The sequence below is a fragment of the Lathyrus oleraceus genome, chromosome 6, assembly GCF_024323335.1.
Source record: "Lathyrus oleraceus cultivar Zhongwan6 chromosome 6, CAAS_Psat_ZW6_1.0, whole genome shotgun sequence".
Lineage (NCBI taxonomy): Eukaryota > Viridiplantae > Streptophyta > Magnoliopsida > Fabales > Fabaceae > Lathyrus > Lathyrus oleraceus.
The window spans coordinates 181,817,900-181,889,988 of record NC_066584.1 but is presented as its reverse complement, the minus strand read 5'-3'; positions in this window follow the sequence as shown (position 1 = coordinate 181,889,988).

Genomic DNA, 72,089 nt, shown 5'->3' with positions numbered 1-72,089 from the left:
TCAAAACCCATTTTTTCCTCCTTCCACCTCCATTGAAGTCCACGAAAATTCCCAACTTCATCATTCTAACCCCAACCCATTATCATTCCCAAACTTCACTCATCAATTTCCTCCACCAAAAACCCACTACAATCTTATTTTCACTTCCTTACCATAAATACCCATTTTCTCTTCACTCACCATCAATGGCTGGAATAGAATTCAACAATATCATCCTTTACGGAGGGAAACCTGGAGAGCGTCAGAACAAAATTTTACAGAAGTTGCAAACACAGGAAATTCTCGCCAGCAGGTATATAGATGAGGACGGTTTGTATACTTTGGGGACGTATCATATTGTTTTTCATATGCTAGATAATTTAGGACTGCATGAGATTTTTGCTAATAAGGAACTCACCTATGATAGGCTGACCGAGGAATTTTTGAGTTCCCTAATTTACACCGTTCATCCTAGCACTGCTAGCGCGGTTGGTACCATATGTTTTAGAATGTTCAACGTTGAATATGAGTACACTACCGACGCCTTAGCAGGTTTGTTAGGAATGCCTTACAGAGAGGGTGCCATTTGTGAGACACCCTTAGATACAGAATGGGAACTCGAAGCATTTAAATTTTGGAATAGAATATCGAATGTGGCTGCCTCTTCTTTTGAAGGAATTTTAGCCTCCACTATTCATAACCCGGCCATCCGTATTTTTTGATATCTTTTGGCATGTACTATTTTTGGTCGGGAAAATTCTAATAAAGTAAATGCTCGTGAGTTGCTATTGTTATAGGGTTGCCTTACTAATCGAAGGATCAATCATGTTCCTTTTATACTTGCACATATGTCCGCCATTTTGAAAAAAGGAGGAACCATTTCTTTTGGTGGATTAATTACTTCTATTTCTAGAGCACTAAATCTCAACATTGAGTTAGCTACCTTAGAACCACTCCTTCACCACACCATTTACTTGAAAATTTTGAAGGATATGAAATTGTGCAAGGTGCGACGAGTAGGAGGTTATAACCTCATGGTCCATGGTGTAGCTATACCGAGTGTTGTTTTACCTTGCTCTCAGCATACAGATGTGCGACATGCAAGGAACTAAACATATGATCTCGATGCTCCACCTTTTACCGGTCCTTTGACACCTAATGTCCCTATGGACAATGGGCAAGGGACCGATGATGAGTATGACCGGCGCGACCAGTCCCCTGCTCATGATATTCCCACACACACTGCATCACCTGCACACACTGCACCTTCTTCTTCTAACCATTTTGCAGGTATGGCATCTGGTGTTTACATCACTGAAGAGATGTGGCGCGAGCACCTGGCTCGGGAAGAAAGGCGTGACGGCCTTCTAAATACCATAAACTAACAATTGATTGATAATATGAGTTTTATCGTAGCCTCCCAGTAGTGCACTGAGCATGCATATCGGACTATCACGGAGTCCTTGCCTGCGATCCCTAATGAGCAGCATCACCAGCAACAGGCTAATGAGCGACACTTCGTGTAACACCCCGATGAAATAAGAATAATTATTTAATTTAAATTAATAGTATATTTATTAATTTAATTAAATAATTGGATTATTATTATTGGATTATTATTATTATTATTATTATTGGAATAAAAGTTGGAATTTAGAAAATGTCCCATTTGGTAAAAGAGGGTTTTCACGTGAAAACAGAAAAACGACTCTAAAGTGGAAAAAGGGAAAAAAAGCCAGAGAACAGGGTTGAAGAGAGGAAAAGCTGGAAGCAAAAGGTTGCCGGATTAACTCAGGTAAGGGGGGTTTATCGTCGTTTAATGGGTATTATGGGTTAACATGTAATGGGTAGTGATAAACCATTGATTTGACTCTAATTAGATGATGAATGTTGAAATTGTGAAATTTTGGATGAATGAGATATGAGTATGATTGAGGAAATTCATAGGAATTAGAGGTAATAAGGTTAGGAATTGTGAGATCGAATGTGTATGATCTGTGTTAGACAATATGAATGAATGTTGTGTAAAAATTGGAATGTGGAAGTTGGGATCTGAGAATCTCGTAGCAGAGAAAACCATAGCAGATCTGGAATTCTGGTTTCTGGTCATACGCGTATGGCACTAGGCAATACGCGTATGAGATGGTCTGGTACGCGTATGGCACTAGGAAATATGCGTATGGATGAGGAAGATGATGTTTTGAACGTGGTTTTGTCTCTGTTGGTACGCGTATGAGGAAGTGGTACGCGTAGCATACGCGTATGAGGCAGGCAATACGCGTATGAGGTTGGCTGAGAAATGGGCCATACGCGTATGGGACTAGGCAATACGCGTATGGGCAGAATTGTGATTTTTCTGAGCTGTGGTTGCGCGGATTTTGGTCGTTTCAGCTGAGTGATGTAATTTAGCTGATGTATGATAGAGTAGGGATCATTTCCCGTTGTTTTGAGCAGTGTAGGTATTAGTAGAGTGTGCTAATACTGTGATTATTAATTGGCATGACATGATATGATTTTTGTGATAATATGCTGATGATGTATTATGTATGCAATTGTGGAATGGACTGTTTTATGACTTGGAGTGTGAGCATATGTCCATTGTGGATTGTTGATGTTTGCATGCTAGTTGATTTAGCGTGCATATTATGGCCTTTATGGTGGTAGCTAATTCCCATGGTGAGGAATTAATGAGTGAGTTATTGTGGATTGTTGTTGATGTTTGCATGCCAGGTGGTTAGCGTGCATATCATAGACCTTGGGGTGGTAGTTAATTCCCATGGTGAGGAATTAGTGAGTGAGTCACTAGGTCTCAAATGAGTGGGACTAGTGAGCTTGGTAGCCGTATCTGGATTTGATCGGTGAGGTTGAACTATCTGTTCACGAATAGTCGGTACCGCATGCATGGAGTCTCATTGCATAATGTATGTATGTATGGCGTATAATATGAATGGATGTATTCCAATATTATACGTGTGTTTTGTGTTTGTGTTGAGTTGATGTTGCCGTTGCTGAATGTATGTTCTGATTAGGGGGGGGGAATGTGTTAAATTACTTAGCATTACATGATATTTTATAATGCTTATTATATCGATTGAGGAACTCACCCTTACAACTATGTTTCAGGTAACGAGCAGTGATTGAGTAGAAGCTAATCCTTGGAGTCTAGTGTAGTTCCTTAGTGGGTCATGCTCTGGTAGATGTAACATCGGGATGGGATGTTTTACTATGTTTTCATTTGGTTGTTGCACAACTTTACATGTAATGTGTTACATGGTTTGAGTGTTGTTAGTTTTTATCCGCTGCGTATTATGCAAATGTTTTATTTTGATTAAATAAATGAGCATGACAGGATATTTTGGAAAATGGTGTGAAGTGTCAAGTGTGACACCCTTGATTGCATATTTACTCTGATTTATATTTTGTTATTTTAATTAATTATTGGGGTATTTTAGAAGGGTGTTACAATAGTGGTATCAGAGCATAGTCGGTCGAGTCGAGTCGTAATTAATCTGTTCCCCTGTACGGGATAGGTGTTGTGTAACCCTATCAGTACTTATCGTTTTAGCTTGTTGGACTTTCAGAATAGAGATGGCTGGAAGAGGTAGAGACGATGCTGCGATTGCTGAGGCTCTGGGTATGCTAGCTGGAGTACTTGGAGGAAATCCGAATGTTGTGGGACTGGGAGCTGCTCGTCAACTGAGTGAGTTCCAGAAGAACAATCCTCCAATGTTTAAGGGAGCATACGATCCAGATGGTGCTCAGAAGTGGTTGAAGGAGATCGAGAGGATCTTCCGAGTGACTGAGTGTGCCGATAACCAGAAGGTCAGGTTCGGTACGCATATGCTGTCAGAGGAAGCAGATGATTGGTGGGTTGCTACCCGCACTGAGTTGGAAGCTGCTGGGAGTGCTGAGATCACTTGGGCGGTGTTCAGAGAGAGATTCCTGAGGAAGTACTTTCCAGAGGATGTCAGAGGAAAGAAAGAGATAGAGTTCTTAGAATTGAAGCAGGGCAACCGGTCTGTTACTGAGTATGCTGCTAAGTTCACAGAGCTGTCGAAGTATTACACTCCCTATAACGAGGCTACTGGGGAATTTTCGAAATGTGTGAAGTTTGAGAACGGGTTACGTCCCGGGATCAAGCAGGCTATTGGGTATCAGCGGATTAGAGTGTTTTCTGACTTGGTTGACTGTTGCAGGATTTTTGAACAGGATACCAAGGCCAGAGCGGAGAGCTATCAGCAAAGGGTTGATAGGAAAGGCAAGAATCAGAATGATCGTGGGAAACCGTATGCAGCTGGCAAAGGTTTCCAGAGACAAAGTGGGATGAAGAGGCCTAGTGGGGGAGACTCCAGTGCCCCTGCTAAGTGTTTCAGATGTGGTCAGGCTGGACATCGTATCCATGAGTGTACCAGTACTGAGAAGAAGTGTTTCAAGTGTGGAAAAGGTGGTCACTTGGCTGCAGAGTGCCGGTTGAAGACTGTGACTTGTTTCAACTGTGGAGAGGTGGGTCATATCAGTCCACAGTGTCCTAAGCCGAAGAGAGAGAATCAGTCGGGAGGCAAGGTCTTTGCTTTATCGGGTTCTGAGACTTCTGCAGATGATCGTTTGATCCGACGTACGTGTTATATTAATGGCTTTCCTCTTGTAGCTATTATTGACACAGGTGCGACTCATTCCTTTATATCTTTGGATTGTGCTGTGAAACTTAAATTAGAGATATCTGAGATGCATGGTAGTATGGTGATTGATACTCCTGCGAAGGGTTCAGTGACTACTACTTCAGTTTGTTTAAACTGTCCTTTGAGTATTTTTGGTAGAGACTTTGGGATGGACCTCGTGTGTCTTCCACTAGTGCAGATTGATGTTATCCTGGGTATGAACTGGTTGGTGTTTAACCGAGTTTATATCAACTGTTTTGATAAGACTGTGATCTTTCCTGAGATTGAGGAAGGAAAGAGTTTGTTTCTATCAGCAAGGTAGGTGAATGAGGCAGTGGTAGATGGGGCAGAGTTGTTTATGCTGTTAGCGACTTTGGAGGCTAAAGATAAACCGGTGGTTTGCGATCTAGCCGTGGTGTGTGATTTTCCTGATGTGTTTCCTGAAGAAGTGAATGAATTACCACCAGAGCGTGAAGTTGAGTTCTCGATTGATTTGGTACCTGGTACTAGGCCGATATCGATGGCTCCGTACCGTATGTCTGCTGTTGAGTTAACTGAATTGAAAAGTCAGCTGGAAGATCTGTTGGATAAGAAATTTATTCGTCCGAGTGTGTCACCGTGGGGTGCACCAGTGTTATTGGTTAAAAAGAAAGAAGGTACTATGAGGTTGTGTGTGGACTACAGGCAACTGAATAAAGTGACGATCAAGAATCGGTACCCTTTGCCGAGGATTGATGATTTGATGGATCAGTTGGTTGGTGCGAGTGTGTTCAGCAAAATAGATTTGAGATCGGGTTATCATCAGATACGTGTGAAAACTGAGGATATTCAGAAGACTGCTTTCAGAACAACGTATGGACATTATGAGTATTCTGTGATGCCTTTTGGTGTGACTAATGCGCCTGGGGTATTTATGGAGTATATGAATAGGATTTTCCATCCGTACCTAGACAAGTTTGTTGTGGTGTTTATTGACGATATTTTGGTGTATTCGAAATCTGAAGAAGAGCATGCTGAACATTTGAGAGTGGTTTTAGGAGTTCTACGAGAAAAGAAGTTATTTGCTAAACTGTCTAAGTGTGAATTTTGGTTAGAAGAGGTTAGTTTTCTTGGTCATGTGGTTTCAAGAGGTGGTGTTGCTGTTGATCCTTCTAAGATAGAAGCGGTATCTAAGTGGGAAGCTCCGAAGTCAGTTTCTGAGATAAGGAGTTTTCTTGGACTTGCAGGTTATTATAGGAAATTCATTGAGGGATTTTCTAAGTTGGCATTACCGTTGACGATGTTGACTAGAAAGGGGCAAGCGTTTGTTTGGGACTCAAAATGTGAAGAAGGTTTTCAAGAGTTAAAGAGAAGGTTAACTACTGCTCCTATTCTGATATTACCGAGTCCGTCAGAACTATTTGAGGTTTTCTGTGATGCTTCATTGTTGGGTTTGGGTGGTGTTTTGATGCAGAATAAGCAGGTTGTAGCTTATGCTTCGAGACAACTAAAGGTTCATGAGAGGAACTATCCGACACACGATTTAGAGTTGGCAGTTGTGGTATTTGTTCTGAAGTTATGGAGGCATTACTTGTACGGGTCAAGATTTGAGGTTTTCAGTGACCATAAAAGTTTAAAGTATTTGTTCGATCAGAAAGAGTTGAATATGAGACAGAGGAGATGGTTAGAGTTTCTGAAGGATTATGACTTTGGTTTGAATTACCATCCGGGTAAAGCAAACGTAGTGGCTGATGCATTGAGTCGGAAATCATTGCATATGTCTATGTTAATGGTTAAGGAATTGGATTTAATTGAGCAGTTTAGAGACTTGAGTTTAGTGTGTGAGAGTACTCACAATAGTGTTAAATTGGGAATGTTGAAGTTAACGAGTGGTATTCTGGATGAGATTAGAGAGCGTCAGAAATCCGATGTGCTTTTGGTTGATAAGTTGACTCTAGTGAATCAAGGTCAAGGTGGTGAATTCAGAGTTGATGAGAATGGTGTTTTGAAATTTGGTAATCGGGTGTGTATTCCGGATGTTACCGAACTTAAGAAGAGTATTCTTGAGGAAGGACATCGTAGTGGTTTGAGTATTCATCCTGGAGCTACGAAGATGTATCATGATTTGAAAAAGTTATTTTGGTGGCCGGGAATGAAAAGAGAAATTGCGAGTTTTGTTTATTCTTGTTTGACTTGTCAGAAGTCAAAGATTGAGCATCAGAAGCCGTCTGGGCTAATGCAACCGTTGGCTATTCCAGAGTGGAAGTGGGATAGTATCAGTATGGATTTTGTTTCTGGTTTACCGAGGACAATTAAGAATTTTGAAGCTATTTGGGTGATTGTGGACAGATTGACAAAATCGGCTCATTTCATTCCGATCAGAATGGATTATTCGTTAGAGAGATTAGCTGAATTGTATATTGAGAAAATTGTAAGTTTGCATGGTATTCCGTCGAGTATTGTTTCGGACAGAGATCCTAGATTTACATCGAAGTTCTGGGAAGGTTTGCAGAGGGCTTTGGGAACTAAGCTGAGACTGAGTTCTGCATATCATCCGCAGACTGATGGTCAGACTGAGAGGACGATTCAGTCACTGGAGGATCTTTTGAGGGCTTGTGTTTTGGAAAAGGCAGGTGCTTGGGATTGTTATTTACCTTTGATTGAGTTTACCTACAACAATAGTTTTCATTCGAGCATTGGTATGGCACCGTTTGAAGCTTTGTATGGTAGGAGATGTCGGACACCTTTATGTTGGTATGAGTCCGGTGAGAGTGTTGTGGTTGGACCGGAGATTGTTCAACAAACTACGGAAAAGATTAAGATGATTCAGGAGAAGATGAGGATTGCTCAGAGTCGTCAGAAGAGTTATCACGACAAGAGGAGGAAGTCACTTGAGTTTCAAGAGGGAGATCATGTGTTTCTTCGTGTTACTCCGATAACTGGGGTTGGTCGAGCTTTGAAGTCGAAGAAGTTGACACCTCGATTTATTGGTCCTTATCAGATTTTGGAGAGGATAGGAGAGGTAGCCTATCGTATCGCTTTACCGCCGTCACTTGCGAATTTGCATGGGGTTTTTCATGTGTCTCAGTTGAGGAGGTACATTCCTGATCCGTCGCATGTGGTCCAAGTAGATGATGTACAGGTGAGAGATAACCTGACTGTTGAAACCTCACCTATGAGGATCGAGGATTGAGAGTTGAAGCAGTTGCGGGGTAAAGAGATTGCTTTGGTAAAGGTAGCTTGGGGAGGACCAGCAGGTGGCAATGTGACTTGGGAACTTGAGAGTCAGATGAAGGAGTCTTATCCGGAGTTATTCACTTGAGGTATGTTTTCGAGGACGAAAACTCTTTTAGTGGGGGAGAGTTGTAACACTCCGATGAAATAAGGATAATTATTTAATTTAAATTAATAGTATATTTATTAATTTAATTAAATAATTGGATTATTATTATTGGATTATTATTATTATTATTATTATTGGAATAAAAGTTGGAATTTAGAAAAGGTCCCATTTGGTAAAAGAGGGTTTTCACGTGAAAACAGAAAAACGACTCTAAAGTGGAAAAAGGGAAAAAAGCCAGAGAACAGGGTTGAAGAGAGGAAAAGCTGGAAGCAAAAGGTTGCCGGATTAACTCAGGTAAGGGGGGTTTATCGTCGTTTAATGGGTATTATGGGTTAACATGTAATGGGTAGTGATAAACCATTGATTTGACTCTAATTAGATGATGAATGTTGAAATTGTGAAATTTTGGATGAATGAGATATGAGTATGATTGAGGAAATTCATAGGAATTAGAGGTAATAAGGTTAGAAATTGTGAGATCGAATGTGTATGATCTGTGTTAGACAATATGAATGAATGTTGTGTAAAAATTGGAATGTGGAAGGTGGGATCTGAGAATCTCGTAGCAGAGAAAACCATAGCAGATCTGGAATTCTGGTTTCTGGTCATACGCGTATGGCACTAGGCAATACGCGTATGAGATGGTCTGGTACGCGTATGGCACTAGGCAATACGCGTATGGATGAGGAAGATGATGTTTTGAACGTGGTTTTGTCTCTGTTGGTACGCGTATGAGGAAGTGGTACGCGTAGCATACGCGTATGAGGCAGGCAATACGCGTATGAGGTTGGCTGAGAAATGGGCCATACGCGTATGGGACTAGGCAATACGCGTATGGGCAGAATTGTGATTTTTCTGAGCTGTGGTTGCGCGGATTTTGGTCGTTTCAGCTGAGTGATGTAATTTAGCTGATGTATGATAGAGTAGGGATCATTTCCTGTTGTTTTGAGCAGTGTAGGTATTAGTAGAGTGTGCTAATACTGTGATTATTAATTGGCATGACATGATATGATTTTTTGTGATAATATGTTGATGATGTATTATGTATGCAATTGTGGAATGGACTGTTTTATGACTTAGAGTGTGAGCATATGTCCATTGTGGATTGTTGATGTTTGCATGCTAGTTGATTTAGCGTGCATATTATGGCCTTTATGGTGGTAGCTAATTCCCATGGTGAGGAATTAGTGAGTGAGTTATTGTGGATTCTTGTTGATGTTTGCATGCTAGGTGGTTAGCGTGCATATCATAGCCCTTGGGGTGGTAGCTAATTCCCATGGTGAGGAATTAGTGAGTGAGTCACTAGGTCTCAAATGAGTGGGACTAGTGAGCTTGGTAGCCGTATCTGGATTTGATCGGTGAGGTTGAACTATCTGTTCACGAATAGTCGGTACCGCATGCATGGAGTCTCATTGCATAATGTATGTATGTATGGCGTATAATATGAATGGATGTATTCCAATATTATACGTGTGTTTTGTGTTTGTGTTGAGTTGATGTTGCCGTTGCTGAATGTATGTTCTGATTAGGGGGAGGAATGTGTTAAATTACTTAGCATTACATGATATTTTATAATGCTTATTATATCGATTGAGGAACTCACCCTTACAACTATGTTTCAGGTAACGAGCAGTGATTGAGTAGAAGCTAGTCCTTGGAGTCTAGTGTAGTTCCTTAGTGGGTCATGCTCTGGTAGATGTAACATCGGGATGGGATATTTTACTATGTTTTCATTTGGTTGTTGCACAACTTTACATGTAATGTGTTACATGGTTTGAATGTTGTTAGTTTTTATCCGATGCGTATTATGCAAATGTTTTATTTTGATTAAATAAATGAGCATGACAGGATATTTTGGAAAATGGTGTGAAGTGTCAAGTGTGACACCCTTGATTGCATATTTACTCTGATTTATATTTTGTTATTTTAATTAATTATTGGGGTATTTTAGAAGTATGTTACACTTCGCACTTATCGAGGCCATCCAGGGTTCTCTCTTAGGTCGCTCTAGGCAGCTGCAGGAAGGTCTTAGCCGTCGTAGCAGGATTCGTCAACCCAGACATCCTGACCAGGGCGGTGGCGGTGCCGGTGATCAGCCATAATTCTCTCTCTTTCAGGTTACTCCTACCCTATCTCATATCGAAACATTGAGGACAATGTTCGGGTTAAGTGTGGGAGGAGATTTTTATCGCTTTCCTTTATTTTCAGTATGTTTTATGTGTTTTAGTTATTTGCTTTTGTTTCAATAAATTAACATGTGTTTGACGAGTCATCTGTGTGGTGTATCCGTACCTCTCCCATTTCTTTAGCCTTACCAAAAAATTTGTGAGCAAAGAAAACAATGTATTTTGAATATTCAGGCTATAAGACAAGTTTATGAAAGGATGTAAAAGATTTGGGAAAACTTTTTCTAAAAATCGATATCGTCTTGACACCGTAGGCTTCATGATTATAAGAGTCAATCCCGATACCCCATATGTTGTGGCCCTAATTTTTGTTCCATATAAGTCCTTAAGTAGTTTATCCTTGCAGTTAGCTCCGGCTTAAGCTTGCTCTACGTAGGGGACCGATGAAAATAAGTGAATGATCATAAAAGTTTCTACTTTGTTCTCTAGTTGTATGAAATTCCGGGCTAGGTGACTCTCACACGATCATTTAACCCAGCAAAATAAAGAGGTTTGTGAAACATGTAGAAAATATATATATATATATATATATATATATATATATATATATATATATATATATATATATATATATATATATATATATATATATAATATGCCCATTGTTGGGTTGGTTCAGAGGTATCTGGAGCTAAACTTGGTAGGGTGGATTACGATCCAATCCCCCACAACTACAATTGGGTTAAATAAAGGGGCTCACCAACTTATGTACCAGAGCCCCATGCTTAAGATCATAATCACTAACTGGTCACCTTACTATGAGTATGTACGGATAACGGGCTTAATGTGATTGCACCTTAATGAAAAAAGGACTTGAAGAAGATGAAAGGAAGGCCTAGGTATGGTGGGGTGATATGGATTGATTTGTATAGGAACGAAGCCTATGACCGCATTTGTAGAAAGTGTCACTACAATATCCTTAGTTCGATTCGTTAGTACCTATCGATACATTCCTTGAATGACCTTATAAGCCTTTTTAGCCTTGAATTAACTCTGGTTGATACTGTATTTCTTGCATGAGCTACAAAGATTTTTGCTTGAGGACAAGCAAAGGTTTAAGTGTGGGAGAGTTTGATAACACTGAATCACACCGCGTATTTGACTCGGATTTCACATGTTTATTAGGTCTTTATTATCATTTTGCTTGGGTTATGCTTTCTTTTTTGTTGTTTTCAGGTATTTAGCTTTTTCAGGACCTTTATAGAAGAAACAAAGCAAAAAGACCAAAAAATTAGGGTTTTCGGCAAATATTGTACTCGTGGCGTTCTACATAGCGGCCGCTATATGAGAAGCCATGACACATCAGCCCTCAACCAGGAGGAAACTGCCACAATCCCATGAACTTCCCCATTTACTCACATGGTGGGCGCCATGGAGGGGTGGAGGGCGCCACCTTTGAATTCCACATTCCCGCTAAAGAGCAATTGAAGGGCATCCTGGTCTTTGCATGCTGTTGAGTTCCTCTATAAATAGGTCGTTCTAGTTCACTTCCAAATCATCCAACTTAGTTTATAACACTAAAACTATAATATCATCTATAAAAGCGGTAATCTGTCACATCGAGGGGTTATCACACCTTAGTGTAATTGAGTTGGAGCACTTTGATTTTACCGTCATCTTCATTTTCAAAGTCAAAGGTTCATTTACTTTCTTGTACCAGATTTAAAGCCTCCGTTAGGAGCAGGTTCTAATTTAATCTCCTTTTTATTTTACTTGCCATGCCTTACTTTATTTAATTCCTTGTGATGCTTTACTTTATTTAATTTCCTGCCATTGTCTTTACTTTATTTAATTTCCTGCCATTGTCTTTACTTTATTTAATTTTCTCGCCATTATCTTTATTACTCATTTTAATTGTTTTACACGCTTTACTTGTTCTTCACGCCTTACATTCTAAACTTCTTTTCATCATGTTCAATATCGTTGTATTTGTTTGTATTACCATGTTTGGCTAAATCTTTCAAAGGTTAGAATGTAAGGATTGCGGTTAAAGAGATGTTTCACATATTTGCATATGTAGAAATGCTTTAGGGGCTATTTTGATTTTTATTTCATGTTTTCTGAAACAAACTTGGTTAATTTTAACTACTCAAGGAGTGCGAAAGCATCCTGGCTTAGTTAACTAGAAATTTTTATCACTTTAAGGAAAAACAATTTTTGAAACTGTTTTCGAACGCGTTAATAGATTTAAAATCAGGAAACTCCTTGGGTAAACTTTCCGAATCAAAATCACTTTTCAACTAAGCTTACGAGTCTTATTTCTTAAAATAGGTTTACTACTTTAGCGTTTTGCGCACCTTTTCTAAGTTACAATAAAAGGCCTTAATTTAAGGGTAAACTTGGTTCTGAATACGCGAAAGCGACTGTTCCTATTAAATGGATTCTTTTCAAGAGTAGAAAATATTGCCCCATAAGTAGTTCTATTTAGACAATCGAAGCATCGTTTAACTGACGTGAAATACATTCAAGCCTATCTTTATCTGCATTGTATTTATCATTTTCTTTATTTACTGTTATTTTGCGACATCATATCTCATTTGTACCGCCTTAGATAAACATCGTAACAATAGTAATCAATAGATTGACGATTTGGTCTCTGTGGGATCGATAATCTTTTATATTACTCTGACGCGATTCGTGCACTTGCGAATATAGCAATCAATACTCCCCCTTTTTTATGATGGAAAACCATGGCACAATCGCGTACTTTGATAGATATCCTCCCCCTGATTTTATGCATGTGTTCAAACATTCTACTATTATAAATCTTCTAAAAGCAGCTATTGTATTATGTTTCCATTGCTTCTCCCCCTTTGTCAACATCAAAAAGAAACAATGAAACAGTCAACATGAAATAAAGATATTCATAAGCACTTAGTCAACGACTTTGCAACATATTGACATCAACAACCATGCACATAACATGAAGTCAGTGGAAGAAGTATAGGCATAAATATTACATGGAGCAAAAGAAAATAAGTAAATAAGATTGCCATAATTGTTCAACATAAACTTTAAGACAAATAAGTAAGTAAAATCACATGCAAACATAGGGAAATGGAAATGTATGGAATTAAAGAATCATCTAAGGTCGTCTCCCTCGGGACGAGTCATTTCTGACTCTATAGCCATAAGGTGGATGCGAAGGTCTCTCTTCTTCATAGAGGTTGGTTAAGTCAATGACGTTCCGGTTAAGCGTATTTATGGATCCTACGAGAGCACGATGAGTGTTATGAATCCTTTACATGATGGTGGAGGTAAATGAGTTGAAGTTGTCACTGTGGGTTTGGATTTGACTTCTTAGGTCCAAATATCGTTCCTCTTGGAGGGAAGCAAAAGATGCAAAGTTGTCACCTTTAATCTGAAGCTGATCCTGCAAGGCTGTGAATCTCTCCGCTTGAAGTGTAGTAAAATTTTGTTGATGTATTTGCATGTTTCTCAACATTTCCATCACTTCAGAATTTTCAGGTTGAGAAGAGGGTGTGGGCATATAGGATGAACGGTTGTTGGTCCAGCCGATGTGTTGCCATTCTCCCCAGCCTTGGTTATCGGATGGATGTTGTCCAGGAGTAGTACCTAGCCAATCATTATGGTCAGTGACTTATTGATCGTGCTCCATAGGTTGAGAGTTGTCATTATTTTCTTCCTCGTCTTCATCATCTACATCATCATCATCATCATCATCATCATCATCATCATCGTCTTCAAAATGCCGAGTATTAGAACCTGGAACCGATTTACGGGTCTTGTATAGTCGCGTTATACGATCCCAAGTGCAGCCCATCAAACTTAATGTTTTCTGACAAAACTCTTGATTTATAGTCACAGATTTATATGGAATTCCTTGAACTGAAACTTTAGCTTTGTTTAGGATACTTTAAATAAATGAAGGGTAGCAGACAGTAGTGCCTCGACCTGACTCCTTTAGAGCATAGATCCGAGTTGCAATGTAGTACAACCAATTTATTTTTAGCTTGTGTTTCAGCACATAAACTAGGTGTACTTCTGCCTTGTCCACTCTGGAGTAACCTCCTTGTTTAGGACGCAGAATATGCATCACAACCCAATGTAAAATCCTGTCAAGAGGCTTCAACAGACCCGTAGTCACATTGGTAGGGAATAGATTGCTCTGAACAACATTTGGAGAAAACAGTCTCTTTAGCATTTGGTTTAAGGCATTCCTAAACTCATGGTTTTGAGCAAACACAGTGTCGATAATCTTGAGATCATTAGGAGACGATAGTGGAAAGATCTCTAATAAAGACTTCCAAACATCATCATTCACTTCAATAACCCTATTACCAATATTGCATGCAAACATAAAACCCTCAAATTTTCCATCAACGCCAGTATAAAACAGTTTGACTAAATCCTCATTATAATCAGTGGCACAGTTTAAGAACAAATCAATTCCTTAAAAATTTACTCGTTCAACAATTTCTGGAATGTGCATGCGTCCAACCACTAACATTGAGTATACGTACTGCTTTACAGTTGTTCTATTTTTGAACATCGTTTCAAAGGTTTCAGCAAGATCATCAGAGAGTGAGGATAAAGTAGTTACTGAAATGTTCGCTCGAGATGGTGCAGTCCTAGTGTGAGAGGAGGATCCTCTTGCAGTTCTTTTTCCAGATGCTCTTGACACCATTTGAGAGTTGTTTGTAAGGAGATTTTAGGGGTTTTGTGTGGGAGAGAGTGAGAGAGAGAGGGAGAAGACCAAATGACCAAATGAATTGATTATGCAGAAAAATTTCTTGAAAAATGAGTCGGCCTAATTAAGACTCAGATGAGCAGTTTCTGGCATCGAAGAGTCGACGCATGGGTCGACCTAGTGGGGCCCTAGTTTAATCCAATCTCTGTAATGGGCAGCGAAGAGTCGACTCACATGTGTAATGAGTTGACTCACTTATGTTTGAAATCCCAAAAGAATAGGCTTTAGGTAACGTTGAGTCGATGCATGGGTCGACTTGTTGGGACCTGAAGGAAATACAAGGATTGAGTTTTCATTGATGAGTCGACTCACAGGTCGACCTGTTGGGACCCGTGTTAGTTGTTAGAAGACATGAGATTCAGAAATTCTCCTAACAATGAATGCATGTTAAATATTATACCTAAGCAAGTTCAAGCATAATTCAAGCATAGAAATGGATCACATTTAGTTCAAACCAGAAAATGAACATCAAGAATTGCATAGAACAAGTATATACATACATAGTTGACCAATATAGGTCAAATGGATAGGAACGATATTACCTCTAATGGTGATAGACGACGAGTTCCCTCACATAGCCTGCACTTATAAATCAAGGAATAGACCAGCATAATATATATTTTTTAAACGCGATCCGATATATCGAGAACACCAAGTTCCTACGGATGTGGAAGAAAGCCTCTGTTGCAAGTGGTTTTGTGAAAATATCGGCAAGTTGATTTTTTCTCTCAACATGCTCAAAGACAACATCACCTTTCTCAACATGATCCCTAAGGAAGTGATGCCGAACTTCAATATGTTGATGGCGCTTGTGTTGTCACAAAAAATGGGAATACGTTCAAGTTGAATATTGAAGTCGAGTAATTGTTGTTTGAGCCACAAAATTTGAGCGCAACAATTACCCGCATCAACGTATTCCACCTCGGCTGTTGACAAAGTAACTAAAACATGCTTTTTGCTGTGCCAACTCACTAAGAAATTTGAATAAAAATGACAAGGGCCACTAGTGCTTTTCCTATCCGATTTTCAACCGGCAAAGTCGGAATCGGAGTAACCAACCAAAGAGAAATCACTTCCCTTAGAAAGCCAAAGCCCATACTTTGAAGTACCACAGAGGTATCTAAGTATGCACTTAACGGCCTTTAAATGTGATTCTTTGGGACATGATTGATACATAGCACACATACATACACTAAACATAATGTTTGGCCGAGCTGCTGTAAGATAGAGGAGAGATCCAATCATACCTCTATACCTTTTTATATCTACAGGCTTACCATTTTCATCCTGATCCATATTAACAGTAGTGGGAATTAGAGTGTCGATTACTTTGGAGTTTGCCATATCGAAGCGCTTAAGTAGCTCATTACAATACTTAGTTTGGCTCACAAAATTTCCTTCTTTAAGTTGCTTGATTTGAAGTCCGAGGAGGTAATTTAGCTCCCCCATCATGCTCATTTCAAATTCTCCCTGCATCAAATTAGAGAATTCCTTGACCAAATTTAGGTTAGTAGATCCAAAAATAATGTCATCTACATAGAATTAAACTAAAATAGAGTGTTTTCCTTGACGCCTAATAAAAAGGGTAGTATCAACCTTCCCTCTTGAGAATCTTTGCTCTAGTAGAAATTTGCTAAAACGCTCATACCATGCCCTTGGGGCTTGTTTGAGACTGTACAAAGCACGCTTGAGCTTATAAACATAGTTAGGATGCTCATAGTTTTCAAAGCCAGGAGGTTGAGATACATATACCTCTTCATTAATGTAACCGTTTAGGAAAGCGCTCTTAACATCCATTTGAAATAATTTGACATCTTGAGAACTAGCATAGGCAAGCAAAAGGCATATAGCCTCGAGTCGGGAAACCGGAGCATAAGTTTCCTCATATTGGATGCCTTCCTCTTGGTTATACCCTTGAGCAACAAGGCGAGCCTTGTTGCGAGTTATAACTTCCTTTTCGTCTAACTTGTTCCTAAACACCCATTTAGTGCCGATTACTTGATGGTCTCGTGGAGGGGTAACAAGATCCCACAACTCATTTCTTTTGAATTGTTTAAGTTCCTCTTGCATTGTTAAAAAACAATGTGCATTAAGTAAAGTCTTTGGAGTTTTTAGGCTCATTCTGAGAGACGAAAGAGAAATGATAACAAAAGTTACTTATCTTTGACTGTGTGGTAACTCCCTTTGAGATATTCCTAGAATATTATCGATGCGATGATCCTTAGAAGATTTCCATTCCAAAGGAAGATCATTGTTATTAATAGAATGATCCTCCTGTTTCTTTTCGGAAATTTAATCCGGCTTCTCCTTAGCTTTTTCTGGATGGGGTATAACACGCTTTTCTTCTTGATCTTTTATTATGTCTTCTGAAGGAACACCTACACCATCAACAATAATACCTTCACCGACAGTTTTTGGATAAGATTCATCAAAGGAAACATGCACGGATTCTTCAATAGTAGGTAACCTTTTGTTGTATACTCGATATGCTTTACTAGATTGAGAGTATCCGAGAAAGATACCTTTACCGGCTTTTGATCCAAATTTACCAAGGTTTTCTTTACCATTGTTTAATACAAAGCATTTACATCTGAAGACATGAAGATGTGAAACATTAGGCTTCCTTTCCTTTAGATATTCATAAGGGGTTTTATTTAGAATAGGACAAATGAGTATCCTATTCAATACATAACAAGTCGTATTTATGGCATCGACCCAAAAGTATTTAGGAAGGTCGTTTTCATTGATCATAGTCCTTCCAAGCTCTTCTAAAATTTGGTTTTTACGTTCAACTACTCCATTTTATTGTGGAGTTCTTGGAGCAGGAAAATTATGATCAATGTCGTTTGTTTCACAAAATTCCTCAAAGAGGTGGTTTCCAAATTCACCTCCGTGATCACTTTGAATAGTAACTATGTTAGTGTTCAATTTGTTTTGAGACATCTTGGCAAACTTTTCAAAAGCAGAAAAAGTGTCACTTTTACTTGCTAAGAAGATAGTCCGACAAAATCTAGAGTAGTCATCTACTATAAAAAAATCATAGTAGTTTCCACCTAGACTTTGAATTCTAGATGGCCCGAAAAGCTCCATATGGTGAAGTTCAAGGGATCTCGTTGTGGAAACAATATTTTTAGATTTAAACGAGATCCTTGTTTGCTTTCCCATTTGGCACGCATCATATAGGTGATTTTTAAAATTTTTGATTTTGGGAAGACCAACTACTAGATCTTTTGAAACAACTTTATTTAGCAAATCAAAGTTGACATGCGCTAATCGCCTATGCCAAAGCCATGAGTCTTCACTCATGGAGACGAGACATTTAGCGCTAGTCAAAGATACTTCATTCAAGTCAAGCATGTATACATTATTTTCCCTCCATCCCTTAAGCATATCATTCTTTTTATCATTATGTTCAATCATGCAACAATCTTTTGAAAATGATACTTTATATCCTTCGTCACATAATTGGCTAATACTAATGAGATTGTGCTTAAGGCCTTTAACTAAAAGGACGTATGAGATGGTAGTAGAAGAGGGATTACCTACACTACCTTTTCTGAGTATAGCTCCCTTGTTATTATCACCGTAGGTTACAAACCCGTTCTTCTTAGCCACAAAGTCAAAGAACAAGGAAATGTCACATGTCGTGTATCTTGAGCATCCACTATCGAGAACCCATGTTCTCTCTGTATCCTCAAGACATTCCACCTACAAATTTAAACAAGGGAAGGAGGTACCAAATTTTCATTGGGTCCTAGTGTGTGAGTGAAACTTTGGCTGCATTTGGGCAACCATTGAAAAATGCGTTTAGGAACCAAAAATCTCCTAAATCGACATTTAGTAATAGTATGTCCCCTTTTGCAACAATATAGACAATTTAAGTTCAGATGAGAGTTTTTTTTTTTTGCTAACTTGATCCTTTACCACATAAGTGTACTTTTGATAAGGATTATTCATGTTACTTCTAAAATGCGATTGATCAATAGCAAAGGTAACTTTAGGTTGCAAAGCCTTGTCTAACTTAGCTTGAAGAGTTCTAGCCTCTCTTTAACAAATGTGACAAGTTTCAAATCCAGACCATCTAAACCAAAATCCCTTATCGTCTTCAGTATTTGCCTTTGGTTGCCTCTATCATAGATTTCTTCAGAGTTTCTAATTCCTTTTCGGAATCAGAAATCTTCTTTTCTAAATAACTGAAATTTTTCTTATTTCAGGCTAAGAGTTTAAAAGATTCCTTGGCCTCATTTTATAGAGTACTGAAGGCATTTTTCTTTTTTGAAATTTTTCTTCTTTTGATGAGCCGTAAGACAAAGATTGACAATTTCTTCTTCATCACTTGAGTTATCATCGCTTGAGGACTCACTATCGCTCTCACATGCAATGTATTCTTTTCTAGCTTTGCTATATTTGTTGTGGCGTTTGTCTTTTCCTTTGTCTTTCTTCAACAAGGGACAGTCTGACTTATAGTGACCGACCTTTTCACAATTAAAGCATGATCCTTTTGACTTAGTTGTCTTACCTTCCTCTCGATTCGGGAATTTTGATTGTCTTATATAGTTGACAAGATTTTTATCCGAATGTTGAACTTCATTCTTTCTAAGGTATCGGTTATACCTCCTTACGAATAAAACCATGTCTTCATTCGAATCTTTATCATCATTACTTGATTCACTCTCACACGTATCATTGGTGGATGACTTAGATCTTGAAGCCTTTAAAGAGATAGACTTCCTTTCAGTGTCTTTAGCTTTCTCCTTCTTTTCCTTCTTTTGACTCTTCTCATGTTTCTCAAGGTTCATGAGCTATTGCTCATGCTCTTGAAGCTTACCAAACAATGTTGTCATGTCTAGTGTTCTTATATCATTGGCTTCCTTAATCGCGGTGACCTTTGGTAGTTAGTCCCTGTTAAGACATCTTATGATTTTATTAGTAGCAACATCATTAGGGGTAGTTCTATCAAGAGCATTTAACCGATTGATTATATGAGAAAATATCTTTTGCATATCGGCAATGGTTTCACCATCCTCCATATGAAAAAGGTCAAACTCTTGAGTTAAAGTGTTGATTCTAGCTAGTTTGACATCATTGGTTCCCTCATGGGTAATTTGCAATGAGTCCCACATAGCTTTAGCACTAGTACAATGGGAAACCCTATAATAATCATCAACACCTAAGGCGGTGATGAGCATATTTATGGCTTTCCAATCATAGTTATACTTTTTCTCACCTTCTTCATTCCATTGTGCTTTAGGTTTAGGTATAACAACACCATCCGCATTGGTCATGGTTATTTCCATAGGACCATCTTAGATGACTTTCCATACCTTCCTATCAATAGAGTTGATATGGATGTGCATACAATCTTTCCAATAACTGTAGTTTTCACTGGTAAAAATAGGCGCCATATTGTACGCAGCTTTAGGATCGTTACTCATTTTCTAAAAAGTTATATGTGAAGCACTAGATGAATCGACGCTCGTGATACCACTTGTTAGATGATAGTACCTATCTAGAAGGGGGGTTGAATAGATCAGGTTTTCAAATTTAGCACTTTTTAAAAATGTTTTCAACGGTTGCGGAATACCCCTAGATTATAATTGTCTAAATGATCCATTAATGGAACAATCGGATATGCATGAAACCGAATGGAATAATTACGATAAAGATAATCAACTACTATCTAAATCAATCGATTAACTACCACTATCCTTGATATCATTACCTCTAATAATGTGTTAACACAATAAGAGAGTAATTAAAATATTACTAGATTTGTGTGAGATTAAATTTATCGAACACTTGGTGAGCACTCCACACCAAGTTTCTATTTCACTCAAATTGAATGTGCAAAATTTTACTCAATTGCAATCAAAATGATTGCACCAATTTATCGAACAGTTATTGTGCACAACAATCAAGCGAGATTGATTTTACTATTAATTTCACACAAAACATAATTAATGCAAAATTTAAAGAAATAAGAGAAAGAGAGAACAAGACCGGATTTGTTGAGGCAGTTCCCCTATCTTCCTCGCTTAGGCTACGTCTGCCCTCAATTCTAAATCTAGAGTTGAGATGTTTTTATTAACAAGTTGCAAAGGTTTTACAAGAGAAGTAATGATCACCACCAACAAAACCCTAGTGTTGTTGCAAATCCTATTCACTTCTCTCCCCTTGATTCAAGTTAAACCAAGTCCTTCAAGCGCTTCGAACAAACCTCTAATTACAGTTGCCTTATTGCAAGAACGCCACGTTCTCCAAAACTTCAGCTCGATTGATTTCGATCGCAAGTCGCTTGAATCCTAAGCTTTCTTCACAATCCTCTGATTACCGTTAGTTGTTTGACCGAACCCACCGTTCATCAAACTTTTCACTCGGCTGAATCTATGAAGCAAAGGTTAGTGCAAAACCCCCCAATTCTTGGAGGACAAAACCCCAATGGTTTTATTCGAGAAAAACCCACGCAGAGCCTCAACCCAAACTAATATTACACAATCCTATTTGAACATTATCACCACAACAATGCACAATAATCAATAAAAATTGTTATATGTATTTGTGGAGAAATGCAATGGAGAATGAAGATGAAGAGCACTTTGGTGTATATCTTTCACTTTTCTTTTTAAGTGTTGAAGAAGAGACTCTAGAATATTTATATGATGCATGGAACAAATAACAGACATAACATAATTATTTTGCAAGATTACACAACAGAAAATTAAGTCCAAGCAGCGACCACTCGACCTGTATGGACCAGAGGCAAAATTATTCAAGTAAAACAGGAGATGAGTCGACTCAAACAGGGGATGAGTCGACTCAAACAAAGTTTTTCCAGGTTTGAGTCGACCTATGACCCGACCTGTTTAGACTCGTGGCTACATGGTTCAAATGAAAATAGGAAACGAGTCGACGCATCATGTGGATGAGTCGACTCATTCAGTTTTCCCAAGATTGAGTCGACCTGTGACTCGACCTGTTCAGACCCGAGAGTTATGCTCCAAGTCATGAGTCGAATCACAGTTCTTAAACTCCCAAAAATGAGTTTTGATCTGTATTTTGATCAATTTAAACCAATCTCTTATGAACCTAGGGTATTAACGATGATTAAGTGCATGATTCACATCTATGATATGCTCCTATATGTTTGGACACGTTGAACTTATATTTTGAACATGTTATAGGATAAATGCATTCTATGATATGATGACACCATCCAAAGTACATGTTATGGGCTACTAGAAAGGTTTGACATCATTAAAATAAGAACTAGGCATATTTGCCCTCACATTTTGGACTGTTTGACATCATTTGATGGGCCTATCACACGCCCATGCATCCATGCAAGTGAGAATTACTATGTTTGGATTTTTGATGGAAGTGTGTGGAAATCAATTGCATTGCCTATAAATACAACCCCTCTTGCTCAGAATTAGGGACACCTTGCCCAAGCTTTGATCCTGCAACCATACCCATCACCATTAGAGGATAAACTTGAAGGTTTTCAATAAAAATTCGAGTTTCAGTTTCACTTCTATTTTGAAGTTGAAACTCCAAGAATCCAAGCCCTTCCTTGATCCAATTCACTTCCTACAAGCTTCTGAAGTCAAGTCAAGACCAATTGGAAGCAAGATCAAGCAAAATTCAAGCTCCCTCGAAGATGATTTTTCAGAAACTTAATCTCTTCGGTTCTCTCTCAATTCTTCACCATTCTCTTTGATTTTTTATTGGCTGAAGTCCTACCAATGTAGGCAACAAGATTGAGTTGCTTTGAGGTCAAATCGACGCAACTCCGTTCATGATCCTCAAAATTCAAATCCATGTATCTTTTGATATACTAGGAATTGGAGAAAATTGAGGCCAAATTCGAGCTCTTGAGCATTTTTTCTTTGAAATAATGTCCTTGTTTTTCATTTTTTATTGAGATGAAGGTGAACCAGTCCAGTGAGGTTCACCGGAGAAGATGACCAGAGCCCAAGCTCCGGTGGTGTGTTTGCACGCCTCCTGGCCATTTGATCATGTTTGAATGTTTTAATCTGAGCCATTCTTTTGAATTACCATGCGTGCATTGTGTAGCGGTAAATTCATGATCATTAAGATATGGATAAACTTAACGTCAATAAAACCAGAGTCTCCACCGCGCTTTTATTGTTTCCAAAGGAAAAAGGGAAAATTATGAACAAAACCCAAGGGTAAGAAGTTTTCAAATCAAAACTAATAAAATTCTTGAGATTACATGTAAGGGGGTTGGTTACACAGAGGGAAGGTGTTAGCATCCAAAGTGTCCTATGTACTCCTAGGGAGCCTTTTTTTTATGTGTGTATGTGTTTTTGGTATAAAATGATGTTTGCAATAAATAGAGTGTGGGGATGAGAAGAAAATTCATTAATTATATTTTTATGTTTGACAAGACCTACGGACTTGTGCCTACGTACCAACATAAATTGAGGATCAAAACCTCGTAGCTCGTGGTATCAATTTCAAAGTGAGTGAATTGCTTTTAACAAAAATTTAAGTTTAAAAGAGGCACAAAAGGCCTAAAAGAGTTTGAATGAGTGTTAGTTCTTTTTGTCTTTTGAAATTTCAAGTCAATATGGTTAATTTCATTTACAAGTTTGATTAAGAAAAAGAGTTCAAAAATGCTATGGCATAAGGCCAAAATTTCTAGTTTACAATAAAGTATAAGTTTAGAAATCATAAGCAAATAAGGTTTTGAAAAGGGGAAAAGATTTGAAATTTAAGAAGTGGGAGGAGATGAAGAGACTAATCCTAAGCAAAAATTTAAAAGTTAAGAGTTGAAAAGATCTTACCAATGGGATGCAATCCAATAGACAAGAATGTCATATAGAAAACCACTTTTCCTTTGGGCTTTAAATCAAGCAATACTAATAAGCAAGAAAGGTGAAGAACAAGGCATCAAATAAAGATAGCCACATCCAATCTAGCAACTTCATAGTCTTCTTCATAATCTTCCTCATGTATTAGATGACATACTCCTTGAATGGCTTAGAATAAGGCATTAGACACAGGCTCAAAGTAGCATTTGCATCAAGACTATGTAGCAGATGAACTCATGTGGATCCCAATACTTACATCAGATGAAAATTTAAATCATAAGAACTTGGTTTCATAGATGTTGGCATTGGCCAAGTCCTTGCATAGGGAATGTTGCCTAATTCTAAGTCCAAAGATCAGATCAAATCCAACAGTCTACACAAACATTTTTTAAAGGTTTTTGTGGTTTATTAAGTATTTTAAGGTCCTAAGACCACAAACACAAACCAGATACACAAACAAATATATACAATCACAATATATGGCTCAAGTGAGAAAAGTAAAAATGGCATAAACATAAACAAGTTAAAGGGTATGTAAAAATGGCAAATGGTAAATGACTTGAATATAAATTGCATAAAATAAATGAATAAAAATTAAGAGCAAGATAATAAAAGTTAGTCAAATGTTAGTTTATTAGATGTTAGTGGAGTTTTGCTTTTCAATTTTTTAAGTCATTCTTTAGAGAACACTCAACCCTCTATTCACAAGCATGGATCGTTGAACCAAGACGTCTTCCAAAAGAAGGAAAAAAGGCCAAGTTTCCACACAATACCATGAAAGGGGGAGACTTACAATCTCACTTACTAGAATTATATGCCTTTGAGTCAAAATTTAGCGTTATGTTAAGCAATCGTAATTGGACTTATGTAGAAGTCACAACTATCTGAGTTCTGGCAATAATTTTTTTTGGTGTTAATGCATGTTAGAGATATGGTATAATGAACCATACTCCTAAAACATACCACATACAAAAAGAAAATTATCAAAGGGTAGACCTAATCTCATCCATACTCGTATTGGTTCATGAACCAATTAGCCTTAGGATATTGAGTTGTCATTGGCCAATGAGAGGAATGGGATAGAAATTTAGCGCTATGTTAAGCATTCAGAATTAAACTTATGTTAGCCTTCGGGTCAATATTTAGCGCTATGTTAAGCATTCAGAATTAAACTTATGTAGAAGTCACAACTATCTAAGGTCGGGCCATAGAAATTTTGGTGTTAATGCATGTCAGAGATATGGTATTATGAACCACACTCCTAAAACATACCACACACAAAAAGGAAAATGATCAAAGGATGGACCTAATCTCGTTCATACTTGTATTCGTTCATCTAACACTAAGTTATTCATGAACCAATTAGCCTTAGGATGTTGAGATGTCATTGGCCAATGAAAGGGATGGGATAGAAAGGGATTGAAGATGAAGAGGGAGGGGAAATCAGACAAACACAAATTGGTCATGGGAGGAATTTTATCAAATTAAAATCATTCATTATTTTGGGAGATGAAATGTACATTTCATCAATCCCCTAAATCCAATGATTTTAATCCAATAAAATTCAAATAAACCTTGACCAAGGCCCAAGCACATAGTCAAACTTCACATATAAAAATGGCTCAACATAATTTTCACACAACTAAACAATTAAATATCAAATTAAAATGCATTTAAATTAAATTATGTTTGATAAAAATCCTAAAACCTCTTCAAAACACCAAATAAATGGCCAAGAGATTTATCATAGGTCAAACAAGGTCAAAGGACCTTGGAGAAAAAAATTCACAATTTTTGAAAAGTCAGAAGTATTTTTAAATAATTAAAAATATGCACAAAAACAATTAAATCATAAAAAATATCAAAATTAATCCAAAATATAATTTAATTTCAAAAAATGAAAGAGAAAAATATTTGAATTTTTTTTGTGAAAGTCCCATATTTTTTGGATTAAAAATGAAATTGATATGAATTTATTAAAAATAAGCAATTAAATGGAATATTCAGAAATTCAACAAAATCAGAGCCATCTGATCTCCCTCATTAATTGAGATGGCAGATCAGATGGACGAGAGTGCGGGTTCCATGGTGCACTACAGTCAACGCGGCATAGGCTTGGTATTCAAAAGCAACGCATGAGATTAAAACATTTTAAAAGGATCTTATGGTTGAGATGCAAGACAAGTCATCACCAGAGCCAGAGCTCCGGTCTTCTTCTCCGGTGGACCTCATCGGACTGGTCCACCATCAACCATCACCAAAATGAAAAAAGAAAGACATGGATTTAAAGAAAAAAATACTCAGGAGCTCGAATCTAGCCTTAATTTTTTCCAATTCCAAGTATATGAAAAGATACAGGGATTTAAATTTTGAGGATCATGAACTGAGTTGCTTCGATTTGACCTCAAAGTAACTCAATCTTGTTTCCTACATTGGTAGGACTTCAGCAAACCAACAATCAAACAAAATGGATGAGAAATGAGGGAGAATCGAAGAAGAAAAGTTTCTGAAATCTCACCTTCGAGGAGCTTCAGATTTGCTTGATCTTGCTTCCAATTTGGCTTGGCTTGACGCTAGAAGCTTGTAGAAGATGATTTGAATGGTTAGAAAGCTTGGAATCTTGGAGTTTCAATCCAAAAATAGAAGGAGAATTGAAACTCGATTTCTCAAGAAACCTTTAAGATTATCCTTTCAATGGTGTTTGGGGAAGAAGGGGGTCGAAGCTTGGGCAAGAGGGATCCCATTTCTTATCATCAAGGGTCCTATTTATAGCCTATGGGAATGATATTTGCACACTTCCAAATTTGGTAAATTTTCAAATTCTCCCTTGCATGGATGCATGGGTGTGCATGAGGCCCATGAAATGATGCCATTTGATCCAAAGTCCAATGTACAATATGCTGAAATCATGTTAGAAGCTCATGCAAGAGTGTGTGAAAATTGGAACTTGAAATTATACAAATGGTGCTTCAACATACACCCATGCGCAAGTACCGCATACTTTGTCCAAATGAGATGCTTTTGGACTTTTGGGAAATCTGAGCTTAAGGGGAACAACTTTCATGTTGAACACTTTTTCATTTGAGGCTTGGATCATGATTAATTTTGAGGTGGACATTTGGGAAATCAAACATATTTGAAAATTTTCTAAGTCCCAAGTCAAATGTTCACTTCTTCCACCTTGAATAACTTTTTCTATGGACTTCAAATTAGAAACGTTCCTTCATAAAAGTTGTAGCTCTTTCAAACCTATTCAGTTTGGTCACAAATTTGACCTCGTTTAGATTTGGCATGAAGGAGTTATGCATTTTAGAAGTTGAGGAAAATCACTTATTCAATGGTATTGGCCCAAAATGGCCTATAATGTTTCCTCTTGGAACATGCATTTTCATGTTGAATTTGAACTTCCTCTAAACATCAAAGTCGAAGTAGAAATGTTGAAGTTGATCATGAAATTTGAATGGCTTTCATATCATAAAAAATGAGCAAGTTATGGTCTTGGGAAGTTGCCTTCCAAACTAGGATTCAGCCAAAATGACATATAATCTTTCACCATAAAAAGTGACTTTCCAAGCAAAACTAGCTCTTGACTTCAACATTAACATTGTTTGGAATGTCATTTAGAGTAATGTTTCTCTTGGAATCATTTTAATATGACAAGAATTATAGGAGATAGGGTCTATGGGACCCCAATTTTTACCAATTGACTTTCTCTAGTGAACCACCATGAACCAAATTGCTAGGATGACATTCTCTTGAATTTTGGGACTCATGGAGGATCATATATGCATAATATGATGTTATATGAAGTATCCCTTGAAATATTTGATCAATTGTTGAAGAAACTTGTTGAAGAAGTCACACAAGATACCCGGATGAATTAGGGTTTCCAAGGCAAACCAACTCCAAACTCTTGATGATTTCTTGATCAAAATAACATGTGAAGATCATAGGGATTCATATATGATATCTAGAGCCAATGTGAAACATTTTGTGATTGAGCTCCTTGTATTGAGGGTCTCAAACCATATATATGAGCTTGACAAAGCATAGGTGAGCATGTACACTACCTACAAAAGAGTTAAACTATACAATGACATATTTTTGGTATGTTGGTTAGTAAAAAGAAAAATAAAGCATGATTTAACCAAATGTGCTTGGTGACTTCTCCCAATGCAAACCCAGTGAATGAGGGGTGAGGAGGATGCCAAGTTGAGATCCCAATGCTAATGCATATCATGAGATAGCATGAGGGTTCTTATGGTCAAAATTGGGGTCTTACAGCTGCCCCTATTTAAGGACGTTCTAGATGAGGAGATGAAGGTTAAAACCTTGGTATCGACTCAGTAGAATGGACTTAAATAACAACATAGAAACAAATTTTGGTCCCTGATAGACATCATGATGCATATGATATGAAATGTTAAAAATAATCTCTATGGGGAAAATGTTGCCACAAAGGAAAAAAAATTGGGGAAAATGTGTCCACAAGAGCATAGTGGATTCCATAAGGAAAGCTGACTGGGGTGACAGAGACTCTGGGAGATAAAAGGTTGTACGTAGGTCAAGCTACAACTTAAAACTGCTGGGGGACACTAGGGATTCCATGAAAATAAATCAATGGAAAGACTCAGTCGGGATAAAAAAAGGAAATTTGCAGGGGACACAAGCACATGTGAAAAAAACTGAAATGCCTGAACCAAGCAGGGAATGGCAATTTCACTAAGGAAATATGCACTTAAACTCGACTGGGGAAGAAATGAACTTCAACACAGGAGTAACAAAAGTATATTATCCACTACCGGTTACTGGGTAAGGAGATAATAAAATTCTGTCAAAGAGGACATCTGTTACCGGTTAGGGTAAACATATCAAGGATGAATCGCTGAGGGCAGCCAGGAGGTGTATTCATTACCCATTACTGGGTAAGAATAAACTGTTGGGTAAAAGCCAAAATAGGATTTACAACTACCGGCTATTGGGCAGAAGACCAAAGAGAGAGAATATCCGTCACTAGTTAAAGTGAACATATCAAGGATAAACTCAAAGGGAAGAATATTCGTCACCGGTTAAGATGAACATATCAAGGATAGACTGCCGAAAAAAGTAGGAATTACATCTATCGACTACTGGATAGAATACAAAAGAATATGAATTATCTGTCACCGGTTAGAATGAACATATTGAGGATAAACTCCGAGGGGAGGAATATGAATTATATCTATCAGTTACTGGATAGAATACAAAAGAAGAGAATATATGTCACCGGTTAGGATGAACATATCAAGGATAGACTCCGCAAGGGAAAACAGGATTTACAACTATCGGCTACTGGGCAGAAGACCAAAAAGAGGAGGAAACCCGTCATCGGTTAGGATGAACATATCAAGGATTAACTCTTTAGGGAATGAAATGGGGATTACAACTACCTTTTTACTTGGTAGAATACCAAAACGAGAATATCCGTCATCGGTTAAGATGAACATATCAAGGATAGACTCAAAGCAGGGGAAGAAAATCTTCGTCATCGGTTAGGATGAACATATCAAGGATAGACTTCCTGGGGAAACGTGAAAACGAATCCACTGGGGAGAAAAAGGAAATAGATTAATTTTACCGGGTATTGGGAAAAAGTAAAATACTCACAAATTGAAAAGAATATTACTAGTTACTGGGTAACAGATTCTTAGGAGACCTAAAAGCATCTATCTAGACAAGATATAGAAAGAAAAGGTCAATCAAAGACTCACCCCAATGAGGATATAACTCATGGGGAGTGGTTCCACCCAGATAATAAACTAGGGAGGAAGCTGAAATAATAATTATCCACGAGGAAATAGCTCAGTGGGGAATGAGAAAGGTGAAATTCTTTCTGCTTAGGGGGCTGGCACTCTACAATTGAAAGAGGACAAACACACTGAAACTGTGCGGGGGGAAGGATACCACCATAGCCGAGGATCAGAGAAATAATGAATCACAAAGTGAAATAATGTAATAATGAAATCTATGAATGTATATGTATATGTATATATGATGATTATGCTGACAAAACAATCACAAAGGATACAAACATCACTAGTCTGAATCATCAATACAACACTCAACCAATCTCAACAAGAGGGAATCAACTGGAGAAAGAGAGGTAAGGGATGGACGCGAATTATCCATCTCAAAGGCTCAATCTTGGCTGGGGAAAAGGAAACGATCTGCCGAGGATCTACATCATCAACTTTGCAGAGAACTTTAGGTCAACATCATATCAAACGGGAGACAACCTTGCAGAGGACAAAAGAATTGCTAAAAAATCAGTGCTAGCAGGGATCAAGCACAAACTCTGTTGATGACCTAAAGGGAGTAACAATCCGTGTTGAATATATGCAAACCACTGAGATAGCGCACCATCAAAACGAAGGAGGCAATTACAAACTCGGTTGGGGAAACCAACAAAACTCGACTGGAGATGCTAAAATGTTGTCGGGGAGGAAACAGAGGTCACACCAACTGCTTGGGAAAAACCAATAATGCTTCGCATTTTAGGGCTCACCTGTTTTCAAATTGTTGTTGATATCCCTTAAATGAAATCGATTACTCTTAAAAAGTAACTGCTTTTTTATATTTTACGAAAACATGATTTTGATTTAAAAATTTGATTTCAAAATGATCATCATAAAATTTAATTCTATTTGGCTGAAATATAGATAAGAGTAGAAACAATTGGATAAAAATCTCAACTTTATTTAATAGAATGGTAGTCTGTAAATGACAAGACTCCATAGATCTTTACAAAAGTTGAAAATGGTAATTTACATGGAAAAGGGCTACATTGAATACAATGCTCTTGGCTTTGGTTGAAGATGAATCAGAACCAAACGTCGTGCTCAAGAATGTCTTCAAGAACGAAGATCAACAGGATGCAGTTACTTGCCATAATCCCTAATTTTTTCATAAATGGCCCCAAGGTGGGGTACTCAACTTATCGGGATAATTTTTTGTTTTATGTCTCTAACTTTTTCCTGGACCTCCCTTTCGGGTTTTCAATCCACCGAGACACTCATGTTTGCCTAAGCCACTCTTTCGGGTTTTCAACTTAGCGAGTTGTTCTTATCATTTTAGGCGAAGTATTTCTTCACTGCATCAACATTTACAGGACGAGTGAATTCTTCACCATCCATAGTTGTAAGAATTAAAGCACCTCCTAAAAAAGCTCTCTTAACAACATATGGGCCTTCACAAATACGAGTCCATTTTCCCCTAGAATCTGCTTTGAAAGATAGAATCTTCTTGAGCACAAGGTCACCTTCTCTACACACACGAGGCATGGCCTTCTTATCAAAAGCTTTCTTCATTCTCAGCTGATATAACTAACCATAACACATGGCAGTCAACCTCTTTTCTTCAATCAAATCCAGCTGATCATATCTGGTCTGACACTATTCAGCTTCTGTCAACTTGGCTTCCATCAGCACATGCAATGATGGGATCTCAACCTCTACAGGGAGCACAACTTCCATGTCATAAACAAGTAAGAAAGGGGTTTCCCCTGTTGAAATGCGGATGGATGTACGATACCCGTGCAAAGCAAATGGGAGCATCTCATGCCGATCCTTGTACGTTACGACCATATTTTGAATGATCTTCTTAATATTCTTATTCGCAACTTCAACAGCCCCATTCATCTTGGGTATGTAAGGAGAAGAATTATGATGTGAAATCTTGAAGTATTTGCAAAGAGCTTCCACCATATTATTGTTCAAGTTAGATCCATTATCAGTAATCTTCTCAAAGTCTTCTTATCTTTCAAAGATTCCCCATGTGGGTAAATCTAACTTTGGAGGAAACTCTTGATGTCAAAATACCACGGCTTTTCATCTTTGATCTCTTCAACATAAAACACATGAGCTTGCCTATCAAGACGCATCACAGTCAAATCAGGAACCTCATTCCAAAACTTCACCACAATCATTAAAGCCAACATTGCAAGAGCATCTGCCATCCGGTTTTCATCTCGAGGGATATGATGAAACTCAACCGTTGTAAAGAAAGTTGAAATCCTTCTTGCATAATCTCTATATGGTATCAAACCGGGTTGATTCGTCTCCCATTCACCTTTGATCTGGTTTACAACCAAATCTGAATCTCCATAGACGTCCAAATATTTGATTCGGAGATCAATGGCCTCTTCAAGCCCCATAATGCAAGCTTCATACTCAGCCATATTATTTGTACACTTGAAAGTCAATCTAGCTGTAAACGGAAAATGCTTGCCTTGAGGAGTAATAATCACTGCCCCAATGCCATTACCATACTGATTAGCAACTCTATCAAATACCATGCCCCAACAGGAACCAGGTTATGGCCCTTCTTCAAGCAATGGTTCATCACAATCTTTCATCTTCAAGTACAAGATCTCTTCGTCAGAAAAATCATATTGTACTGACTGATAGTCTTCCATAGGTTTGTGAGCCAAATGGTCATCCAAAACACTACCCTTGATTGCTTTTTGAGATCGGTATTCAATATCATACTCTGATAACAACATCTACCAACGGGAAATTCTCCCAGTTAAAGCAGGCTGCTCAAAAATGTACTTGATTGGATCCATTTTGGATATCAACCAAGTGGTATGATTCAACATATACTGATGCATACGTTTAGCAACCCAAGTCAATGCGCAACAAGTCTTTTCCAGCATATAAAATCGAGTCTCACAGTCGATGAATTTCTTACTGAGGTAGTAAATATCATATTCTTTCTTTCCAGTTTCATCTTGTTGGCCTAGAACATAACCCATACTTTCACCAAGCATAGTCATATACATGATCAACGGTCTTCCTTCAACGGGCGGAGACAGAATCGGAGGCTCAAGCAGATATTCTTTGATACTGTCAAAAGCTTTCTGGCAATTTTTGGTCCAATCACATGACTGATCTTTCCAAAGAAGCTTGAATATAGGCTCACATGTGGAAGTCATATGCGATATGAATCTTGAGATATAGTTCAAGCGGCCGAGAAAACCTCTGACTTACTTCTCTGTTTTGGGCGCATGCGTCTCTTGTATTGCTTTGACCTTGGCAGGATCAACTTCAATACCCTTCGCTTTGACAATAAATCCCAACAACTTACCAGAACGAACACCGAATGTACACTTATTGGGATTCAAGCGGAGTTTGTATTTCCTTAAATGATGGAATAACTTCAACAAATGCTCAACATGCTCTTCTTCATCACTTGATTTAGCAATCATATCATCGACATAGACATCAATCTCTTTATGCATCATATCATGAAAAAGAGTGATCATATCTCTCTTGAACGTTTCACTTGCATTCTTTAAACCAAAAGGCATCACTCTATAACAGAATGTTCCCCAGGGTGTAATGAATATGGTCTTCTCCATATCTTTGGGTGCCATCTTGATCTGATTATAATCGGAAAATTCGTCCATAAACGGAAAGACTTTGAATTTAGCTGTATTATCTACCAACATATCAATGTGTGATAGAGGGAAATCATCTTTCGGGCTAGCTTTGGTCAAATCTCTATAATCAACACACATACGGACTTTTCCATCTTTCTTTGGAACAGGCACAATATTGGCCACCCACTGCAGATACTCAGCAGTCGTAAGGAAACCGACACAATCTGTTTTTGCACCTCTTCTTTGATCTTCATTGCCATATCAGGATGAGTTCTTCACAACTTCTGCTTGACTGGCGGGCATTCTGGCTTCAATGGCAATCTATGCTCCACAATCTCAGAATCCAAACCAGGCATATCTTGATAGGACAAATCAAACACTTTTGAATACTCTTGAAGAAGATCAATCAACACCTTCTTAACTTCTAGACACAGTTGAGACCCAATCTTGACTTCCTTCACAACATCTTTGGAACCCAAGTTGACTAACTCAATCTGCTCTTCGAATTATTGAATGGCTTTTTCCTCGTATTCAAGTAGACGAGACACTTCATCAGACACTTCTTCGTCACTTTTTTCCTCAGCCTCAAACACAGGTAATTCAAAGTTTGGAGAAGGAGTAGGATCATTGTATTCAATGGGTTTAGAAACCAACCTGCATAATGATTTGATATTTTGATTTTAGAGAAGTGAATTGTGACCAAATATTATGTAGATGGACAATTATTATTTATTCAATCATGTTTTATGTGATTACCATTTTCAGAAAAGCAAAAAGTAAAAATAAAAACATCATAGGCGTGGATGAATAGAATTGCATTTTATTGATGATTAATTTGAAAAATGCCCAACAATGTTCACTTCTCCCTTAGGCATAGGAGAAGGATTTTTTTCTAAAAATGATAAAAACAAATTACTTAGAGCGATGGACAATAACATGAACATCAACAGCGATCTAATTATTGCAAGCCTTTCCATGCATCACAAAATTGGCGTGGTCTTCATCTTCATCACCCTTGATCACAACAGCTGAGTGTTGTTCTTTACCATGGATGAACCCTCCTGTCATACGGTGAACTGACTTGGGGTATTTTGCTTTTTATCGCAATGTCGCGGATAGGAAGAGTCGCCATCGACTTTTCTTTTATCCAATAAGGAAAGGTGGAAAAGAACAGGAAAGACCTCAATAGATTTTGGGTTCGGGAGGTACATTATACAAAGGGAAGGTGTTAGCATCCTTTGTATCCATGGTTATCCATGGGCTCTTAATTGCTGGATCACTTATATTTTTGTCTGAAAAGTGTTGGTGAATTGTTTAAAAATGTTTCGAAAAGAGAGTTTAACTTTGTAATGATTCTCGTATGAATGTATACAAAGTATTTATCTCGTTTGATTTTGAAAAAAAAAAGGTTTAGAAAAATGTAACTTGGTAATGATTCTAGTATGAATGTATACCAAGTGGTGATTTTCTGGGATTTGCAAGGTGTGAGGGGTGGAAAATGTTTTAGGTTATGATCCAGTAATTGAGAGTTATACCTTCCTAAGGTCGTTATGGGCATTTCCTATCCTTATGAGGGTAAAATTGTCCTTACTATTGAGAAGTAAGTAGTTTTATCCTTTGGATGTAAAAGGGTCATCGTAGGGTCATCGATAGGTCATTGAAGGCAACAGTTGTAAGGATACCTTAGCATTCGAAGGGACGATCATCATTTAACCGTAGGCTACACCGAAGGGTCATCGAGGGACAAAATCGTATTTTCGAAGGCAACATCCGAGGGACCATGATTTATTTGATGATGATTTAACCGAAGGGCCGTTGCTAAGTGTATCCCTACATTCGCGGGACATGACCGTTATACCGTAATACCGTAGGGCAAAAGAGAGGTCCAAGATCACATATTTAGAGGCCATGTTTTAAAGTTAATTAGGTAATTAGGGTGAATCTCCACATTAAAATCAATACATTAAAAATAATACATTAAAATTAATTACATTAAAATTAATTAAGCAATTTAGGGCAGCTCTTCGCAAGGGTATCCCACAAATAAAGCGGAAGACCTAAACAACAATCTTTTCCTGGGGTGTGTGAACCTTTGCAACATTCAGCAAACGGGTTAGAATACCAAATCAGGGTGCAATCGAGGATTACACCGCAAAAGAAATCACAACAGTAATATGATCAGATAAACAGTGCCTGGCTATGCTAAAACATGAATGAAAAATCAGAATAGAAAAGTCGGCTACTGTCAGGTTCGCGCCTGCCTCGCCTAGCGAAGGCTTAGCGAATACTCGCTTCATGCTCGCTTAGCGACGTGCTAGCGAGCGACTGCGGATTCTGGTTTTGATATCAGTACAATTTCAACCAATTTTATGCCTTATGGCTTTCATTACAGCAATTATATGGTTAATCATTCAAGGTATTCAAGTGCACACTACAATTCACATGACAAACTTAAGATATTTTCATAAATTTAATCATAATGCCATATGCAAATTAAGAACATAAGGTAGTAATAGCAATGCCAACCTGTTTGTAATCGAATTGTAACCTTGAATTGGCCGACCGGATCGAATTTAGCGGAAGTGACCTTGCTGCCGCCGGCTTTTCCTTCAGGGTTTCTCGGAATTCTCAGGGTTAGCCTCCAGGGTTTTCCGTCTGTGAGCGCGAGGGTTTGCTTGCTAGGGTTCTCCTTTCGTCCTTTTTCGTTCTCCCCTTTTCATTACTGAAGTGCTGATATTTATAATGCTCTTTTTTGTGACCTAATGGGCTCAGAATGAAGCCCGAAATTTTTTGTTGTCTGTCAACTTCGCTAGGCGAGCTGGTAGGGAACGCGTAGCGAACGTTCGCTAGGCGAGCGTGTAGCGAACGTTCGCTAGGCGAGCGTGTAGCGAACGCGTAGCGAACAGGCCAGTTTGGGCCATTTTCTGGATTGGGCCATTCGTGAGCTGGGCTTTTGTTCCTTTAAGATCAGTGTCATAAAAATGAGTCGGAGTGCCCTGAAAAATGTCTTGAAATATTAACGGGCAAATTTTGGGGTATGACAGCTGCCCCTGTTCAATATTCTTGAACCGAGAGAGTCAGAATGGTATGTACGCCATTCGTGGTCTGGAGGTGGAAGATTATTGAACACTTAGAACGCCCCAAAAATTTGCACTTGTCAATTAGTTAGTCTTGATGGAGATGGGCTTAAAGATGCCATCTAGGAAGTTTGATGATGATAGCTTCAGAGTGCATCGTACGTTAGAAGATATCTGAAGTCATGGGTGTCACTGGGTCATACGCTAGACCGTATAGTGAGTCATTCATTAGGCCGTCGACTTCACTGGGGAGTTAGAATGGGTCATACGCCGCTGGGGATAACAGATCAGAATGGATCATACGCTAGATCGTATCTGAGTTGCAGAATGGGCCGTCTGTTAGGCTGTATCTGACGAAAAGTAGTCGTACGCTAGACTACACCTCGGGATGTACCGTACGCTAGGTAGTATCTGAGGAATGAAGATCCGAATGGGTCGTACGCTAGACCGTATTGTTGGAGGAGTAATATGCTGGGGATAAAGGATCAGAATGGATCGTACGCTAGATCGCATCTGAGTTGCGGAACGAGCCGTCCGTTAGGCTGTATCGTTACTGGGGGTGAAGGATCAGAATGGATCGTATGCTAGATCGTATCTGAGTTGTAGACTGAGCCGTTCGCTAGGCTGTACCTGATGATGAAGGGGGTAGTCATACGCCAGACTACACTTCAGAATGTACCGTACGCTAGGTAGCATTTGAGGACTTGAAGGTCTAACTGGGTCGTACATTAGACCGTATTTGAGCAGAATGAGCCATCCGTTAGGCTGAATCTGATGATGAAAAGGGGTAGTCATACGCCAGACTACACTTCAGAATGTACCGTACGCTAGGTAGCATTTAAGGACTTGAAGGTCTAACTGGGTCGTATGTTAGACCGTATTGGAGTTGTTGAAGGCCAGAATGGACCGTACGTTAGATCGTATCTGAGTTGAAGGAGTCATATGTTGAGATGAATCAGGATGGACCGTACGCTAGGCTATATCTGATAGTATTTGTATATGTTGTATTTGCAATAAATGTCTGGGATGGGCTTATAGATGCCATCGTTAGGAGGATGTCAGAATGAATGTTGACACGGAGTATATCTGAAAGATGTATCTGAAGAAGAAAGTAGTCGTACGCTAGACTGCACCTCGGAATATACCGTACGCTAGGCAATATCTGAGGGATATAGTTAAATCTTGAATGTAATAGATAAAGATGCCCGTCTGAATGGACCTTTGTTTTGACTGTGTCAGGAGGATAATTGACCTGAAAAATAAAGTTAGCTTCATGCTATGTCATGATGCATGAGATGTTTTATGCCTGCGAACATGGTATGCATGTGCATGCTATGAAATGATGTAATGTATGTGATGCGGAATGAAAATTGTATGTAGGTATGTGATGTGAAATGATGTAATGAATGCACTATGTGTCTGAAACGTTCTTCCAGGGGATTCTACTGGGGAAATAACTCTCAGTCTTCTGGTCGGAGATATTTGTATTGATGATCCTTTCTTAGCTGGGGGATACTTGATTTCTGTCTGACGGTAGAAATGTTCAACAGAAGCCTGGCTGGGGGTGGAAGAGATGACCCATTTGTCTAGTAATGTCACTCTCTTCTGGGAATGACTGGCTTTGCTGGGGAATAGGATTAGCAACGGATTCATTGGAAAGCATGATTAGACCTTCTCCTCGATCCTGCAGCCTAGTAGTAATCGCTATTTCTATTTTATGCACACATTTTTGGTAAACATCGATCATATCCAAATGCATATATTAATTCGAATTAAATCAATGGACGTTTATGCAAACAAAACAGAGAAAGTAAAACAAGAGCATTTTTTTTTTATTTTTTTTTTGAAACTAAAATTATATTGATTTCGAAAGAGGGCCTATAAACAGGCAATTTGTGTACAAGGAGACAAAAATCCTAGTAAGAGGAAATTGTCAAGAAAACAAAGAGAAAGCTATGCCGAAAACGTCCTATTGACTTTAATTCCACTACTGCCATTATGTCTTCAAGCCTCTCATCTCCTGCGGTCGGATAGAAGTGATTAGCTTGTTCAGTCCTTTGAACTTGGATGAAGCTGTCTGAGAACGGGACATAGTCATACGCTTTGATCCCTAATTTTTGCCTGGACCGCCTTTTCAGGTTTTCAATCCACCAGGATACCCCTTTTTGCCCAAGCCGCCTTTTCAGGTTTTCGACTTGCCGGGTGTACATTTTTTTATGTTTATCCCTAAATTTTGCCCGAACCCTTTTGGTTCGCCGGGATGCCCTTACTTTTGCCTAGGTACGTCGACCTAGCGGGTCTCTTTTATGCGTAGTATTTTTTAACTATGTCTGCGTTCACGGGATGTGGGAAGTCTTCGCCATCCATCGTAGCAAGTATCATGGCTCCACCAGAGAATACTTTCTTAACCACAAATGGCCCTTCGTATGTGGGAGTCCACTTGCCTCTGGGATCACCTTGTGGTAGAATGATACGCTTGACCACCAAGTCGCCGATTTGATACACCTGTCTCTTGACTCTTTTGTTAAATGCCTGGGTCATGCGCTTCTGATATATCTGTCCATGACAAACAGCCGCAAATCTCTTCTCATCGATCAAGTTTATCTGGTCGAGTCGAGCCTGAATCCATTCATCTTCATCTAAGCCCGCCTCTTTCATGATTCGTAGAGAGGGAATCTGAACTTCCACTGGTAAAACGGCTTCCATTCCGTAGACTAAAGAGAAAGGAGTTGCTCCTGTCGAAGTGCGTACTGAAGTGCGATAACCGTGAAGAGCAAACGGTAACATCTCATGCCAGTCTTTGTACGTCACCGTCATCTTTTGTATGATCTTCTTGATATTCTTATTAGCAGCCTCCACGGCACCGTTCATCTTTGGCCGGTACGGAGAAGAGTTATGGTGCTTTACGTTGAACTGCGTCCAGAGTTCAGTAATCATCTTGTTGTTCAAATTAGTACCATTGTCAGTGATAATTCTTTCCGGAATGCCATATCGACAAATGAGATTATTCTTGATGAACCGTGCCACCACATTCTTGGTGACAGAAGCAAATGAGGCGGCCTCTACCCACTTTGTAAAGTAATCAATAGCGACAAGGATGAAGCGATGTCCATTAGAAGCAGTAGGTTTAATCTCCCCCATCATATCAATGCCCCACATTGCAAATGGCCAAGGTGCGGTCAACACGTTCAATGGAGCAAGAGGTGCATGTATTTTATCCGCATATATCTGGCACTTGTGACAGGTTCTGGAGTGATGATGGCAATCAACTTCCATGGTAGACCAATAATACCCTGATCTCAGAATCTTCTTGGCCATCGTATGTCCACTAGAATGAGTCCCGAAAATACCGTCGTGCATATCTTCCATAATCTCTTCTGCTTCCTTTTTATCCACGCAGCGAAGCAAAGTTGAGTCATGATTACGTTTGTATAATACTCCATTACTCAAAAAGAATTTAGCAGAGAACTTCCTCAGGAATTTTCTATCATTGATAGATGCCCCCTCAGGGTACTCCTGAGTTTCTAAATATCTTTTTACTTCGTGGAACCAAGGTTTTTCCCGTACTCCCTCGGTGTTAAGTTCATAACAGTATGCCGGTTCATCTAGTCGCTTAATGGTGATCCTGGGAGCTTCATTGTCCCATCTGACTCTGAACATAGATGACATGGTAGCTAATGCGTCTGCCAACTGATTCTCTTCTCGTGGGATATGTTCGAATGTTATCTCTTCAAAGTATGGGATTAATGTCATCACCCGTTCTCGGTAAGGGATGAGATTCGGATGCTTAGTGTCCCATTCTCCTTTGATCTGACTGATTACTAATGCTGAGTCTCCGTACACACTCAAAAACTTGACCCGCCGGTCTATAGCAGCCTTGAGTCCCAAAATACATGCTTCATACTCAGCCATATTATTGGTACAATGAAAACATAGTCTAGCAGTGAAAGGCGTATGGTAACCCTCGGGAGAAATGATTACCACACCAACACCATTGCCCAATGCATTAGAAGACCCATCGAAAACCATAGTCCATCGGGATCCTAGTTCGGGTCCTTCATCCGGTCCAGGTTCTTCATAATCAGTAACAAGCATGGCATCCTCATCTGGGAACTCAAAATTCATAGATTGGTAATCATCCACTGCTTGATGAGCCAAATGATCGGCTAGCACGCTTCCTTTGATTGCTTTTTGGGTAGTATACTGGATGTCGTACTCTGTTAGAATCATCTGCCATCTTGCTATTCTTCCGGAGAGAGCGGGTTTCTCAAATATGTATTTGATAGGATCCATCTTAGAAATCAATAAAGTGGTGTGATTCAACATATACTGTCTCAGTCGGCGAGCAGCCCAGGCCAAAGCACCGCAAGTTTTCTCGAGCAGTGAGTATCTTGTTTCACAGTCGGTAAACTTTTTGCTAAGGTAGTATATGGCATGCTCTTTTCGGCCAGACTCGTCATGTTGTCCCAACACACACCCCATTAAATTTTCTAACACGGTCAAGTACATGATTAAAGGTCTTCCTTCAACTGGTGGCATCAGAATGGGAGGTTCTTGAAGATACTTCTTGATTTTGTCAAAAGCTTCTTGACATTCCTCATTCCATATCATCTCTTGATTTTTCCTCAGTAGCTTGAAGAGGGGTTTGCAGGTAGCAGTCAAGTGGGAGATAAATCGGGCAATATAATTCAAACGTCCCAAGAAACCTCTGACTTCCTTATCTGTATGGGGAACTGGCATTTCTTGAATAGCTCTCACCTTGGCCGGGTCGACCTCAATCTCTTTACCACTGACAATAAAGCCCAAGAGTTTACCGGATCTTACTCCAAAGGTGCATTTGTTCGGGTTCAACCTCAACTTGTATTTCTTCAACCTCTCGAACAGTTTGTATAAATGGTCGAGATGTTCCTCCTCAGTATGAGATCTGGCTATCATGTCATCCACATATACTTCTATTTCATGATGGATCATATCATGGAACAAAACCACCATAGCACGCTGGTACGTTGCCCCTGCATTCTTTAAAGTAAATGGCATTACTTTATAACAGAACGTGCCCCATTGCATCACAAACGTAGTTTTCTCCATGTCCTCAGGCGCCATCTTAATCTGATTATAACCCGAGAATCCATCCATGAAGGAGAATACTTTGTGTTGAGCGGTGTTATCTACCAGAACATCAATGTGCGGAAGTGGAAAGTCGTCTTTGGGACTCGCTTTATTCAAATCTCTGTAGTCTACACACATTCGCACCTTGCCATCCTTCTTCGGCACTGGTACCACATTAGCAACCCATTGAGGATAAGAAGTAACAGCCAGAAAACCTGCATCAAATTGTTTCATAACCTCGGCTTTGATTTTCTCAGACATTTCAGGACGCATGCGACGAACCTTTTGCTTAACAGGACGACAATCTTCCCTCGTTGGCAGCCGATGTACTACTATATCAGTATCCAGTCCTGGCATGTCGTCATAAGACCAAGCAAAAATCTCTACATAGTCATGTAACATCTGAATCAACCTTCTTTTGACACTGTTTTCCAAGCCTGCTCCTATTTTGACTTCTTTCTTGTTTACTTCAGTACCCAGATTTACAGTCTCAACTGACTCCTCGTGTGGCTGTATAGTCCTTTCTTCCTGCAGTAACAGTCTGGCAAGTTCTCCAGGTACTTCACAATCTTCCACACTTCCATCCTCGGCTTGGTAGATCGGATTTTCAAAGTCATAATGAACAGTAGTAGAACTATTGTCAACAGGATCCAGAGTGGGTATGGATCTGCAATTCGTTACGTGAGTGTGTGTAAGAAAACATAGCTCGTTTGGATGATGACAGAAAAGACAGGGAGCGCAATATTTGAATGCAAAAAGTCCATTGATTTATTGAATATGAATATGCTTATGAAGATGACAAAACCCTTAACAAATTAGCTATTGTGCCCCGGGCATAGACACAACGCTTGGAGAAGTTCAATTGTAAAAAAAAACAAAAATTTGCAACACTAAAATAGACAATAACAATTACTCCTGACTAAAGGAAATCGGGATAGTGTCTTCAGCCTTCCAATTATGGAGTCCGTCGCCAATTGTTGGGAAAATCCAGCTATCCAGGTCGCAATCGCTGTCAGCGTCTTCTACAGCATTAATTTGACTCTTGGCTACCTTCTCAGAGCTAAACCCCAGGCCAAATTTGTCAGACTTGTACGGTACGTCGATCAGTTGACCCCAGCCAGTACAGCCACCATCTTCAACCATAGCTTGAGCGTCCTTCAGGGAAATCATAGCAGGAGGAGTCCGAATAACCTTGGGCACACAGGAAGTTGGCTTCGAGTAATTTTACTAGTCCCAACGATGCCATTAGGATTAGTAGAATTGTCAATTTGCTTTACGCCATGGACGTACACATCACCGCCATAATTCCACGGAATAGCTTTGCTTGAGGAATACGGGATCGGGCCAGGTGCAGTAATGATTAGGGGAGCTACCCTGGGCTCAACAGTAATCTTCACAGGCGCCCTAGTATCGGTAATCTTCACTAGAACTTTTGACCTAGCAATCACAGATATTTCTTCAATAGGGTTTTCCGCCTTAGGAATCTTTTTGAAGAGAACTGTACGATCGTCCATCAGCCGTTGAATACCATTCTTCAATTCCCAACAATCATCTGGTTGGAATATACAGAGATTGCAATCTTCAGCACAACCTGGAAATAAACCAGCTTGCAATAAATTCCTCTTTATGATCGGGAGAGGAGATGTTAAGTCCGCCACATTGGAAACGTGATCGTCGTCATCTACGGCATTAACCGTCTTGTCATGATTAGGCATAGGAGCAGTGATGACATTAGGGGTCTCCGGAGGCTCAAACTCAATTTCTCCAGCTTCGATCATATCCTGAATCTTATTCTTCAATGACCAGCAATCGTTTGTATCATGCCCAGGGCTATCGGAGTGATATGCACACCTGGCATTAGGGTTATAACGAGAAGAAGTAGTGTTGGGATTCGTAGGAGGATCTCTGAGGGTGATCAAATTTGCCTTTAGCATTCCCTGCAGTGCCTGTGCCAGGGTCATATTGATCCTGGTAAACTGCCTTCTTGGCCTGTCTTGTTTGGGCTGGAAGTTTTGAGATGGTGGTGCTGCAATCGTAACTGCTCCGATGTCATGGTCACGGTTTTTCTTGTTACGACCCTTTTGACCGTACACAGCATTTGATTCATTCCTCCCCTGATAGGACCTTTTGGTGCTTGCAGAGGCAGTCGCCTGTATCTTTCCACTTCGGATGCCGCTTTCAACACGTTCACCTGTCAATATAAGTTCAGTGAAACCTGATGAAGAACTTCCCAGTAGATGGCTGTAGAATGGGCCGGTCAGTGTGCCCATGAACATATCCACCAATTCTCTTCCAGTCATAGGGGGTTTGACTCTGCCAGCCAAATCTCTCCACTTTTGAGCATATTCTTTAAAGCTTTCTTTAGATCCCATAGTCATATTCTACAGCTGTAGCCGGGTAGGCGCTGGTTCAGAGTTTTACTGGTACTGTTTATAGAAAGTTGTTGCTAAATCAGTCCAGGTGGGGATGTCAGAGCTCTCGAGCTGATAATACCATTCCAACTGTGTGCCAGACAGGCTCTCTTGGAAGAAATGGATCCATAGCTTCCTGTCAGTGGTATGCGGCTGAATCTTTCTCACATAAGCTCTCAGATGCATCTGAGGACAGGACGCACCATCGTACTTAGTGAAAGTGGGGATTTTGAATTTGCGAGGAATGGTCACATCGGAGACCAGACCCAAACTTTCGAAATCCAGACCGGGCGCCTTCTGACCCTCCATAGCTAGCATACGTTCTTCCAGCAACTTGTACTTATCATCTCTTGGAGAGTACTGTTCATTTTCATAATCTTCATCGTCGTCCTCAGGGTTGAAGAGATCGACATTCTCCTCTTCTGAATCATTCTCTGTCTCCTCTTCTGGACCATTCGGGATTCCAAACTTGACTCCTGTGGCCTGTCCTTTACGCCTTCTTCCCGGGTTAATGAAACTCACACCTTTCTTGTCTTTCTTCTTTTCGAGCAAAAGAGCCTTCAGTTCCTCCTGCCCCTTGGATAAGCTTAGCATCATCTCCTTGAATTGAGCATTCTGAGTCTGGAGATCTTTGACAGTTTGTTCGAGATCCATTTTTCTGTTTAGAAGGAAGACCGTGAGAACATTGAACTTGTAGAATACCTGTTATGCAGTGTTATGTTATGCTATGCAATGTATGAAATGTTTTCAAGGACTTTTGGAATTAAACTTTGCGTAAATCACCAACAAGAGAGAAATGTTTATTGCTAATTTCTTTGACCAATGTTCATTACAAGAGGAATAATAATAAAAATACAATGAAAGCTCAAGTCTCCCAGGGGCGGCTTCTTTTTGGGCGAAGATACGCATTGAGTCTTCGTTCCTCATTAAGCTGACTGGTAAGTTCTAACACCTTCTTCCTTTCTGCGACGAACTGAGTCTCGAAAGTATCCCTTTCTTCTCTCAACTGGATCCAGGATCTCTTTAGTTCCTCAACATTGGTAGGCATATCTGGATAAGGAATGATCTGAGGAGCACCTCCTTCAGCTTCAGGTTCGACAATCTGAGGTCCGATTGCAAGATATGGCATGACAAGTTCACGAGCTCTGGCGCGTACCCATCTGAGATAAGGTTCCATAGGAATAGAATTTTTCTGTCCTAACGTACCTCTCTTCACCATGCCCCAAGCTCGTACAAATCTTTGACGGAGGCCTTGGGAATCGTTGTCATAGTCGAACACAATGCCTTCGATGATCATTTCATGTGGACCCTCTCTTCGAGCACAACCAAACTGTCGCAGAGCTAAAGCAGGATTATAAGTAACACCTCCTCTTATTCCTAGGAGTGGTACATTAGGGAACTCGCCACAACGGTCAATGATGGTAACATTTCCCTTGAACTGAGGACACCAACAGATGTCTGGGTGGGAGAGCGACATTATCCTTTGAGACCATTTCAAATTCTGCTCGTTCTTCAAGACCGATTGAGGAAGGTGCGAAATAAACCACCTAGACAACAAAGGTATGCAGCACATGAGAGTCCCTTGCTTCTTCATGGTACGAGTGTGGAGGGAATGCAAAATGTCTCCCAGCAAGGTAGGTACAGGGTTATGAGTGAGAAATATCTTAATAGCATTCATGTCTATGAATTGGTCTGGATTAGGGAATAACACCAAGCCATAGATTAGAAATGCCAGGATGTCTTCGAAAGCACGGACATTCATAACTTTTAAGAATTCTCGGGCCTTATTTGTCAGGAATTTGGCAAGTAAACCCTTAACTCCACTCCTTGTTACCCAATTAGCTTCAATGTCAGACTTCGTCATGTGTAAAGCTGCGACAACTTCTTCAGACTTCGGAACCTTTTCTAAACCACTGAAAGGTATTTGATCAAGGATAGGTATCCCAAGCAGTCTGGAGAATTCTTCCAGTGTAGGTACCAACTGATAATCTGGGAATGTGAAGCAATGATGTTTAGGGTCGAAGAACTGGAATAAAACTCTCATCATATCTTCTTTGAAACCAGTGGTAACCAAATTGAGGAGAGAACCGTGTTTCTTGATGAACTGGGCATGATCGGAAAGTTCTGACACTAAGTTCTTGAGTTGAGGAGAGATTGCTACAAGATTAATCCGGATGGTCTTCCTGGGAGCCATAGCTTTACAAAACAGAGCAAAGTTAAATCCCTAAGTCCTTGAAATGGTTAGTACAATGTTATGATGCCATGATGTTATGATGTTATGATGTTATGAGGTTAAATAAATAACAAGCACAAGCAAGTCACACAACCATCATTCCTAGGTTTTAAGGCTTGCATGAGTTCCATAGGTAAGTACCCTCCCCACTGAAGTTTAGTTGGTTCAACCTGTCCTAGAATAGTAACCGGGTTCTAAAAGGATCTCCAATCATTGACCTTCCTTCAAGTCCACTTCAGTGCAACACCAAGTGGTTGACCGAAGCTTCCCTAAAGTCCAATCTCAAGGAGTGTAGTATCGAGTCTCAACCAACCCCAGTCGGAACCGAAGTCAGTTATCTCACTACTTTCTAATGGCCAGGATGAGTCAATTAGGGTTCTAAAGGTCTGGTTAATGCTTTAATGACACCACGCGAATGCCAAATTTTTCCTCAAGTAAACATGAGGAACATCAGGACATCCAAAGTGTCACATTAACCGTAGCCATCATTTTAACCATTCCAGTATACGCCGGATAGTCGCGATGATCTATTGCTACTTACCTAAGGTACACTAGATACGGGTGTAGGATCTTTCACTCAAGAATACCCAAGCAATCCCTTAAAAGTAAATCAGACAATTTTAAATAAGTCATCTTGTTTTTTAAGGTAACCTCTCTTGTAATTATGTCCCCAGCAGAGTCGCCAGTTCTGTCATACGGTGAACTGACTTGGGGTATTTTGCTTTTTATCGCAATGTCGCGGATAGCAAGAGTCGCCACCGACTTTTCTTTTATCCAATAAGGAAAGGTGGAAAAGAACAGGAAAGACCTCAATAGATTTTGGGTTCGGGAGGTACATTATACAAAGGGAAGGTGTTAGCATCCTTTGTATCCATGGTTATCCATGGGCTCTTAATTGCTGGATCACTTATATTTTTGTCTGAAAAGTGTTGGTGAATTGTTTAAAAATGTTTCGAAAAGAGAGTTTAACTTTGTAATGATTCTTGTATGAATGTATACAAAGTATTTATCTCGTTTGATTTTGAAAAAAAAAAGGTTTAGAAAAATGTAACTTGGTAATGATTCTAGTATGAATGTATACCAAGTGGTGATTTTCTGGGATTTGCAAGGTGTGAGGGGTGGAAAATGTTTTAGGTTATGATCCAGTAATTGAGAGTTATACCTTCCTAAGGTCGTTATGGGCATTTCCTATCCTTATGAGGGTAAAACTGTCCTTACTATTGAGAAGTAAGTAGTTTTATCCTTTGGATGTAAAAGGGTCATCGTAGGGTCATCGATAGGTCATTGAAGGCAACAGTTGTAAGGATACCTTAGCATTCGAAGGGACGATCATCATTTAACCGTAGGCTACACCGAAGGGTCATCGAGGGACAAAATCGTATTTTCGAAGGCAACATCCGAGGGACCATGATTTATTTGATGATGATTTAACCGAAGGGCCGTTGCTAAGTGTATCGCTACATTCGCGGGACATGACCGTTATACCGTAATACCGTAGGGAAAAAGAGAGGTCCAAGATCACATATTTAGAGGCCATGTTTTAAAGTTAATTAGGTAATTAGGGTGAATCTCCACATTAAAATCAATACATTAAAAATAATACATTAAAATTAATTAAGCAATTTAGGGCAGCTCTTCGCAAGGGTATCCCACAAATAAAGCGGAAGACCTAAACAACAATCTTTTCCTGGGGTGTGTGAACCTTTGCAACATTCAGCAAACGGGTTAGAATACCAAATCAGGGTGCAATCGAGGATTACACCGCAAAAGAAATCACAACAGTAATATGATCAGATAAACAGTGCCTGGCTATGCTAAAACATGAATGAAAAATCAGAATAGAAAAGTCGGCTACTGTCAGGTTCGCGCTTGCCTCGCCTAGCGAAGGCTTAGCGAATACTCGCTTCATGCTCGCTTAGCGACGTGCTAGCGAGCGACTGCGGATTCTGGTTTTGATATCAGTACAATTTCAACCAATTTTATGCCTTATGGCTTTCATTACAGCAATTATATGGTTAATCATTCAAGGTATTCAAGTGCACACTACAATTCACATGACAAACTTAAGATATTTTCATAAATTTAATCATAATGCCATATGCAAATTAAGAATATAAGGTAGTAATAGCAATGCCAACCTGTTTGTAATCGAATTGTAACCTTGAATTGGCTGACCGGATCGAATTGAGCGGAAGTGACCTTGCTGCCGCCGGCTTTTCCTTCAGGGTTTCTCGGAATTCTCAGGGTTAGCCTCCAGGGTTTTCCGTCTGTGAGCGCGAGGGTTTGCTTGCTAGGGTTCTCCTTTCGTCCTTTTTCGTTCTCCCCTTTTCATTACTGAAGTGCTGGTATTTATAATGCTCTTTTTGTGACCTAATGGGCTCAGAATGAAGCCCAAAATTTTCTGTTGTCTGTCAGCTTCGCTAGGCGAGCTGGTAGCGAACGCGTAGCGAACGTTCGCTAGGCGAGCGTGTAGCGAACGTTCGCTAGGCGAGCGTGTAGCGAACGCGTAGCGAACAGGCCAGTTTGGGCCATTTTCTGGATTGGGCCATTCGTGAGCTGGGCCTTTGTTCCTTTAAGATCAGTGTCATAAAAATGAGTCGGAGTGCCCTGAAAAATGTCTTGAAATATTAACGGGCAAATTTTGGGGTATGACACCTCCGCTATGTAAACTCGGTTGCATATCTTTAGCTTTAACATAAGATGACCCTCGTTGAAATCCCAATCCAGCTCTGTTCTTGTTCTCGATGACCTCTACCATACGACCCCACTGATCAGTACTGCCATCTTTAATAATTTTCTGCGCATCTTTGAAAGAGGATATGGGTGCCCCTGTTTTCTTCACCTCAGCAATAGATAGAGCTTCGAACAGAGTTCCAATCTCATCCTCAGCTTCCACATACGAAAAATACGACATTTGACTTACCAACAGCGCTTTCTCTCCACCAACAATGACAAGCTTGCCATTCTTCACAAATTTTAAATTCTGGTGTAGGGTGGATGTTACAGCTCCAACCTCATGTATCCATGGCCTTCCCAACAAGCAGCTATAGGCCAGGTGGATATCCATTACTTAGAAAGTAATCTAGAAATCACTCAGACCTATCTTCACCGGAAGGTCCACTTCTCCTATAACAATCTTGCGAGAACCATCAAAAGCTTTGACAATCACGCCATTGTACCTCATAGGGGTGCCTTGATACGTTAACCTTGACAAAGTTGACTTGGGGAGTACATTTAAAGAAGAACTGGTATCAACCAACACATTTGACAACGCATCTTCCTTGCAAATCATCGATATGTGCAGCGCTAGGTTGTCATTTCTGCCTTCCTGAGGAAGTTCTTCATCACAGAAGCTCAAGTTGTTACAGGAAGTAATGTTAGCCACAATGTGGTTAAATTAATGCGCAGTCATATCATGCTCCACATAGGCTTGCTCCAACACTATTTGTAGTGCTTCTCTGTGCGCTTCCGAATTCATTATCAGAGACAACACTGAAATCTTCGACGGAGTTTGGAGTATCTACTCCACCATATTAAGTTCACTCTTCTTGATCAATCTCAGTACCTCATTATCACCACTAGGCTTCAAATTGCTAGATTCACGAGACTGAAACTTTGGAGCACTAACAGGATTCTTTACTGGAACATCAACCTTCTTACCAATAGAAACATCTTCTATCACCTCTTTTGGAAAGACAAGTCCAAATACACGATCGCTATGGGTCACCTGTGCTATATCGGCAATGTTCACAACAGAATTGGTCGTAGGCAACGAAACCTCTTGACCATTCTCCAACATAGTGGCATTATACTCGCACAAAACAGTTTTATTGGATGCATACGGGATGGGGCCCGCTAACCGTATTACTAATGGTGATACCGATCTATTGATGCTTTTACTGTTGCTGCTGTCAAACTGAATCAGTACTCGCTCAGGGGTCTTAAACACTTGAACAATAACATTCACATCATCTATATCCCTCGATTGTTGAATCTGGATTACATTCTCATCCATCAACTTATGGATATCTCACTTGACGATTGAACACCCATGGGGGTTTACACTGCAAATCGCATAACTGTCATGGTCACGCTCACAATCACTGATGGTACACATGGTCTTATGTATTTCTACCAAAGACTGAAGAATACGTTGCACATCGAACACTCGGAAACTTCCTAGACAACCATCTACCATATTAACAGAGGAATTACCATGAGAAGGCAATGGGTTAGTTTTCACATTCGGCGCATGGTCCTCAAAGGACACCATCCCACTTTTTACTAGCTTTAGGACCTCATACTTCAAAGGGTAGCAATTTTCAATATCATGGTCAGGAGCTCCTTGATGAAAGGCACAATGGAGTTCTTGCTTATACCACCATGGAATGGTTATGGAATTTGTGGCGGATTTCTTGGTTGGAGTAGGTTCTTGACATGGGAATAGGGTCAAAAGAGACCTTCTTCCTCTCGAAATTCCTTTGTGGCTTATTATTGGTTTGTTGTTGTAGTTGTTTGTTCTTTATTGTGGTTGTTGTTGACGTTGTTGTTGAACTGGTGCTGATTGATTTTTTGAAAATACTGGAATAAAGGATGAAATTTAATGATGATGTTGACGTGGTTGCAGATTTCGTTTGACATGAGGCCTCCTATGCCTCCCCATAGATACTGCATTGATTTCACCTTCCTTCTTTTTAGAAAAACTGCTCCCGTATTTCTTGCTTGATGATACCTCTTCCTTAGACAAGCGTCACTCACGGACACCTTCTTCTAACCTTATCCCCATGTTTACAATTTCGGTAAAATCATTGGGGGCACTAGCAATCATGCGTTCGTAATAAAATGAACTAAGGGTTTTGAGGAAAATCTTAGTCATCTCTTTGTCTTCCAACAGAGAATTAATTTGAGTAGCAAGCTCTCTCCACCTTTGGGCATACTCTTTGAATGTATCTTTATCCTTCTGAGACATATACCTCAGTTGGTCTCTATCAGGCCCAATGTCCACGTTGTACTTGTACTGCTTCACAAAAGCTTCAGCCAAATCATTCAATGTGCAAACACTGACACTATCTAGCCCCATGTACCACCTCAGAGCGGCATCAGCCAGACTGTCTTGGAAATTATGAATCAATAACTGATCATAATTAGTTTGCGTTGACATTTTCCTGGCATACATGACGAGATGGCTAAGTGGACAGGTATTTCCCTTATACTTTTCAAAGTCAGTGACTTTGAACTTCATCGGGATCTTGACATTGGGAACCAAACAGAGTTTAGCGGCACTCTTATCGAATAAGCCATTACCTCTCAGAGTCTTCAATTCCTTTCGCAGCTCAAGGAATTGGTCTTTCATCTCGTCCATCTTCTCATAAACATCAGGGCCCTTAGACGGCTTGAAATGGTAGATAGTGTCCTCGACACGAGGCAAAGTTTGAACAATTGGAGGCGGAACAGACATGACCGGGATAGATGTAACGCCCCTAATTTATTTAATTGTTTTTTTATTTAATTATAGCATTTTATAAATTACGTGATAATTTATTTATGTGATACTGGTGTGTTTTTGGGTGTTTTATGAAGTTTTAGGGTATTGGTGGGTATTTTAATAATTTAATAATTATTAAAATATTTGGTTAAGAGCGGTACATTTTATTTAATTATTAAAATAACGATAATAATTATTTGAGGTTTATAATAATAATTATTTAATTATTTAAATATAGGGTGACACCTTACGTTAAAAATAAATTTTCCTTTTAAAATCAAATAAATATTTTATTTAAATATTAAAGGTGTGACTCTTAATTGAATAATTATTTAATTTAAGATATATTTTATTTTATTATTCAATTAAATAAATATTTAGTTTGGGATTAAATTTTTGGGAATTAATATTTAATTGGGTTAAATATAACATATTACTAAAAGGCGCATCTGAGCCTGGGGAGACCATTTTGGGAACGATCTGAGGCAGCGATTTGGAGAGGGATGAACATCAAGACCTTGAAAGCTCAATCGATGAGGTAAGGGGGGGATTGCTTACTATAGGATGACTTTTAGGCAACAGAATGATGAGGGTTCCCTTGCCCTCTCATCAGGGATTATTTTTCATCTCTGTGAAATGTATCAAATCAAAATACAAGTATTTCCCTGACCATATGGGGTTTGGCCCAACCCCTTTGGTATGTAAAATTTTGTTATGAATAATATATTTTTATATTGAAATTTTGGTTTTGGGAGTCGATCATTGTTACGATCTGTGCCCAAATGGGATAATCCCATTTGGTCACTTTTGGTGATAAGTATCATTTTTGTTGATTGATATCATTTTTGGTGATCGTTATGATTTTTGGATTTATAAAATGGTTTTTGTTGATTTGTTAATAAAATTAAATTTTGATGTTAAATCACAGTATAATATAATATGAAAATGTTTGGTCAAACTAGTTTTTCCCAAAACCCCTTTGGTCAATTCTATATGAAAATATCTCAGAAGTGTTTATAGAGATAATCTAATTTGGTCACTCTTTGTCCTTTATTTTATGGTTTTGTTAATCGTGACCCTTTTGGAGAAAATCTAAAAACTCTAAAATAAATATTTTGGTGAAAATCATAACTTTTGGAAGTTTGTCATTGAGAATGGTATGATGTGAGAATTCGACATTGGGAGACGGAAACTTTGAAAATCCGAGGTAGGAGGGCTGGTTGCACGTATCGAATGTGAAGTCGCGCTTCAGAGCGGTCCATCAGAATTTTGCGCAAGTTTGGCGTCCGATGTCAGAATACCACATATTATATGTTTTATTTGTTTAAGTTCCGAAAACAACGTCTTACTATTTTCTGAAATTTAAACAATTTATGTTTTATTTGTTTTATGTTTTTAAAGATATTTGACAATGTCATAAGGATTAACCTTTTGATTATAATAAATTTCAAAGTTTTGTATAATCTTTATTGTGAATAATAATATGTTTTTTTTATAAAAAAAGTTAAAACTAACAAAATATTTGTTCTTAATTGAAATTGTGATAAAATAGTCTTAACGTAATTAAATATACCTTTTATGAAATATTATAAAAATATTAGTATATTTAACTCACTTTTAGGAATATAATTAACTAAATAATTTTGGGTGTAAGAAAAGTGAATATATTGTTTAATAAACAACATTTTAGGTGATTTCAATTTGGGTGATCCTTATTGGATAATTTGTGGCTCGTGAATGTAACCTATTTTGGTAATATCCTTTGGGATAATTTTGGTGTTTATGAGTATTATTATACATAATTTTGGTGAATTATGATTTTTGTCCATGAAATGCACATTCATGATTTATATTACTATGCATTCATGTATTTTGGAGTTTAGGTGGGACTTCGGTCCATTTTGGTGGCCTCAGATCCATTGGTGGGGATTGTTGGTCTTGGTGGAAAAGACCAGAGGCGAGTCTCAGATCCACTGGTGGGGATCATTGGTCTAGGTGGGAAGGACCAGGGACTAGTGGAATAAAATCAGTAACATACCTCTGATTCCACAATATATTTTTGGTACCATATACATATGGGTGATGGAGTTGGTGGATCATAGCATTACATTTTGTTGTGATGCATGCTTGTGATTGTAATTGATAGATATATATATCATTCATGTATGATTGTTATATTTCTTTAATGTGATTTTGTTGCTGAAATCACAATGTTACTATATGTAAGTATATTCTCACCCCTTCCTTGTTTGTTGGTTTTGTGGTGTGCTTTGCACAGGTGATTAGTAGGACTGCAGTTCGTTGTTGCAGTGAGATGGCTATTGCCTCTCAGTAGACTTTTATCTTCCTTATATTCTAGTTTTCGAATAAGAATGCTCTAATCTGTAACACTGGGGATAAGGGCGTTCGTTTGCATTAGTTTGATTTGTTTGTAATCAACTATTATGAGATTTTGATTATGATGTATTGATTCAATTTTATTTAGATATGTTTTATGGTGTTTCTAAGTAAATTTACGATGTACAACATCTGTTGTTTTATGATTTATGAAGTATTTATGATGGAGTAACATCCTTTTGCTATTATTTTTATTTAAAATCTATTATACGGGGTTTATGGTGTTACAATAGATGTCGGCGTAGAAGCAAAGGTAGGCGCAAACTCTTCAGGCACAAAGTTCGGTGGAATTCCCCACGGGAATCCGACAGGCATAGTCGTAGCAACCTGAGTGGCAGACACAGTTGAGGTAACAACCTCTGAAATGACAGTCCTTTGAGGAGGAGGAGGAGTTATAGGAATTAGAGAAGACTGATTCTGAGCAGCTAGAACAGACTCCATCAGGGCAGCCAAATAAGGAATCTCATCCTTCAATTCTCGGTTCTCTTATTCCAAATGTTCCATGATTCTCGGTTGATTGGCACGAGTGTTGTATCGGTGAGTCAGCTTGGCTGAAGCACAAAAGAATAACCAATAAGACATCTGGCAGAAGAAAACCTGTTAAGCAAATGATGCATGAATTGCAATGTTTTTTATTGTCTTTATTTTCAAGGAACATGCTATTTTATTTGCAAATCTATATAATAATAGTAACAATTTGATTGACCATAAAAATCTCTTTTATTCATATAATTTTGGTAGGATTACACTGAGTACAATTTCAGAAACCAAAATACTAATACAAGAGAAAAGGAAACTAATCATCCTAAGGATCTCCTAATAATAGTGTCATGTGATCTAGCTGCAGGCGCGTACTTCCTTCGGATGCGTCGAATCTCGGACTCAAAAGAAATCTTCATCTGAGTCTTTTCAAGGACAACCTGGTCAACAATCTTCTTCCAAGCACCAGAAGGATGAGGCATACTAGAGGAATACGGACCCTCTGGATCTCTCTGTCTCTTCACTGCTCGGTCTTCAAGAAGTTCAATAAGTGCGTCTTTGTCCTTAGACTCAAGCTGCAACTCCTCATGCTTTCGTCTCAAAGCATGGAACCTCTCTTCCAACACATCCTTCTCTTGCTTCATCTTGGCGAGTGCATCTTCCAACTCCTTTATATCTTTGTTAGGGAGAGTTAATTGCTCAACCACAACCATAGACATAGGTCTCTCATAAGCATACACCATCTTCAACTCCAAATCTCTTTTCTTCACCCAAGTAGTGTAAGCTTCCAAAGCTACACAGTTGTGCGGACCGAGCTCAGATCTTCCTTTACTATGCACATTATGCCAAGCGTGTACCATCTTCTGCTTCAAATGTTGGGGATCTTTACCCTCTTGATAGAAAAGACTTTCTAAGTGAGTGTTATTAGGTTTGTCCCTCAAGGGGAACCCAAGTTGACGAAGAGCCAAAGCAGGGTTGTAGCTGATTCCTCCTTGTGTACCAATGAGAGGCACATTAGATAATTCACCACAACTATCAATAATATCCAAGCTACTCACTAAAGAATCATACCAAACTATGTCATCATTAGTGAGAGAAATAAGTCTCTGAGACCACCGTAGACATTGTTTTTCCTCCACAAAAGCAGGCGTCTGAGTCAAGTGCAAAATAAACCACTCGTACAAAAGACGAACACATCACACAATAGTTCCACCACTTTTAGAATTCCTCAAATGTAAACAGAAGTACATATCACCCAACAAAGTAGGCACAGGATTCCCAATCAAGAAGATTCTAATGGCGTTGACATCAACAAAACCTTCAATTTTAGGGAATAAAGCCAAACCATAGACGAGTAACACAAAGATAGCTTCAAAAGCATCCACACTTCCTGCTTGAGAAAAAGCAATAGCTTTATCAATAAGGAACTCAGAAGTTAACCCAAACATTCCTCCTTTCTCCACCCAATGATCCTCAATCTCAGACTTCTTCAGATGAAGAGCTTCACCTATAATATGAGATCTGGGAATCTCCTCCAATCCACTAAAAGGCACTTTGTTAGAAACAGGTATTCCCAAGAGATGGGCATACTCCTCCAACGTAGGCATAAGCTGATAATCAAGAAAAGTGTAGCAACGTTAGAGAGGGTTATAGAAATGAACCAACACACTCAAGAGTCCTTCCACCATATCAGTAGACTGCTTCCCATGATGTTGCTTGAAGTCCAAGGGATCTAATACAAAATATGATATCTTCCTCAGCTCTTTCAAATCGGGGCATCTGAAACTATACTTCTTAGTGTTCCTTCATCCATAAGCCATGGTCTAAAAATATTTGCAAAGAAAGCCTCAGTTCCTTAAAGTTATTTCTCGTGTGATGAATGTCAGGATGCACATGAATGCATTTTGGTGGATTATGGTTTTCACCTTATCAACACCCAAGTTCCATTGATATTTAGAAGACTTGATTGGATCAACAAAAAATCAAGGGTTTATTGTGAGTCACGAGCATGGAGCCAGGTTAAGAACCATCCCAAAGGAGTCTTAACTCCATCTATCGGATATTACGGGTTAGGATGACTGACTCATCAACCCATAATATTCTCAAGAGAAACTCGTCTGAGTGTAGTATCATGTAACAACTGTTATCAGGTCTACACTTGAACAGTCTTTGCACTACGTCCTAAATAGGCCAAGTTCGATTAAAAGTTCTACGGTCCTCAGCTTCTTGGACCCTAAATAAGAGAAAGTAATGCCTAACCACAAATAACTTGTGTGACATCAATAGCTCCAAACGGATCTCCAATGAGTAGATAGGTCTCAAGCCAACTTGTTAAGGACTACTCCACACAAGTCGAACATGACTATACCATCCTCCTATCTTAATTGCACTCAAGTTCGGGTTAAAACTTATCTCACCACTCAGAGATCACCAAGCACAACAAGTAGATTATATCACACAAAACAAATATACAATTATATACACATAAAAAGTAGGCTAAACCCACTAAGGACTACTCCCAATTATATACACATCAAATATACAATTATGTAGCCGTAAATTCATGATCGTTAAGCTATGGATAAACTTAACGTCAATAAAACCAGAGTCGCCATCGCGCTTTTATTGTTTCCTATGGAAAAAGGGAAAAGTGCGAACAAAACCCAAGGATAAGAATTTTTCAAATCAAAACTAATAAAATGCCATAGATTACAGGTAAGGGGTTGGTTACACAGAGGGAAGGTGTTAGCACACAAAGTGTCCTAGGTACTCCTATGGAGCCCTTTTTTATGTGTGTATGTATTTTTGGTATAAAATGATGTTTGCAATAAATAGAGTTTGGGGATGAGAAAAGAATTCATTAATTATATTTTTGTGTTTGACAAGACCTTTAGACTTATGCCTACGTACCAACATAAAATGAGGGATCAAAACCTCGTAGTTCGTGGTATCAATTTCAAAGTGAGTAAATTCCTTTTAACAAAAATTTAAGTTTAAAAGAGGCACAAAAGGCCTAAGAGAGTTTGAATGAGTGTTAGTTCTTTTTGTCTTTTGAAATTTTAAGTCAATATGGTCAAGTTCATTTACAAGTTTGCAATGGCATAAGGTCAAAGTTTCTAGTTTACAATAAAGTCTAAGTTTAGAAATCACAAGTAAAGAAGGTTTTGAAAAGGGGAAGAGATCTGAAATTTAAGAAGTAGGAGGAGATGAAGAGACTAATCCTAAGAAAAATTTAAAATTTAAGAGTTGAAAAGATCTGACCAATGGGATGCAATCCAATAGACAAGAATGTCATATAGAAACCCACTTTTCCTTTGGACTTTAAATCAAGCAATATCAATAAGCAAGCAAGGTGACGAACAAGGCATCAAATAAAGATAGCCACATCCAAGCTAGCAACTTCATAGTCTTCTTCATAATCTTCCCCATGTATCAGATGACATACTCCTTGAATGGCTCAGAATAAGGCATTAGACACAGGTTCAAAGTAACATTTGCATTAAGACTATGTAGCAGATGAACTCATGTGGATCCCAATACTTTCATCAGATAAAAATTTAAATCACAAAAACTTAGTTTCAAAGATGTTGGCATTCGCCAAGTCCTTGCATAAGGAATGTTGCCTAATTCAAAGTCCGAAGCTCTGATCAAATTCAACAGTCCACACAAACATTTTTTAAGGTTTTTGTTGTTTATTAAGTATTTTAAGGTCCTAAGACCACAAACACAAAGAAGATACACAAACAAATATATATAATCATAATATATTTCTCAAGTGAGCGAAGTAAAAATGGCATAAACATAAACAAGTTAAATGGTATGTAAAATGGCAAATGTTAAATGACTTGAATTTAAATTACATAAAGTAAATGACTTGAAATTAAGAGAAAGATAATAAAATTTAGTCAAATGTTAGTTGATTAGATGTTAGTGGTGTTTTGCTTTTTAATTTTTTATGTCATTCTTTGGAGAACACTCAGCCCTCTATTGAGAAGCATGGATCCTTGAACCAAGACATCTTCCAAAGGAAGGAAAAAAGACCAAGTTTCCACTTAATACCATGAAAGGGGGGAGACTTACCATCTCACTTACTAGAATGCTATGCCTTTTAGGTCAAAATTTAGTGCTATGTTAAGCAATCGTAATTGGACTTATGTAGAAGTTACAACTATCTGAGGTCGGGCAATAGAAATTTTGGTGTTAATGCATGTTAGAGATATGGTATAATGAACGACACTCCTAAAAGATACCACACACAAAAAGAAAAATGATCAAAGGATGGACCTAATCTCATTCATACTTGTATTGGTTCATCTAACACTAAGTTATTGATGAACCAATTAGCCTTAGGATGTTGAGATGTCATTGGCCATTGGAAAGTATGGTATAGAAAGGGATTGAAGATGAAAAGGGAAAGGAAATGAGACAAACACAAATTGGTCATGGGAGGAATTTTATCAAATTAAAATCATTCATTCATTTTGGAAGATGAAATGCACATTTCATCAATCCCCTAAATCCAATGATTTTAATCCAACAAAAGTCAAATCAACCTTGACCAAGGCCCAAGCACATAGTCAAACTTCACAAGTCAATAAAAATGGCTCAACATAATTTTCACACAATTAAACAATTAAAAATTAAATTAAAATGCATTTAAATTAAATTATGTTTGATCAAAAACCTAAAACCTCTTCAAAACACCAAATAAATGACCAAGAGATTTATCATAGGTCAAACAAGGTCAAAGGACCTTGGAGAAAAAAAATCATAATTTTTGAGAAGTCAGAAGTATTTTTTAACAATTAAAAATATGCATAAAAATAGTTAAATCATAAAAAATATCAAAATTAATCCAAAAAATAATTTTAATTTAGAAAATGGAAGAGGAAAATATTTGAATTTTTTTGGTGAAAGTCACATATTTTTTTGATTAAAAATTAAATTAATATGAATTTATCAAAAATAAGCAATTAAATGGAATATTCAAAAATTCAAAAAAATGAGAAGCATTTGATCTCCCTCATTAATTGAGGTGGCAGATCAGATGGATGAGAGTGCGCGTTCCATGGTGCACTGCAGTTAATGCGGTATAGGCTTGGTATTCAAAAGTAATGCATGAGATTAAAACATTTTAAAAGGATCATATGGTTGAGATGCAAGACAACTCATCACTGGAGCCAAAGCTCCGGTCTTCTTCTTCGTTGGACCTCATCGGAATGGTCCACCATCAACCATCACCAAAATGAAAAAAACAAGACATGGATTTAAATAAAAAATGGTCATGAGCTCGAATTTGGCCTTAATTTTGTCCAATTCCAAGTATATGAAAAGATACAGGGATTTGAATTTTGAGGATCATCAACTGAGTTGCTTGAATTTAACCTCAAAGCAACTCAATCTTGTTGGCTACATTGGTAGGACTTCAACAAATCAATAAATAATCAAAATGGATGAGAAATGAGGGACAATCGAAGAAGAAAAGTTTATGAAATCTCACCTTCGAGGAGCTTTAAATTTTCTTGATCTTGCTTCCAATTTGGCATGGCTTGACTCTAGAAGCTTGCAGAAGATGATTTGAATGGTTAGAAAACTTGGACTCTTGGAGTTTCAATCCTAAAACAGAAGGAAATTGAAACTCAATTTCTCAAGAAACCTTCAAGATTATCCTTTCAATGGTGTTTGTGGAAGAAGTGGGTCGAAGCTTGGGCAAGAGTGATCCCATTTCTGTTCATCAAGGGTCCTATTTATAACCAATGTGAATGATATTTGCATACTTCCAAATTTGGCAATTTTTCAAATTCTCCCTTGCATGGATGCATGGGCGTGCATGAGGCCCATGAAACAACGCAATATGATCCAAAGTCCAATTTACAATATGTTGAAATCATGTTAGAAGCTCATTCAAGTGTGTGTGAAAATTAGAACTTGAAATTATCCAAATGGTGCTTCAACTTACACCCAGGCGCAAGTACCTCATACTTTTCTCAAACGAGATGATTTTGGACTTTTGGGAAAGGCGAGATCAAGGGAAACAACTTTCATGTTGAACATTTTTTCATTTGAAGCTTGGATCATGATTAATTTTGAGGTGGACGTTTGGGATAACTTTTTCTATGGACTTAAAATGAGAAAAGTTCTATGGATAACTTCTTCCACCTTGAATAACTTTTTCTATGGACTTAAAATGAGACAAGTTCCTTCACAAAAGTTGTATATCATTAAAACCTATTCAATTTGGTCATAAATTTTACCTTATTTGGATTTGTCATGAAGAAGTTATGCATTTTAGATGTTGAGGAAAATCACTTGTTCAATGGTATTGGCCCAAAATGACTTATAATGTTTCCTCTTGGCACATGCATTTGCAAGTTGAATTTGCACTTCCTCCAAACATAAAAGTTGAAGTATACATCTTTAAGTTGATAAATAAATTTGAATGGATTTCATATCATAACAATTAAGCAAGTTATGGTCTTAGAAAGTTTCCCTCCAAATTAGGGTTCAGACAAAATGACCTATAATCTTTCACCACAAAAAATGACTTTCCAAGAATAACTAGCTCTTGACTTAAAAATTAAAGTTGTTTGTAATGTCATTTAGAGTAACTTTTCTCTTGGAATCATTTTAATATGACAAAAAATGTAGGAGATAAGGTCTAGGGAACCCCAGTTTTGACCTGTTGACTTTTTCTAGTCAACCACCATGAACCAACTTGCTAGCTTGACATTCTCTTGACTTTTGGGACTTATGGAGGACCATATATACATAAGATGATGTAATGTGAAGTATCCCTTGAAATATTTGATCAATTATTGAAGAAACTTGTTGAAGAAGTCACACAAGATACCCAAATGAATTAGGGTTTCCAAGGCAAACCAACTCCAAACTCTTGATGATTTCTTGATCAAAATAACATGTGAAGATCATAGGGATTCATATATGATGTCTAGAGCCAATGTGAAATATTTCTTGATTTAGCTCCTTGCATTTAGGGTCTCAAACCCTAAATATGAGCTTGATAGAACATAGGTGAGCATGTGCACTACCTACAAAAGAGTTAAACTATACAATGACATATTTTTGGTATTTTGGTTAGTAAAAAAAAAGTATGACTCAACCAAATGTAGTTTATGACTTCTCCCAATGAAAACCCAATGAATGAGGGGTGAGGAGGATGCCAAGTTGTGATCCCAATGTTAATGCATATGATGAGATAGCATGAGGGATCTTAGGGTCAAAATTGGGGTCTTACACATTGCATTGACTTGAGTCCACCATGGATAGCACGTGCGTGGCCATTATATATGCCACCTCAATTAATGAGGGAAATTTGATGGCCCTTGTTTTTTTCTAATTTCTTTTTAATTTCTAATTTTTCATTTAATCCACTTATTTTGTTTAATTCATAGAAATTTCATTTTTTATCCAAAAAATATGGGACTTTCACCAAAAATCTTTATATATTTTTCCCTTCCACATTATGAATTAAAATTATTTTTTGGACAAATTTTGATATTTTTCATGAATTAAATGTTTTTGTGTATATTTTTAATTGTTTAAAAATACTTCTAACTTTTCAAAAATAGTGAATTTTTTTCTAAGGTCCTTTGACCTTGTTTGACCTAGGATAAATCCCTTGGCCATTTATTTGGTGTTTCGAAGGTATTTTAGGTTTTGATCAAATAAAAATGTATTTTAATTCATTTTTAAATTAATTAAATGTTTAAAAATATTGTTGAGCCATTGTTATGGTCTTGTGATGTTTGACTTTCTGTTTAGGCCTTGGTCATGGTTGATTTGACTTTTGTTGGATCAAAACCATTGGATTTAGGGGATTGATGAGATGTACTTTTCATCTTCCAAAATGAATGGATGGTTTTGATTTGATGAAACTCCTCCCATGATCAATTTGTGTTTCTATCTTCCCCTCCCTCTTCATCTCCATCCCTATTCTTTCACATTCCCTCATTTGACCAATGATATCTCTAATGTCTAAAGGCTAATTGGTTCTCCAATGACCTTGTGTCAGATGAACCAATACAAGTAAGACTGAAATAGGTCCCTCCCTCTTAATCTTTTCTTTTAGTGTGTGGTGTGTTTTAGGAGTTGGTTATTCATACCAAATCTCTAACATGCATTTACACCTAAATTTTTATTGCCCGACCTCAGATAGTTGTGACTTTTATATAAGTCCAATTACGATTGCTTAACATAGAGCTAAATTTGACCCTCAAGGCATATCATTCTATTAAGTGAGGTTGTAAGTCTCCAATTCTTCATGGCATTGTATGGAGACTTGAACTTTTTTTCCTTTCATGAGAGCTAGTGGCATACTTGTCGAATTATCCAAGTTGGAGTCATTCTCATGGAAGATGTCTTGGTTTAAGGATTCATACTTGTGAATGAATGGTGAAGTGTTCTCCAAAGAATGACTTAATCAATTAAAAAAACACTACTAACACCACTAATCCTTGACTAACTCTTATTAAATATTTCTTTACTTTCAAGTCATTTACTTTACGCAATTTAAATTTCAGTCATTTATCTCCTCCCTCTTCTTAAATTTCAAAATCTCTCCCCCTTTTAAAAAACCTTCTTTGTTTGTGATTTCAAACTTAGACTTTATTTTAATGATTATAAACTTTGGCCTTATGCCATTGAATTTTAAAACTCTTTCTTAAATCAAGTTTGTAAATAAATTTAATCATATTGACTCAAAATTTCAAAAAGACAAAAAGAACTAACAACTTCATTTAAACTTTTCCCCCTTTGTGCCTTTCTTATTAAACTTTTGTTAAAAGCAATTCACCAACTTTGGAATTTTTACCATGAACTATGAGGTTTTGATCCCTCATTTTTATGTTCGTACGTAGGCACAAGACCGAAGGTCTTGTCAAACACAAAAATATAATCAATGAATTCTTATCTCATCCTCACACTCTATATTTCTCAAACATCTTTTATACCAAACACATATGCACACATAAAAAAGAGCTCTCTAGGAGTACCTAGGACACTTTGGGTGCTAACACCTTCCCTCTGTGTAACCAACCCTCTTACTTGTAATCTCTGGCATTTTATTAGTTTTGATTTGAAAACTTCTTATCTTTGGGTTTTTGTTCGTTCTTATCTCTAGTTTTATTGACGTCAAGTTTATCCATAGCTTGATGGTCATGAATTTACCGCTACATAAATTAAGTAGTGACTCTACTGGGGAGTAGTCCTCAGTGTGTTTAGCCTACTTGTTTATGTGTATATATTTGTATATTTGATGTTTGTATATTTGTTTGTGTGATATAATATGTCTGTTGTGCTTGATGATCTCTGAGTGGTGAGATAAGTTCTAACCCGAACTTGATGATCTTAAGATAGGAGGATGGTATAGCCATGTTCAACTTGTGTGGAGTAGTCCTTAACAATTTGGCTTGAGATCCATCTACTCAATGGAGACCCTTTTGGAGTTACAGATGTCACACAAGTTATTTGTGGATAAGCATTATTTTCTCTGATTTAGGTCTGAGAAACTGAGGATCGTAGAACATTTAACCTAACTTGTCCTATTTAGGATATAGTGCGGAGACTGTTCAGGCGTAGACCTGATAACAGTTGTTACAGGATACTACAGTCGAACGAGTTTCTCTTGAGAATATTATGGGTTGATGAGTCAGCCATTCTAACCTATATTATCCGATAGATGGGATTAAGAATCTAGGATCTTTTTAGAACATGATCTACATGTTTTTATCCTTAGTACACTCCTTTGGGATGGTTCTTAACCCGACTCCATGCTCGTAACTCACAACAAAGCCTTTGATTCTTGGTTGATCCGATCAAGTCTTGTCAATGTCAATGGAACTTGGGTTTTGATAAGGTAAAAACCATAATCCACCAAAATGGATGATTAATATTGATAATAACTTGATCCATCCCTTGACCTTTGTTTGTGCTTGCCTTGTGTGTGATCCCTTGTGTGTGATTTTTGCATTCATGCATACATACGCATCATGACATTCATCACATAAAATAAATTTCAAGGAACTTAGGTCTTGTTTGCAAATATTTTCAGACCATGCATTATGGACGAAGGAACACTAAGAAGTACAGTTTCAGATGTCCTAATTTGAAAGAGCTAAGGAAGTTGTCATCCTTTGTATTAGATCCCTATGACTTTAAGCAACGTCATGGGAAGGATTTATCTGTGTTATCTGCTGATGTGGTTGAAGGACTTCTAAGTGTGTTGGTTCAGTTTTATGATCCTCTCTATCGGTGTTTCACTTTTCCTGATTATCAGCTCATGCCTACGTTAGAGGAGTATGCCCATCTCTTTGGAATACCTGTATCTGACAAGGTACCTTTTAGTGGATTGGAGGAGATTCCCAGATCTCATATCATAGCTGAAGCTCTTCATCTGAAGAAATTTGAGATTGATGCTCATTTGGTGAAGAAAGGAGGTATTTTTGGGTTGACTTCTAAGTTCCTCATTGGTAAAGCTATTGTCTTTGCTAAAGCCGATAGTGTGGATGCTTTTGAAGCCATCTTTGTCTTGCTCATATATGGTCTATCTTTGTTCCCTCCCATTGACGGTTTTGTTGACGTTAACGCCGTTAGGATCTTCTTGTTTGGGAATCCTGTTCCTACTCTATTGGGTGACATATATTTCTCTTTGCATTTGAGAAATTCTAAATGTGGTGGGACTATTGTGTGTTGTGTGCTTCTTCTATACAAGTGGTTTATTTCACACTTGCTTGAGACGCCTGCTTTTTTGGAGAACAAGCAATGTCTATGGTGGTCTAGAGACTTATGTCTCTCACTAATGATGATATTATTTGGTATGATTTTGAATTGAGTAGTGTGGAAATGATTTATAGTTGTGGTGAGTTCTCTAATGTTCCTCTTATTGGTACACAAGGAGGAATCAACTACAACCCTACTTTAGCTCGTCGTCAACTTGGGTTCCCCTTGAGAGATAAACCTAATAACATTCAGCTAGAGGGTTTATTCTATCAAGAGGGTAAAGATCCCCAACATTTGAAGCAGAGGATGATACATGCTTGTCATAATGTGCATAAGAGAGGAAGACCTGAGCTTGGTCCATGTAACTATGTAGTTTTGGAAGCTTACACTACTTGGATGAAGAAGAGATCTTTGGAGCTGAAGATGTCATACGCCTGTGAAAGACCTATGTCTTTAGTTATGGTTGAGCCATCAACTCTCCCTAACCAATATGTAGAGGAGTTGGAAGTCGCACTCACCCAGATGAAGCAAGAAAGAGATATGTGGGAAGAACGGTTCCATGCTTTGAGCCAAAAGCATGAAGAGTTACAGCTTGAGTCGAAAGACAAGGATGCGCTTATCAAGATTCTTGAAGACGAGCAGTAAAGAGACAGAGAGAGCCAGAGGGTTTAGTTGCCTCTGGTATGCCTCAACCTTATGGTGCTTGGAAGAAGATTGTTGATCAGCTAGTTCTTAAGAAGGCTCAGATGAAGACATCCTTTAAGTCTGAGATTCAACGCATCCGAAGGAAGTATGCACCCATAGTCATATCATCTGATGTAGTTGCTAAGGGATCCTTATGATGATAGTTTATTTTCCTCTTGTATTTGTATTTTGGTTTCTGAAGTTGTACTGAGTGTAATCCTTCCAAATTTTATGAATAAAAAGAGATTTTATGGTCAATGAAATTGTCATTATTATTATTTAAATATATTTGCAAAGTATACTTCATGTGTTACTCGAAATTAAAAATAAATAAAAAAATATTGCATTTCATGCATCATTTGCACAACAGGTTTTCTTTCGCCAGATGTCTTATTAGTTCTTCTTTTGTGCAAAGCCAAGCTGGCTCACCGTTATAATACTTGCGCTAATCAACCAAGGATTATGGAGTATCTAGATCAAGAGAACTGAGAGCTAAAGGATGAGATTTCCGGGTTGACGGTTGTGATGGAATTTGTGATTGCTGCACAGAATCAATCATCACCAACTCCTACAACTCCTCCCTAGAGGACTGTTATTTTTGAGGTTTCTACCCCAACTGTTCCTATTGCTGCTTCCAGTCAATCCATGCCATCTATGCCTGCTGGGTTCCCTTGGGGAATGCCATCAAATTTTATGCCAGAAGGGTATGCGCCCACCTTTATTTATCTGTCGACATCTAGCTCGGTACTATCAGTGCCACCTCCAGTTGTTCACACTCTGCCTCGTGTTGAGGACACTATCTACCATTATGATTCATTTGAGGGCCCAGATGTATATGAGAAGATGGATAAAATGAAATATAAATTCCTCGAGCCACGCAAAGAGTTGAAGACTCTGAGAGGGAAAAACTTGTTTGGGAAGAATGTTCTTGAACTCTGCTTGGTCCCCAATGTTAAGATCTCGGTGAAATTCGAAGTCCCAGACTTTGAAAAGTACAAAGGGAATACTTGCCCACTAAGCCATATTGTGATGTACGCCATAAAAATGTCTACTCAGACTAATAATGATCAGTTGTTGATTCAATATTTCCAAGATTGTTTAACTAGAGTTGCCTTGAGGTGATACATGGGTTTGGGAATAGCAAGCATTCGTACTTTCAATGACTTAGGTTAGGCCTTTGTCAAGCAGTATAAGTACAACATGGATATGGCGCCTGATAGAGACCAGTTGAGGTCTATGTCTCAGAAAGATAAGGATACATTCAAAGAGTAAGCCCAAAGATGGAGAGAGCTTGTTTCCTAAATAAGTCCACCTCTTGAAGAGAAAGAGATGACAAAGATCTTCTTGAAGATGCTGAGTTCATTTTATTACGAACGTATGATTGTGAGTGCCCCCAATGACTTTATCGAAATGGTAAACATGGGGATGAGGCTATAAGAAGGAGTCCGTGAAGGACGTCTGGCTAAAGAAGAAGCATCATCCAACAAGAAATATGGTGGGAGTTTATCCAAGAGGAAGGAGGGAGAAACTAATTCAGTGTCAGTAAGGAGGAAGAGGAAGCCTCATGTCAAAAAGAGTTCTCATCCCCGTCAACATCAGCATCAAGTTTCCTTAGTAATCCCGTTTTTTTCCAACAATTCCAACAATCAATCAGTTCCAATTCATCAACAACAACATCATCTGCAACCGCAACAAAGAACCAACTACAACAACAACATTAATCATCAACAAAATTTTGAGAGGAAGAACGTCTCCTTTGACCCTATTCCTGTGACTTGTGCCGAATTGTACCCATCATTAGTCCTCAAAACCTCATTCAACCAAAAACTTCTCCGCAAATCACTGAGCCACTACCATGGTGGTTCAAACCCGACCTTCATTGTGCTTTTCACCAGGGAGCCCCTGGCCATGACATAGAGAACTGCCATCCATTGAAATATGAGGTTCAGAAGCTCATAAAGAGTGGTACGGTGTCCTTTGAGGACAGAGCGTCGAACATAAAAGCCAATTTGTTGCCTGCTCATGGTAACGCTTCTGTAAACATGGTGGACGGCTGTCTAGGGAACTTTAGAGTTTTTGATGTATGACGTATCTGAAGATTTCTGGTGGAGATGCATAAGACTTTGTGTTTAATCAGTGACTGTGAACATGACCATGATGGTTGTGCAATCTATAGTGTGAACCCCCGTGGGTGTATGGTCGTCAAGAGAGATACCCAGAAGTTAATGGATGAGAATGTAATCCAGATTTCAACAGTCTAGGGATATAGGAGATGTGAATGTTATTGTACCAATGTTTAAGACCCCCAAGCGGGTAGTTATCCGATTTGATAGTAGCAGCAACAATAATGTTAATAGATCAGTATCTTCGTTGGTTATACGGTTAGCGGGCCCTGTCCCGTATGCATCCGATAAAGTTGTCCCACATCAATACAATGCCACTATGATTGAAGATGGTCAAGAGGTTCCTCTACTAGTTGCAGACTTAGTGGTGAATATTGTAGATATTACGAAGGTGACCCGTAGTGGTCGTGTGTTCAATCTCGTGTTTCCAAAGATAGTAGAAGATATTGCAGCAAGTAAGAAAGTAGAGATACCTGTAGTGAGTCCAGTTAGTACTCCAACATGTCAGTTTGGTGAATCCAGCAAGTTGAAGCCTAAGGATGATGATGAAGTGTTAAGGTTAATAAAAAGGAGTGAATTTAATGTTGTGGAGCAGCTGCTCCAGACTCCGTCAAATATCTATGTACTGTCACTGTTGATGAATTCTCAAGCACATAGAGAAGCATTGCATAAAGTGCTGGATCGGGCTTATGTTGAGAACGATGTAACCGTGGATCAGTTTGACCATTGTAAGACCCCAATTTTGACCCTAAGATCCCTCATGCAATCTCATCATATGCATTAGCATTGAGATCACACCTTGGGATCCTCCTCATCCCTCATTCATTGGGTTTGCATTGGGAGAGATCACCAAGCACATTTTTTTATTGTATCATACTTCATTTTTCTTTGTTTACTAACCAAAATACCAAAAATATGTCAATATATAGTTTGTTACTTTTGTAGGTAGTATGTATGCTCACATATCCTTTATCAAGCTCATATATAGGCTTTGAGACCCTCAATGCAAGGAGAACAATCAAGAAATTATTCAATTTGGCTCTAAGCATCATATATGGATCCCTATGATCTTCACATGTTATTTTGATCAAGAAATCATCAAGAGTTTGGAGTTTGTTTGCCTTGGAAACCCTAATTCATCTGGGTATCTTGTGTGACTTCTTCAACAGGTTTCCTCAACAATTGATCAAACATTTCAAGGGATACTTCAAATTTCATTATGTTATGCATATATGATCCTCCATGAGTCCCAAAAGTCAAGAGAATGTCAAGCTTCCAAGTTGGTTCGTGGTGGTTGACCAGAGAAAGTCAACTTGTCAAAATTGGGGTTCCCTAGACCCTATCTCCTACAATATTTGTCATATGAAAATGATTCCAAGAGAAACATTACTCAAGGTGACATTCCAAACAACTTTCATGTTGAAGTCTAGAGCTAATTTTTCTTGGAAAGTCATTTTTTATGGTGAAACATTATAGGTCATTTTGTCTGAACCCTAGTTTAGAGGTCAACTTACCAAGACCATAACTTGCTCATTTTTTATGAGATGAAATCCATTCAAATTACATGATCAAATTAAAGATGTCTACTTCAACTTTTATGTTTGGAGTAACTTCAAATTCAACATTAAAATGCATGTGCCAAGAGGAAACATTATAGGTCATTTTGGGCTAATACCATGGAACAAGTGATTTTCCTCAACTTCTAAAATGCATAAATCCTTCATGCCAAATCCAAATGAGGTCAAACTTTTGACTAAATTGAATATGTTTGAAAGATTTACAGCTTTTATGAAGAAACGTTTCTCATTTGAAGTCCATAGAAAAAGTTATTCAAGGTGGAAGAAGTGAAAATTTGACTTGGGACTTAGAAAATTTTCAAATATGTTTGATTTCCAAAACTTACACCTCAAAATTCACTGTGATCCAAGCTTCAAATTAATAAGTGTTCAACACTAAAGTTGTCCCCTTTGATCTCACCTTTCCAAAAAGTCCAAAATCATCTCATTTGTCCAAAGTATGAAGGACTTGTACATTGGTGTAAGTTGAAGGACCATTTGGATGTTTGCTACTTCCACTTTTCATACATATTTGCATGGCCTTCCAACATGGTTTCATCATGATTAACATTCAATTATGGATCAGATTACATCACTTGATGGGCTAGCACACGCCCATGCAAGCATGCAAAGAGGATTTTTAGAATTTGCCAAATTTGGAAGTGTGCAAAAATCAATTTCATGGCCTATAAACAAGACCCCCATTGCTCAGAATTGATTACCTCATGCCCAAGCTTTGAACCTGCAACCCCAAACCCTCACCATTGATGGATAAGCTTGAAGGTTTTCTTTGAAAATCAAGTTTCAATTCTCCATCTGTTTTGAGATTGAAACTCGAAGAGTCCATACTTACCCTTGATCCATTTCACCTCCATTAAGCATCTGAAGCAAGGCCAAGCATAATTGAAAGCAAGATTGTGCCAATCTGAAGCTCCATTGAAGGTGAATTTTCAGAATTTTCATCTCTTCGATTCTCCCTCAATTCTTCACCATTCTTGTTGATTTTTGGTTGTCTGAGGTCCTATAAATGTAGGTAAGAAGATTAAGTTGCTTTGAGGTCAAATCGAAGCAACTCATTTCATGATCCTAAAAATTCAAATCCCTGTATCTTTTTATATACTTGGAATAGGACCAAATTGAGGCCAGATTTGTGCTCCTCATCATTTTTCCTTCAAATTAGTGTATTCACTTTTCATTTTTCATAAGGTTTTGGTTGGACCAGTCTGGTGGCCCTCACCGGAGAAGATGATCAGAGCTAGGGTTATGGTGGTGCGCTGGATCAATTCAGGCCATCTGATTTGTTTGAAATGTTTTAATCTCACGCGTCCAAACTGATTACCATGCCTGTAACGCGTTTAACTTGAGTCCATGTGGATTTCACACTCCTGGCCATCTGAAATGCCACCTCAATTTTTTGATTTTCTATTTTTTCCATTTAATCCTTTTATTTTGATTAATTCATATTAATTTCATTTTTAATCCAAAAAATATGGGACTTTCACCAAAAAAATTCAAATATTTTCCTCTTTCATTTTCTGAATTAAAAATATTTTTTGGATTAAGTTTGATATTTTTCATGATTTAAATATTTTTTTGCATATTTTTAATTGTTTAAAAATACTTCTGGCTTTTCAAAAATAATGAAATTTTTGTCTAAGGTCCTTTGACTTTGGTTGACCTAGGATAAATCTCTTGGCCATTTATTTGGTGTTTTGAATAGGTTTTAGGTTTTTGATCAAACATAATTTAATTTAAATGCATTTTAATTTGATTTTTAATTGATTAATTGTGTAGAAATTATGTTGAGCCATTTTTATTGACTTATGAAGTTTGAATATGTGTTTGGGCCTTAGTCAAGGTTGATTTGACTTTTATTGGAATAAAATAATTGGATTTAGGGGATTGATGAAATGTACATTTCATGTTCCAAAATGAATGAATGATTTTGATTTGATAAAAGTTCTCCCATGACCAATTTGTGTTGATCTCATCTCCCCTCCCTCTTCATCTTCAATCTCATTCTATGCCATCACTTTCATTGACCAATGAAGTCTCAATATCCTATGGCTAATTGGTTCATCAATAACTTTGTGTTAGATGAACCAATAAAAGTATGGATGAGATTAGGTCCTTCCTTTGATCATTTTCTTTTTGTGTGTGGTATGTTTTAGGAGTATGGTTCATTATACCATATCTCTAACATGCATTAACACCAAAATATTAATTGCCCGGCTAGTTGTGACTTCTACATAAGTCTAATTACAATTGCTTAACATAGCGATAAATTTTGACCCAAAGGCATAACATTCTAGTAAGTGAGATTGTAAGTCTCCCCCCTTTCATGGTATTGTGTGGAAACGTGTCCTTTTTTCCTTCCTTTGGAAGATGTCTTGGTTCAAAGATCCATGCTTGTGAATAGAGGATTGAGTGTCAAGGAGAAGGGCGATCCAAAATGCAGCGGAATTTAAAAAAAATCTCCTTTAGTGATCCTTACGAATGGGCATGATCATTGATAAAATCGTTACCTCTTGTTACGATCGAAACCTTTGATGCAGATCTACGGAGCAATCACAAATGTTGAGCAATGACAACGCCTCTACTCAGTCCACACGAACGGATTCATTCAACCTCAGTGCTAGTTGCTACGAATGAAGGCTTTGAGTTTGAGAGAGAGAGAAACGAAATTACA